The following is a 72,089-nucleotide window of genomic DNA, read 5'->3' as shown; positions in this document are numbered from 1 at the left end:
ACTTTCTGTCTCTATGAATTTGTCTACTCTAGGTATCTCATATGGTGAGAATTATACATTATATGTCCTTTTTTGTCTGGCTTATTCACGTAGCATAATGTCTTCAAAGTCCATGGATATTGTACCATGTGTCAGAATTCCATTCCCTTTTAAGACTGAGTAATATTCCACTGTATGTATATACCACATTTTGTTTATCCATTTTTCTGTTGATGGACATTTGGGTTGTTTTCTACCTTTTGGCTATTGTGAATAATGGTGCTTCGAACATGGACATACAGTGTTCTGTTTTGTGTGCCCACTTTCAATTCCTTTGAGTGTATACCCAGAAGCTGAATCATGAGATCATTCTATGTTGAATTTTTTTGAGGAACCACCATACTTTTTTCTTTAGTGGCTGTACCATTTTACATTCCCACCAACAGTGCATAAGAGTTCCAATTTCTCCACATCCTCACTAACACTTGCTATATTTAAAAAATAATATCCATCTTAAGCGTCTTGAGGTTTTGATTTACATTTGAAGCTCATGACTTTTAAACTATAATCTTTTCTGTACCCTCCTCTCCAGCAGGCCTTGCTCTCTAAACTGTCCTCATCTGTTGTATCTCTTCTGCTCAGAGCATCAAATCCAGTTGAGCAGACTCAGATTTTCTTGTCCCACCTTTAAACTTCCTTGGCTAGAAAGACCAATGTCCAAAGCACGTGTCTACGTTTCTTTAAAATTTTGTTTGAAATTCATCTTTTCCCAAAAGAACTCTACCTAATTCAGAGCACATTGTATTCCTGTATCCCTTAAGCATTAAGGAACAATTAGTATTGGCCTTATCTATATATTCTTTTGCATGTTTTCCAAGTGGGTTTATCCCACCACTTTGATATGATAAATTCCTTGAGGAAATGGATTTTGGGTACCTTTCTATGGCAATTCCATTATATCTATTACTCAGTGTATACTGAACATATAATAAAAGTTGACCACCAGGATGCCTGAGTGGCTCAGTGATTGGGTGTCTGCCTTTGGCTCAGGTTGTGATCCTGGGGTCCTGGGATTGAGTCCTGTATCAGACTCCCCTCAGGGAGTCTGCTTCTCCCCCTGCCTATGTGTCTGCCTCTCTCTATATGTCTCTCATGAATAAATAAATAAAATCTTTCAAAAAAAAAAAAGTTCACCACCACCACCACCATTATTATTATTACTTGTTTATGTACAATATGGCATTTAAATTCACCTATGGTATTCTTCATGAGAGGAAATCTTAATATATATTTATGTTATAATTTTTATAATATATCAGTAGTTTTCTCATGACTATGATAGATGTCAAAAAAGCAAGTTTCAATTTTATCTATGTTTCTGTTTCCTACTTACATGAAATTTCCTCTGTAGAACAGTTTCTCAGTGTGTTCCATTGGGACAAAGGTTTAGTTGTCCTAGGAGAAGACATTTAAAGTTCTATTTCCTTTCTAGCAGTACTGCTGGAGTGGTTGGCAGACATTTATTCCAAATCCCAATTCTTGGACACAGCCATTTTTAAAAGACGTTCATATTTAGAAACATGAATATCCTACCGTGGCCCACCCTGAACTGTCTCAGATCAGCTGGTCTGTTAGCCATGCTCTACTCCTCCAAAAGAAAAAAGGAAGAAGGAGAAGAAGGAGAAGAAGGAGAAGAAGAAGAAGAAAGTCTAAAAATGATTTGGCTTCCTGTCCTGTGGATTTTGAATTACTGTAATTAGGATCTCCTGTTTGCAGCCACACAGCCAGCAGTGGTCTCTCAGCCTGAGCACTTTCTATTTCAGTTGGTAATTACTCAGTGGTTTAAAAAAAAAAAATCACAGATGAGAAAATTGAGGACATAGTTTACTTGGTACTGACTTTTTGTTGGGGATGGGGGGTGGGAAAAATAGAGTACACTGCCTGTAATTCTATCTTTCCCTAGACCAAGGCATCTAGGCTGAATATAATAGGGCCCTTGACTTACCTTGTACCCATTCCAAGGTGCTTCAATAAGAACAAGTGAGAAAAGTACCAAAGGAAGAGGATTAGAGAGCATGGGGGAGGGGAGGGGTGAAGTAGGAGGACAGAGGAAGAAGTTAGTACCACTGTATCATTAAAAGGATTTTATATTCTTTTAAAAATTATGTGTGTCTGTATGTGTATTTTACCTTAAGGTTAACTTTAAATAATACTTAAATGCTATTTGCTGGGCCATCTACTTAGTATTTATCAAGAGAGTTTATTTACTGAAAAGCAATGCATCCTCCACTCAGCATTTGTGAAGGTATCTCCTATCTGGGAAAAGATTTCTTCTCTCTTTCTCTCTTTCTCTCTGTCTCTCTGTCTCTCTCTCTCTGATTTTTTCTGTGCCTGGGAAAGCTGGTTTTATATTATTAAAAATTTGAATTGCACAGCCCAGAGTCACTGGCCCTTTTAAAGGGGGCTTTCTCTCTTGTCTTAAGAACAGACCTCTGACGGAGCCAGATGGTTCCCGTCTGCTGCCTTGAGTCAATGCACTTCCTCCCACAGACGAGAGCCCTTTTGCCCTCCTTCCTTCCCAGCTCCTCCCCACTTTCTACCCCCCACCTCTGGGCCTCTCTGTTTTGTCCCTAGAAATAATCTTTTATTGCCCAGTTGTTCGGAAGTGACCTTTTGCCCTTGATTAGATAGCACCAGGCTCTATCACCGGATTGCTTTTGAGCTGGCAGTTGCTTTTTTGTGTTGGCTGATCTGGTGTCAGGGAGAACAATGGAAGGCTTTGCAAAATTTTAGTATAGCTCAGGCCTTGGGTGGAGTAGGTGGGGGTGGGGAGATTGGGGGCTATATAAAGCAGCCCAGTTGGATCCTGGTTGCAAAAATACCTTTTTTTTTTCATAGACTTAGAAACAAATGGTGTATTTTAAAATTCATTTGTACATATTTTAACTCACTTCTGTTTAATAACCATGTATTTCAAAGAAATAGGAGATTGCTTCAGGATTTCAGTATATAGTTTTTAAGTATATTAATATACTATTAAGCTGACTTGAGTGTATAGTCTTACATTAAAATATTAATCAAATGGACTATCAAATTTCTCAGAGGGCAATTTTCCAGAAGGCCTAATTATTCTAAGTAACAAGTGTAATAAACCATATAATGGGGAATGTGCTCAATCACTAAAAGCTAATTCACTTCTTTTATTTTAAAAATTAGGGAAAAAAAATTAGGAAAAATACCCATGACTTTACTTGCTTCCTGGATTAAGTGAAGGAATTTGTGATTTTTGTACCCTTCATAATAGTTCTCAAATCCTTTTGATGTCAAATTCCCAGGCATAGAATGGGTTCGTTTGAAATTTTTGTTTTGAAACTTTCAATTTCACTCTAGAGGTGAATACTGTACTATACTGGTATAGAAAAATTTCGAGATTCTTTTTGAAGCTTATTAATACATTTATTAACTTCTAAAATTTTGAAGTCTCCTAGCCCTCAACATGAGGAGGAAAATGGCTTATTTTCCTCAACTCCCAGCTTCCAAACCATGCAACCCTAAATTTTTATTGTAGGCAATTCTTAATGCTAATGACCATACTGTTTCTTAACTCTTGGCCTACCAGTTGTGGTGGCTTAAAATGAATGTCACCTTTCTGCTTTATTTCAGGTGATCTGGTCCATTTCTTGTTTCAAAGATTTGTAGTGGTGGGCTATACTTGAGAAGTTATTGTGACTGTTTTCCACTGAGGGACTTTCTTTGCTCACAGTGTGGAAATATGTATGACAGCTTTCACCACAAAGGAAGTTAAGGATATAGAGTGAGTAAGTATTACCAGTTCCATTTTATAGACAAAGTAGCAGAAACCTTCAGAGTCATGCAAATGTCTAGAAGGATCCACACCAACCCCAAGGTTCCTAACTGTCTTGTTTCTATGCTGTAAGATTGATTGTCTTCATAAATATTGTGTGTACGGAATGTCACAAAGAAAAATGATTTTTAGTTTTTGTTATTTGTACTTTCCTGGTTAAATATATTTCTCTCAAAAAATCAGCATGAAACATGGAAAATTTACCAATGCATAATCTTAGGGATATGGTACATATCTCTGTGTTTATATATATACATATGTGTTTGTATATATGTTTCCATGTTTTTAAAAGAGCAATGGAGGGCAGCCGGGGTGGCTCAGTGGTTTAGTGCTGCCTTCAGCCCAGGGCGTGATCCTGGAGTCCCAGGATAGAGTCCCACATCCGGCTCCCTGCAGGGAGCCTGCTTCTCCTACCTGTGTCTCTGCCTCTCTCTCTCTCTCTCTCTCTCTCTCTCTGTGTGTGTGTCTCTCATGAATAAATAAATAAAATCTTAAAAAAAAAAAAGAGCAATGGATATGGTTAGTCATTTTATTAGCAGACAGGATAAACAGTTTGCCAGATAACTTGCCATTTGGTGGGTTTCCTGGTTGAGCCTAGGAAAGTGGGAAATGACCAAGGAAAGATGGATGTTTGAGGCATCACCGAGTGAAAGAAAACATACCATTCACATGTTTGTAGATTTCCTATGGTTTCAATAATCTGCCTATTAGCAGGGGGAATACCTATGTATGTCCCTAGAGAGGTGATGGTAGATTTGAATGGTAGCATTTGAGTTTTTTTTTTTTTTTTTAATTTTTATTTATTCATGATAGGCACACAGTGAGAGAGAGAGAGGCAGAGACACAGGCAGAGGGAGAAGCAGGCTCCATGCACCGGGAGCCCGACGTGGGATTCGATCCCGGATCTCCCGGATCGTGCCCTGGGCCAAAGGCAGGCGCCAAACCGCTGCGCCACCCAGGGATCCCAGCATTTGAGTTTTTAAAAAGGATCAGAAAATAGTTTTGAGTTCTTCTACTTCTTCTACTTTTTTTCCCCCCACAAAGAAGGGAATCCTCAGCTCTGATACTGTTCTGAGACTTGTTCAGGCTGCAACAGATGAACGGGAAAATATTGGAATGTTCCTTTAGGGCCTCTGGATAGGTAACAAGGGAAGTGCTGTCTGTTTATCATTATGACTTACGGACAATAGCTGAGGGGATCATAGTAGTGCTTATTGCATTTTATTTTCTTTGAACTCCCTCTGTCTAAAATAAGGATACTTCTCTTATTTTATAGGGATATTGTGGAATAGTTTTTCTTTTTTTTTTTAAGATTTTTATTTATTTATTCATGAGAGACACACAGGCAGAGGCAGAGACATAGGCAGAGGGAGAAGCAGGCTCCATGCAAGGAGCCCGATGTGGGACTTGATCCTGGGACTCCAGGATCATGCCTGAGCTGAAAGCAGACCCTCAACCACTGAGCCACCCAGGCATCCCTCAACAAACATTTTTTATGTCAGTATTAATATATTAGTAATGCAATGCTATAAAAAGTTTATGTTAAAGCTGTGAACTATATTCTCTTGTTGCCATGCCCAGAAAGATAATTATCTGCATTCTTAACATATCAGTGTCTACTTTTGACTTTTATAGTTAATGCCATATAAATACAAAGATAAAATTAAACTTTCAAAAAAAGTAATATACTAGCAAATTATTGATAAGGTTAACCTTATGAGATGCATAAAGGCTTGGTAATAAAGGCCACAGAACAAATTTGCTGATTATTATGTTTGTAACCATAGAAAGTCACTAATGTAAGCCAAAGTAGATTCTTCTGATTGGGAAGAAAATTATAATCCATTTCTAAAGATTGATTGAAAATAAAAGGATAAATTAAAGTCATGGTAAAATATCATATAAAAACAGCTGCCTTCAGCCAATTAATTGGATATTATTTTTGTCATGAAATTAAAAAAACAGGGACACCTGGGTGGCTCAGTGGTTAGGTGTCTGCTTTTGGCTCAGGGCATAATTCCGGGTTGGGTTCGAGTCCCACATTGGGCTCTCTGTGGGGAGCCTGCTTCTCCTTCTGCCTATGTCTCTGTCTCTGTCTCTCTCTCTCTCTCTGTCTCTCGTGAATAAATAAATAAAATCTTGGAAAAAAAAGAAATTAAAAAACATTCACATTATAATTGTCAATTTCTTAATATTTAATTTTACAGATGCCACTCTACAATTTGAGTTTCATTGCCATCATTGACATGGTCTCCAAAGTTCTTGGAAATCCTTTAGTAGGTCCAATCCTAGATCTCTCTGTGATTACCTCTATCATCTCAGGATCTTTCCTCATCTCAATACTTTCAATCACCGATATAAAAGAATCAGTCATTTTATTAAGTCAAGCTGGTCAGCAACTTAATTGGTTCATATTAGTGAGACTTTATTTTTGTCACCTATTATATTCCCTTGGTTTCTGAGTTATGGTTTAATAATAAATTAGGCATTTAAGATGTTGAATATATTTTGGTGGTACTCTAGATAGTTAGATTTACATAGTTACAGGAAGAATGGAGTTTTATTTTTGCTTCTTTAGACTGGTATTCATAAGTGGCAAATTTTGAGAGCTTAAAGTTGATTTAAAATTTTATTGATCTAAAAAAATACTTACCCTCCATTAACCAGGTAGCACTAAAGATACATAAGAAATATAATACCACTTCTCTCAAATGGAGAAAAACCTATCTGGATCCATGAAATTTAATGATATTTGGGGAAGAAATATCATTAGATATTTCTGGTGATAGTTCCTCACTAGAAAGAGTGAAGAAAGAATAATTTTAGAAGATTCCATATCCTTCACCTAATAGAAATTAATCTGAATTGTAATATATGTTACATTAATTGCTAAACATATCAGAGAAGTAACATTGATCTTTAAGAAAATATTTCAATTTTATTTGTTGATGGTTCTTTTCTGGATTATTTTGGGTTATAATGATTGTTTCAAAAAGGAAAAACTTCAAAAAAAGAAAAACTACAAATCTATTATTATTAAATTCTTTTAAATTAAAAATATTTTATTAAGGAATCTGTGCATAGTCAAATGGAAAAAAAATTCAGATAAAAATAATTGTAGAAATAACAATTTTATCAAAACATGTCTATACATTTACTTTGTAAACAACTTTTATTTTTCTTTTTTCAAAGTAGGTAAATCTTTTTGTTTTTTTTTTTAAGATTTATTTATTTATTCATGAGAAACACAGACTGAGAGACAGAGAGGCAGAAACTTAAGCAGAGGGAGAAGCAGGCTCCTCGCAGGGAGCCTGATGCGGGACACCATCCAGGATCCCTGAGCCGAAGGCAGGTGCCCAACCACTGAGCCACCCAGACATCCCAAAAGTAAGTAAATCTAAGTAAGGCTCTTAAACATCTTTAAAAGTAAGCAGTTCTAAACTTTCTCATGGATTTTTGATGTCCTGGGTTACTTGAATCCATTAAATCAACCAAAGGCAAAATTAAACCATTCAGAATGGAACAAACTGTGTCTGATTAAATGTTAATTTCCTAAATGAAAAAAAGTTTTGCTACATCAGATAGTAGGCAGTACCCACTGCTCACTATCAGATAGAGGAACCCACACATGTGCCATTCTGGGACGGTTGCCAATGCTGCTGTCATCACTGGTGGCTAGAAAAAGGCATCATTAAAAGATTTGCTTGTAGTGCGCTCATCATTAGTAATTTGTATATCCGGTAAGTAGACATAAATAAAAGCAGCTCTCTCATTAATATTTTTACCCTCCTCCATTCTCTCTGATCCCCTTAAGTTTTCTGTGGATCTCCTCAAAGGTGTGCTGATCTTTCAGACTCTGCAGACATGATTGGATGGTAGATTTAAGTTCATGCACCCTGAGCTCATCTGCTCCTCTTGACTAGCTAAGCTAAAACAAACAAAAGTCTACCTCCAGATTCTATCACAATCTTCACTTGTCTCCAGATAAAATTTATAACATACTTTATGTGTTATACAGCGTTTTTCAGTCATAAGGTAGGTGGAGTGGAAAAGATGACTGCCATGGAAAGGTCAGGGCAACTGCTGATGACAAACATTGCCCTCACAGGGGTTAGTAGAAATGAAGAATATTTTATGAATAAATCGAGAGGAAAGAACCTACAAAAAAGAAAATGGCTTTGTTAAACAATGGGAATGAAAACATTATGGTGACGTTAGAATGGCAAAAGTACAGAATATTTTTTTTTCTTTTTTTATGAAAGCCATCCGAATTGAACACGAAACAAAAAACTGGCTTATTGAAGGAAAGAGGGACAACATTAAATGAACATAGGTTAAAGGAGGAATCTAGTGTATGCACAGCTTTGAGGATGAGGAATGAGCTAATGAACCATTCATCGTTACATGTAAAATGTGGTGTGACACACCAGGGAACTGCTGTTAGTCACAAAAGAGAAATTATGGTACATCTTTCAGGCTTCGAAGGTCCTGCCGGAGCCCATTAGCTCTGTGCCAGGCTCCCTCGTGAGAGGCAGTAGGCAAACCTATTTAAAAATCTTTTTTTTTTTTTTTTTCCTGTGAGAAATTGGCCCTGTGGGACAAGGAATTCCTGCTCCTCCTGGGCACCCTGGAGATTTACAAGGAAACATTGCATGGCGGTGCAGCACCCTTGTGCATTTATTTCTTGTCATGTTTTCTGACACAGGAGGTAATGAGGACACTTTTGAGTCCACTTAAAATCTGTGTTCCTGGGGGACATCTGAATGGGGTTAAATCAGTCCAATGCTGTGAAAAGTAGATTCTGTATCTCAGTTTTCTTCCTCAGCAAAATAATGCAACTGTTCTGAGGAGAAATTTTCTATACTTTAACTTCTTTCCTTCTTAACTTCAGGGAGCTCAAAGGCCTTTCCAGAACACCATAGCCCACTGTTTGAAACCATTGTATCTCTATAATGCACAGAAGTTAGAGGTTAGAGATATGTGATAAAGATGGAAAGGGTGGGCTTAGGATTAGACAAATAAAGGTTTAAGACCAGTCTCTGCCACTTGCAGGGACCAGGATCTACTTCCAATACAAGCCTTAGACCTGAGCACCCAGGTCTTATCCTGACACTTTGCCCCTCCCCACCTCAGAGGACCCTGCTCTGCCCTTTCTCTGACCTCATCTCCCATGTGGCTGGGAGTCTGTGGCTCCAACAGGATATGTGCCTCCCCATATTCTGGGTACCCAGACCCCAGAATTCTGGACTCAAACAGCAGCCTTCAGGTGATTATAGGACTCTTACTAGGTCTTCTTAAGGTAGACAATGGGGCTATAATGCTACTATCAAGGGAAGAGGTCAGCAGAGGTGGGTGGAAATAGACGGATCTAGGACATGGTAGGAGGCTTCAGTGTCTATATGCATGTGTAAGGTGCCTGTGACATAGGACAGAACTGGGTATGGGAAAGAAAGATCCCTTCATATATACACCAGACCCTACCTATAGATATTAGAAGTTGGCTTGTCCATCTAGTGAAGTTATCGTGATGTTTAAATGAGCTAATGCACGTAAAGTGCTCAGCATCAATTTGTAAACTGTGGGCATTCGGTAAATATTTTTGTTCTGGGATGGTTTCTGTTTTAAATTAAACCTGATAGGGGCACCTAAGTGGTTCAATTCATTAAGTGTAGGATTCTCGATTTCTGCTCAGGTCATGGTCTCAGGGTTGTAAGATGGAGCCCTGGGCTCTGTGCTCAGTGGGGAATCTACTTCTCTCCCTCTTCCTTTCCTCCTGCCCCCCTACTCTCTCTCTAAAAATACATAAAATCTTTTTTTAAAAAATTGACTTAACCTCTTCTAAATGCCCAAGAAAAGCATGTATCTAGAGACCCGAAATAAAATGAAACCTCCTTAGCAACACTGAAAAATAAGACTTGATAGCCATCTTATTGTCAGAATCTGGGTGGAATCTATAAACACTACAAAAACTATAGAGCAGAATAAATAATCAAAATGGGCATTTTGGGTCATTTTATGATGATGAAAAGCACACCCACACTATGGAAGAAGTCATAAACCTACAAAAACTGAGTTAAGTAGGTATTATAATAGGAATAAAAATCAGTATATAAGGTAAATACTAGAAATATGTAGAACAATGAACAAAAACAATTATTGTGGAATAATACACTTTTTAAAGCTTTTGACAAATCAAATAGCTAATATATAGACAGAAAACTACAATAGAGAAGTTGAATTTATAGCTAATTATTGAACTTTGTATAATTCAAAGAATATACATCTTTTTAAAATATATGTGAAATTTTAAAAAATGTATGTGAAATATTTTCAGAAATTATATTATGCTAGAAAGAACATCTCAATAAATTCTTCCCACATAGAAAGTGGAGGCCATATTGTCTGATCTTAATGCCATAAAACTAAAAACTAATAACAAAAGATTAAACAAAATACAGTTGTCCTGGAAATTAAATACCACATTTTTGTGAAATTAAGGCACCTTTGATTATCAGTCACATCTCAACCTGACATGATAAATGTGCAAAAAATGTTGTTTTACAACTGATGAAATGCTTTACCTTCTGGGTCAAAGAGAAAATGGAAAATTTGCCAAGGAAATACAAATACTAAAATGTGGGCTATACAATGAAATGTATAATGTATCCCTAATCTTAAAATGCTTTTCTTATAAAGAAGAAACAAATGAACTAATACTTTGTTCAACAATAGTTTCATTTCATAGTGGACCCATTTCCTTTTCTCAGAGACTTATTAAATCTAGCCACCATCTTAGACTTCTTCTTTGTGAATTTCTTTAATCTCAGAAGCTCTGCTCTGCTGTCTTTCCTTGAAATTGGTTTTCTGTTATTCAAGTTTTCCTCCTTCCAATCCTGTATTTCAGGCATGTTTTATATGGCTAACCTCAATTACATAAAAGATGCAAATTTTTTTTACAATGAAAACTGTTACCAATCAGATGGTGTGGTTAGACACTATCATAGAGTGAATATTGCTTGACACTACATGCTGTCTTATCTAAGTTTCAGTCCTAATTCTGTAGAAACCCTAAATGATAGAGAATTCCTACTGAAACCAAGATTCAAGATAAAAAAAATTGTTTTAAAGATTTATTTATTTATTTGTGATAGACATAGAGAGAGAGAGAGAGAGAGAGGCTCCATGCTGGGAGCCCGACGTGGGACTCGATCCCAGGACTCCAGGATCTCGCCCTGGGCCAAAGGCAGGCGCTAAACCGCTGAGCCACCCAGGGATCCCTGAGATTCAAGATAAAATTTAACAATGGAATGCAAGAGGCAAAATCAGGAATACCATAAGGATGCTTCTGTAACTCATTAATTAGTATTATTCTGTTTGAAGTAAAAATGGGAAGTATAAATTCCAAAAAAGGAAAGACCAACTTATTGTTATTTATGATGATGTGTATATAGAAAAATATAAGGGAAATCAACTTTGAAATATTAGTACAGGCAATTTCCACAAAGTGGCCAGGTAATGGATAAATAATGAATAATTTGCAAGATAAATGTCCCCAAAATAGCCTTCCCTCTTGGCAGCAAAAACCAGAAAACAAAAAATGAAAAAGAAAAACCCCACCCAAAATGAAAAACAAAAATCTAAAAAAAATAAAGAAAATATAATCCGGGAAAAGAGTTCATAATAGTAATAAAAACCTTTACTAGAGCATTAGGGAAATATGAAAACTTACTTTGCTCTTGGATGAAAGGACTGAATTATGGTAAAGTTGACAATGATTTCCAAATTAACTTACAGATATAATGTATTCCTAATCACAAGACCAATATGGTTGCCTTTAGGAACCTGAACAAATTATTCTAAAGTTTATCTAGAAGACTAAACATGTGAAAATGTCCAAGATTTTTTTTTTTTTAAGAATGATTAATGACACTCTATCTCTTTTAAGGGAAGTGACACAAATTAAATAGCATGGAACCAAAACAAGAATAGACAAATAAGACAATTCTAGAATAGAGGGCTCTGGAAAAGTTCCTCATGTCACTTTTTCTATTTTTTATGCTGGGCATGGAGCCTGAACTCACAACCCTGAGATCAAGACCTGAGCCAAGATTAAGAGGCAGTTGCTTAAAAAAAAAAAAAAAAAAAAGAGGCAGTTGCTTGAGCCCCCAAAGTTCTTCATAGTTTAAATGACAATTCATGATTTAAAAATAAATTCTTGGATAAAGGATGATTTGGTTGGGATACTAGAGCAAGAATTTGGAGAAAAAAATAAGTTAGAGTCTCATTCTTTTACTATATGTTAGAGTAAATATTAGATGCATCAAAACTATAAAATCCTGGAAGAAAATATATGTATTGAACTAATTTTGAGATGAAGATGAATTTTCTTAGCATATAATAATGTAGTAAATGCAATGGAATAAGTTCTAAAGGAAATTTCTTTTCAAAAATATAACTAAAATAATGAAATGGAAAAAAATATTTGTAAAAAGCATTGCTCTCACAGATTATTTAAAAACATTTTTCAAAAAGGCTATTATAAATCAGTAAGGAAATCATGACTACTAACAAAACATCTCAATCTCACTGGTAATCAAAAAAATACAGATTGAAAGCAATAATGATACATTTAAAATATGTATATATACTATCTATATATTTATATATCTTAATATATAAAATTATTTAATATTTGGTGTTAGTAAGATACATTACTTGTGGGAGTATTAATTGAAAATCATTTTGGAAAGTAATTGTGCTTTCAGTAGTAAGATACTATAAATGTTTATGTCTTTCAACTCAGTAATTTTTCTTCTAAAAATGCATCCCAAGGAATAACTAGAGATAGACTGGAAAAGTGCATAATCTTATATAAACAGTGAAAATTTCCTTTATATATATATATATATATATATATATATATATATATATACACACACACACATATTTGCACAGCAAAAGCCCTGAACCAGGGCTAAATTCAGCCCAAACTGTGGGTGCTACCTCAGTTTAAAGAAGCTCTTTCAGGTTAGGATATGGTTGTTTATGGATTTTAAGATTTTAATTTTTGTATTCTTCCAATTTTATATATTTGGCCTGTAGTGCTTTTGTAATTAAGAAAAACAATTGATTATCTTTGAAAGTAAGAGTATTCTTTTCTATTTCCATATAATCTAAGAGCTGTGAATAAGTGACCTGATCTCTTTTTTTTTTTCTGGTCTCTCACCTTATCTCTCAAGATGCATTTTACATTTTCTCTTAAAGTCCTATAGCTCCTTAGTAAGGACAAGTAAGTCATATTCTTGTAACTATGAATTTTTGCTTTAACTGCTTTATGTAATCATCAAGAGTTCCCAATTCACATTTCAGTTTAATATTGTGTCTTTGGCTAAACACTTGATTAACCCCAGTGGTAACAGCCACATAACTACTTAGGTGAGATTCTTTTGGCAAATATCCAAAGGTAAAATTGAATATTGCTGTTAGAATATTTTTAAAGGCTATTTACACAAATTATTTCTCTTGACTGGTAAGTCTCAAAAATTGTAGCAAAGAAGTAGCTTTCCAAAATTCAGCTTAATCTAGTCTATTTCTCACTTTTTTCATGATCTTCATTATACTTAATATCCAGAGATTCTGACTATCATATGTGGTTTAAAAGAAAATCTTGATTGCAACTATGGCCTTAAAGTTAATCTTGAGTAAAAACTGTCTTCCTCTCTAACAGTTCCTCGGATTTCATTAAGGTTAAAGGGACAATTTAGATTATCATATGTAACTTTTGAGCTGAGAATGTGGCATGTTCCAGGCTAAATTCAGCCCAAACTGTGGGTGCTGCCTCAGTTTAAAGAAGCTCTTTCAGGTTAGGATATGGAGTCCCTCCATACCTAGGAGCTTTTATAATTTCAAACAACCTAATGGAATCATGCATTTTCCCTTGGGAGGGTGGTTTTCCTCCCTTCTTCCTCCCTTCCTCCCTTTCTTTCCTTCTTCCTTCCTGTCCTTTCTCCCTTCCTCCCTCTGTCCTTTCCTTCCCCTCCCCTCCCCTTTCCTCCCCCTCCTTCCTTCCCTTCTTGCTTGCTTTCTTGCTTTTGGTTGAAACTCTGTTTTTTAACCCAGGTACTCTTATATTAGTTAGATAATGTGAGAGCTCTATATAACTTTGACTAATAGAAGACTGTAAATTTTATCATTTCATTTTAAGAGACAATTTCAAAACTTGTGGTCACTGGATGAGAGTGGAATTTGGACCCACTGACTCACCCTTTCCCCCGTGTCCCACCATAACAGCTCAGGAAAGTTCCTTACTTGAAGGGTTTTAGTTTCTGTATGGTAGAATTGACTTCTATGTTTTCCATAGCCAAATGTTCAAGAACAATTGACAAACAATACAACAATTTGTATATATAAACCTCCCTTTATATATATCTACTATGTGAAAATATGGATCTACACAGCAGATATATTTTTCTTGGACTGCCTTTGGGTGAGTGTATACATATAGGCCTCTAGAGTTTATTTAATCCTTCAAGAATTCTTTGTATCAGGAATAAACCTATGTTGGTCTGACTTACTTTGGGGACATTGTTAATGGCCATGCATGTCTCAGTTGCACCAATGAAGGCATACATTTTTGGAGCTGGAGGGTTCATGACTTTTTGGAATCACACAGTCAGATCAATGGTCAATTTCCTTTTTGGTGAACAATTTGGAAATCTTCAACAGGTACTGGTAGATCTTGAAGCAGCTTGTGACACATTTCTTCCCCTAGGTACCTCCAAAGTTTACTTGGTACTAGATGCTTTGGTCAGCTACTTTTGAATATACAAATGGAAAATTGAAAGGAAAAAAAATGTTATTAAGCTGTCACCAATTATGCAGGAGACAAATGGGACAATTTGTAGGTAAGAATTGGGTTGATATGATTGGAGGCTAAATCTTAAAAAATAAATGAGTTTGAATACAACATAATCATCAAGGTTCTAAATATTTATGTCATTTTCCCCATCAACTCCTCCTGACTTTTCTTCCCATGACAAACTAAAGAACAAATCCTTAAAAATAGCAAATAAGTAAAAGAGAAATTTCTCAAGTGAGTTTTTGACTCATTTTTGCTGTTATTGTTGGGCCCCATTTCCAATAGTTGCTTTTTTTGAGCTCTTAGGGAAATAATTCATTGAAAAATATCATTTTTCTCTTGAATCAGCTAAAATTGTGTGTGTGTGTGTGTGTGTGTGTGTGTGTGTGTGTGTGTGAAAAATGTTCCTAGGATCAGCTCTATTTGCATTGGTATTTCCAGTGGAAATGTCAAGTGTGACCTTTTTCTTGTTTGGGTGTCTAATCCTATTTTAAAGCCCTGTCACGCCCCTGCTGAGGGTCAGTGCCCTTGTGAATAGAACTTCTGCACCTGCTCCCCCCTTTCTTCTCCTCTTCTTCCCCTCTGCATGGAACTGGAGGATGTTCCGGATGGCAAACAAAACAATACCATGCTTCAATGACTGCAGTGATGGAAAATAATTCTAGACTTGGGAATTTGGTAGAGTAAGTTTTGAAACCATGAGAAAATAAACACAAAAATAAGCAACCTGAAAAGAGAAAGAGAAAATGTGCAAGAACATTGCATTTCATTGCTACAAATATCAGGGCTAACATACCCTTGAACTTTTCAATTGATAAGACAGAAGCTTTGATAAAAGATCAGTTCTTGCAAATACAGGCTACTAAAATCAGTGTCATTGACATTTTACCTGTAGGGAAAAAATTATTAACATGAAGGAATTGTGGGAAATATAACCAAGGACGTCCCAATTACCATAGTGACTGGATTGGTTTGCCTATTTCCCAAAGTAGAATTTTGAAGAACTAGGCTTAGTGGAGCTGAATTAAACAGTAAATAAGTGGATATAGACAATTTGTATAGTAATGGATTCTACACTTAGTTTAAAAATTTTAAATTTAAAAATAATGTTCTGTAAAAATGATCTCTTTTTTTAAAAAGATTTTATTTATTCATGAGAGACACAGAGAGAGAGAGGTGGGGGGTGGGGGGAGACACAGGCAGAGGGGGAAGCAGGCTCCATGCAGGGCGCCCGACATGGGACTCGATCCAGGGTCTCCAGGATCAGGCCCCAGGCCAAAGATGGCGCCAAACCCCCGAGCCACCCGGGCTGTCCCAAAATGATCTCTTTACAAGTACTTGGGTTGGATCATTATTTCCCATCACAAGAATTATTAGGTAGTTAACAAAGAATTTCTTGTTGGATCCTAACCAAATTTAAATATGTAATTTGTCTTTATGTTATATTTGTTTTTAAAGCTAACCATGAGGGAAAAAGCTTAATCCACACTGAAACTCTGCTAAAGGCAGATCCCTGGGTGGCTCAGCAGTTTAGCACCTGCCTTCAGCCCAGGGCAGGTCTATCTTGACCTTGGGATAGTTTTCTGATTTCCTCTCCTGTAGCTTCCTACCTCCACCCCATCCATCCTGCATACTGACATAAGAATCATCCTCCCATGGTGTGTGTGTGTGTGTGTGTGTATAGGAATACTGCTCAGCCATCAAAAGAATTATATTCTATCATTTGCAATGACATGGATGGAACTAGAAGGTATTATGCTAAGGGAAATAAGTCAAACAGGGAAAATCATATGATCTCCCTCATATGTGGAATTTAAGAAACAAAACAGAAGATCATTGGGGAAGAGAGAGAATAAGAAAACAAGACAAAATCAGAGAGGGAGACAAACCATAAGAGACTCTTAATCAGAGGAAACAAACTGAGGGGTCGCTGGAGGGGGTGAGGGGATAGGGTAAATGGGTGGTGGACATGGAGAGGGGCATGTGATGTAATGAACACTGGGTGTTATAGAAGAAATCACTGACCTATACCTCTGAAACTAATAGTACACTATATGTTAATTAATTGCTTTTTTTTAAAGCGTCATCTTCCTAAAGGATAACATGATATTCTTCCTCCAATAACTCCAAACCCTAGAGGCAAAAAAGAACAGTGTCATCAATTTCACAAGGAGTAAGCAAACTAGTTAGAAGGTAAATGGGAGAGATGGAAAGCACTAGGGTTTAGAATTCTTCAGAGATCACTGAAGTGGGAACTATTCTAGAATTGGGAGGGGTGGGGCTTGAAACAAGCATCGAAGAAATAGGGAGTATTTGACTAGAAGAGAAGTGGCTAGGGAACATTTGTCTTCTTTTAGGGAACAGTGAGCAAAGACACAAAAGTATTTTGGAGCAGCTTGACAGGCAAGGAAGACTGTGGGGAAAGGAATCCGAAGGATATCGTAGGCCCTGATTATCAGCTTATAGATCTTTGTACTTCGGGTTTTAGGAAGCCATGGAAGGTGTTTAGACATGGTAATGATATTATTATTGAGAAAGACTCACTTACTGGAAATAGGACAGATTGGGTGGGGATGGCCTGTTTGAAGTCAGAGAAACTGGTTAGGAGACTGTGGTCTAGGTGTGTGTAATGACCTTGAGTAGGTGAAGACAATGAGAAGAGAAAAGTGGAGGCAGATATGAGAAGCCCTGGGAAGGAACTACTTACAGGATTTGGAAATGAAATGGGTGAGAGGGAGCAGATTAAAAGACGACTCTAGGATTTCAAGTTTGATGACGAGGAGAAATGGAGGAGGTGTCAGAGAAAGCAGTATGGGGTTGACAAAGCACATATGAATGAATGACTCTTCCTGTCTATGAGTAACTACATGCTGAGTGAATGTGACATATAACTGAATTAATGTGATATTTGAGGTGACTATTGAAGTTTGTCCCTGTAGAGATGTATGGGTATATGTTTGTTTGTATGTGTCGGGACATGGATGGAGGTGGGGATGGGTACCACTGCTAAATACATGAGTGGAATGTTCAGTGGCGAGTAGAGCAGGTTGTCTAAGTGTGAGAGGACAAAGGCGTTCATTTGTGCCTGCAGGTGCCAGTTACTGGTGCCTTGTGATACTGGCAACTTTGATATATGTTCTTAGGTTGCAAACATAGTCCAAGCAAGAGGACCCTAGAAGGCAGAAGTTTCATTTTTAAATAGTTTTGTCTCTTGGTGTGATAAGGTGGAGGGATAGAAAATCATATCATAATGCTAGCTGGTTTTTGTTTCATTTTGTTTTTGGATTCTCATGTGCTCTCATACTTCCATATGTGTACCTCGTTGTCTTGTGATCATATTTGCTTGTCCACCTTCCCCACCTAACTGTGGGCTTCTCAGGGGCAGAACATGGGTCTTTTATCTTCAAATCACTAGTGCTTTGGTCCTGGCATAAAATAAGCAGCAAATAATGCTGGTTCTATGAAGTAGGGAGGGAGTAGAGGTGTAGTAAGTGCAGGACAGGAGAGATATGTCTTCTCAAGGCAGGAGAGAAAAGAGAAGAGACCCATGTAGAGACATAATTTAAAAAGTTTAAGTCAAAGGAAGAGAGCACTCATGCAGGATGGTTTCACTTTCTTTAGTAAAGTGGTATCCATGAGGTGGAAGAGGTGACAGGGTCTGAAGAAAGCCACTGAGTGTCTTCTATGAGTGAGTTACTATGTAGACACTTCACATACACTTTCTTTGAAAGTCCATAACAGTACTATAAAGACATTATTATTCCCATTTTGCTGATAAGGAAATTAAGGCTTAAATAGCAACACGCTTATTACAAGCTCATATTAAAATCTGGGTCTCTTGATTGCAAAACCTGCATTTCCTTCCACATGCCCCATTACTGAAGCATTTATAGGAAATGTATAAAGGATTGGAAAGATGAAGAAAAATATTATTGAGCAGCAGCAAGGGTCTAATAAGGGTGAGTGAACTTAAACTTGCTCCAAATCAGGGCAGCAAAGTTCTGTGACTGAGAAAAACAGAAGCAGAAAGCTGTGGAATCCGGGCTTCCTGCCTGGTATGGCAAGGGAAGTTTAGGCCAGGAGGATATGACCAAGGACAGGGTTGAAGGAGCTGTTCATTACTCATTTTAGGTCATTAAATCTAGTTTCTTTAACAAAATTGGAACCCTCTGAAATGTTTCCTCATTGTGTCTTGCAAAATGCTAAGGGCCAATTCAACACTCAGTAACTACTTGTGGACTGATCAACATAAAACACTGCACAAACTCAGATTAAAATGGAGACGTATGCTAACTAAATCCAACATTATTTTGGAGTTGTGTGCTTTGCCTATTAAGATGCTATTAAGGAAAATATGCTATTAAGCCAACCTGATTTGATTAATAGTAATAATGAAAAAAATAATAATGAAGCTCTTTGTGAAGGTAAATCTGGCTGAATAGACATGCCTGGATCAGACTAAATACAAGAAATCTAATAGCTAATCTTTGGTGAAAAAAGATTTTGGCAGATGTGTTTTCCCTTATATTGTGTTGCTCTAGGAAAGTAGGTAATAACAAATATTTTTGAGTACTTATTTGTGGTAGGCTGTGTTCTAAGTACTTTACATGCACTAGTTTATTTAGTCCTCTTAATGACCCTAGAGGTAAATATTATGACTCCCATTGCACAGATGCAGAAACTGAGACCAAAAAGTTGACTACTCGGGGATCCCTGGGTGGCTCAGTGGTTTAGCGCCTGCTTTCAGCCCAGGGCATGATCCTGGAGTCCTGGGATCAAGTCCCGCATCAGGCTCCCTGCATGGAGCTTGCTTCTCCTGCTTTTCCTGCTTCTCTCCCTCTGTGTCTCTGCCTATGTCTCTGCCTCTCTCTCTGTGTGTCTCTCATGAACAAATAAAGTCTTTTTTTTTTAAAAAAAGTTGACTACTCAAGAATACAGAGCAAATCAGTGGCAAATTTATAATTTAAACTTGATGTTCAGCTCCTAACTCCATATTCCTAACAATTTTGCCATTCTCCAAATTCTGACATTTTCTATTTTATGGGACAAACAGCTTCTTTGTGTTTGATGAGAAATATGAGTAACCTTTAACAAATCTGAAGTGTGTCCTTCCTTAGTGGTTGGATATATTCCCTTTTATCCAGCACCTGTTCTGTCAGTTGTGCTCAGAAGGAAATCCTCTTCTTACTCATTTGTGTGACATTTGCATCTCAGTGGTTCTTTGACAAAAACATTCAAAACCTAAAGAAAACTACTATGACAAAAGATGTCTTCTTATGTCTTTCCATAAATAACAGCAAGGCTGAGTCTGCGAGTTGTCAGAGTTCTCTCTGTTTCCACTCAGTTTGCTTTAGAAATGGTGTTTGAAAAATCTTTTAAAAAGGCATTTAATCTGATGACCGTTGTAAACTAATCTTCCCTTTCTTCCTCCTTCCCTCCCTTTCCTTCCTTCCTTCCTTCCTTCCTTCCTTCCTTCCTTCCTTCCTTCCTTAATTCCTTTTTTCCTCTATTTTTACCTTTCTGTGTTTATTTTTCCAACTTTCTTGAGAGATAATTGACATATAATACTGTGGTTTTTTAAGGTGTACAATGTAATGATTTGATACATGTATATATTACAAAAGAATTTCAACAGTAAGGTTAGTTATACCAATCTTCTCATATAAATATGGTTTTTTGTGAGTATATGGTGAGAACATTTAAGATCTACTGTCGTAGCAACTTCCAAGTATACAATACAGTATTGTTAACTAGATTGACCATGTTAAATATTAGACCCCAGCATTTACTACTCTTTTTTTTTTTAATTTTATTTATTTATGATAGTCACAGAGAGAGAGAGAGAGAGGGAGAGAGAGAGAGAGGCAGAGACACAGGCAGAGGGAGAAGCAGGCTCCATGCACCAGGAACCTGACGTGGGACTCGATCCCGGGTCTCCAGGATCGCGCCCTGGGCCAAAGGCAGGCGCCAAACAGCTGTGCCACCCAGGGATCCCCTGGAGGAGGCATAATATTAATAAAAATTTATGTTAAAGAATAATTCTCTAGAACTTTTTAAAGCTATACTTTAAATTCTTACCAGAGGCTCTTTTTTTTCTTCAAGATTTAATTTTTAAGTAATCTTTACACCCAACATGGGACTCCAACTCACAACCCTGAGCTTAAGAATCACATGCTCCCCCAACTGAACCAGTCAGGCACCCCCTTATCAAAGACTCTTAAATACTTCATCCAGTGTTTGAAATTCAGTTCATTCTAGGGCAGCCCAGGTGGCTCAGCGGTTTAGCGCTGCCTTTGGCCCAGGGTGTGATCCTGGAGACCCAGAATCAAGTCCCACGTCGGGCTCCCTGCATGGAGCCTGCTTCTCCCTCTGCCTGTGTCTCTGCCTCTCTCTCTCTCTCTCTATGAATAAATAAAATCTTAAAAAAAAAAGAAATTCAGTTCATTCTAATTTAAAGAAATTGTGATTTTAATTGCTTATAGTACCTTACAGAATGACTAATACATATAACAAACTCATTTCTAATTGGAATTTGCTGGTTCCGTTTCCAAAGCAGAGCATTACATCTGACATAAATAAATGAAGATGTAATCAACTATTATCTACTAAAGAATATATAGCACACATAAAGTTAAATTCTGTTGGCCAGATCATTGCCCACCAGAAAAACATCTTTAATCTTCAAGACCTTATCAAATTTCTTGTTTGTTTTGTATTGCTAGGTTTGTATCCTTCTAAAAGAAGGCACATCCTCTTAACAATGCAGGCATACCCATATCTGACACACCCGTATGTGCTAAAGTATTGTACTTTCAATAGGTCTGTGTATAGGTTTATCATTCTATGTCATTAACACATATTTTTTATTTCTTTTTGCCCATGTACTTGTGGTTTATAATCAATTTAGTAACATTTCCATGCTAAAGTTTTATAATGAATGTTGTCAAATTTAACATGTACTTAAGTTTTTTTCTAAAATTTCTAAAGCACAAAATGTTTGACAAATAGTGCTAAGAAATGAATAGATAAAATAAACATTGAATTCCCTGGCAAGTAGGATTTTCCCCACCCCAACTTTCTGAATTTTATACTAGAATGATTTTAAACATATGTGGTTATAAGCTTATCAGATTTCCAAAAAGGAACCTTCTATAAAAATCACACGGGGCCCCTCAGCTGTGTTTTCTTCCATTATTTATAGACAAATTGAAAACAAATGTTCTTTAAGAAAAAGTACAATGAACTGAAACCAGCTGTTAGGATGGACTTTTTCTCTAGAATTCATCTGTAATACAGACGTGTAGTAAAACAGAGCGTAAGTCTCAAGAAATCATGCCATATTTAATAGTAGTTTTAGTGTCAATTTAGAGATATAAGTGTTACTGTCTGTTGTAACAAGACTTCAGTGCTTCATTTAGTATAATTAAATAAGCAAGTGACATGGGATAAATGCAAATATTTTCATTTGGAGGTCTTGATCGCAAAAGATGTTTTAAAAAGAAGACACTTTTTGAAAACTCATTTGAAGTGATTTAATGAATATTATAGAGATGGTTCTACAGCTATTGTAGACTACTGAATAGCCTACAGCTATTGAGTGCTTGCTCATAAAAAAGATCACAGAAAAGGTAATGAATAGAAAAGCTGAGAAAATATATACATAAAATGTTGGATGACTTTCTTGTCTTAAACATAAAAATTCTTATATGTAATAACATTTTACTTAATTTAGAAAAAGCATATTAAATTAACAGGAGCTTAATTTTTACATTAAACAATCTATTAAGGTACTATGGAAAACATTTTTTTCTTTTATGAAAAAGTATCATCCTTTCTGGATGCAATACCTTGAGAAGGACATAACATCACTTTATATAGAATTCCTGCCAAGAATTCATAATCTGAGTTTATAATGAGGGAAAACTCAGGCAACTCTAAATAAAGAAAATTTTGTTAAATAAATAAGAGAGAATGAATTCTTTAAAAATATCAATGTCATAAGAGACAAAGAAAGGAAGGCCTAAGGGGATTTTCAAAATTAAAGGACACTAAAGGAGTTGACAACTAAATGCAATAGGTGACTTTAGACTGGATTCAGTTCTGAAGGAAAAAGTGTTATGAAAGATTATTGAGGCAAGTGAAAAATTTGGAATATAAATAGTAGGTTAGATAGAAGTATTGCATCAATGTTAAATTTACTGAAGTTGATTAATTGTACTGAGGTCATATGAGAGAATATCTTTATTTTTAGGAAATACATACTGAAGCACCTGGGGTGGAGGGCTGTGATATATACAAATTAGTCTCAAATGGTTCAGAATGATCAAGAAAATGGAGCAAAATGTTAACAAATAGAAGAATCTGGGTAAAGGGCAAATGGGTACTCTTTTTACTCTTGCAACTTCTCTGTGCATCTGAGTTTACTTCCAAACAGAAGTTAAAAATTAAAATCTAAAAATCATCTTAATTGAAAAAATATAATTTCTGGTGAACATGAACTCATTTTAGATAAATGATGTTTTAGGAATACTATACCTATAATCAATCACCTCGTGTCATCAAACTTTGGTTGAATAATCCATGACTGAAAGAAGGAATATAATTGACATGGATAAATTACTTTAGCTTTTCATTTCAAATTCTGTGGTAACTGACATGAAAAAAATAAGTAGAGTATGTTGACTAAGTCTTTTAGTGATCAAGATTGTCCTGTACACCTCATTTTGTAGTGGCATAAATTTCAAAGGATCTTTCTTTTGTAGTTTTACCCTGCTGGTCATCAGGTTGTAAAAGAGTCCAGTAGTCCTCAAATTTCTCTCCAGGAGATATGTATAGATTCTAACAGTCACATTTTCTTTACAATTTTATTAAAAAGTGATTGCCTATAACATATTTCATGAGAGCAAATTTTAAGGTTTTTAAAAAAATTGATTTAAGTAATCTCTACACCCAATGTGGCACTCAAACTCATAACCTAGAGATCAGGAGTCACACACTCTTCTGGCTGAGCTAGCCAGATGGCCCTTAACTATTTTTAATTATATGAGATTTGCCACCTGAGAAACCCAAAGTCCTTCGTATAACTTTCTTCTGGAAAATATGGTGGGCAATCTTGTCCCCGTTATAAGATACATGATAAAGAACCCAACTTCCCACTTTATTTTTGTTTCACATAGTTCCATACTCAGCTATTTGCTCCCCATTTTCCCCTATTTTCTTCTGGTTTGTGGTAAAATCATTTAAAAAATTCAAATACATAAAAACGTTTTATTCATTCTATAAAATCAGCTTGTCATTAATGATGAAAAAGTTCTGGAGTGGAAAAGAGTTGTTGGCTTTGACCATGCAATTTAATTTGTTTGACATGTCTGATATCAAAATAGCTACTCTAGCTTTCTTATACTATTTGTATGTTTTTAATCTCCTTTTATGTCTAAGTTATCTGTTTCTTTATATGTATGTGTACACAGCATGTAGTTGGATTTTGCATTTTCATCTGGTCTAATAAAGTTTGCTTTCAAATTGGGGTGTCTCTGTAGAGACAGATTAATAGAGGACTCTTTAGAAGGCTGCTTTTATATATGAGCTTTTCCAGGACAAATCAGGTATTCTGAATGGACTTATTAAAAAACCTTTAGCCTCACTGGTAATCAAAGATATGCATATTATATTAACAATGGGATATGATTTCCCTGGTAAACATAAGGGCAAAGAGGGTTTTAAAATGCTAATCTCAGAGTGCCTGAGGATGAAGTGAAATAGGTAGCACTGGTGAAGTGTAACTTGGTACATATTTTTGGAGGGCAATAGACAAAAAGGGTTTCAAAATTGCTTATATTCATGGATATTCATCACACAGTTATTTATCTTAAAGATCTGAAACAAGCAAATAATGAAGGAATATTATATTTTCAGAGAATATTAAATAACATGGGAAAATGCTTCTGATACAATATTGAGTAAAAAGGACAACTAAAAATTACACTTTTAGGATTAGAGTTTTGATAAAAAATTAAAGTAGCATTTTAGAATATGATGTCATATACATGGGTGCCTGGGTGGCTCCCTTGATTAAGCATCTGCCTTTGCCTCCGTTCGTGATCCCAGCATCCTGGGAATGAGCCCCACATTGGGCTCCCTGCTAGGAGGGGAGTCTACTTGTCCCTTTCCCTCTGCCCCTTACTTGTGCTGTCTCTCCCTCTCTCTCAAATAAATAAAATCTTAGAATACTGTGTCATATACAATCATAAAAATGTGTAATGTACATCTCTATTTTTTTAATCCTAGAATTAAAAAAAAAAAAAGGATTTGTTGGTTTAGCAAGGAATACTCCAAAATATCCAGGCCAAAAAATAATCCATTTGAGGATCTCCAGGGATGGAAATTCCAGAACTATTCCTAGTGTTTTTTAACTATGGAAATCTGAAAAGTTTTAACTGAAGTCTCCCTGATTTAATTTAAATCTGTGTCTCATTCTGATTTGCAATATTGTAAACATTTCTCAAAATTCTCCTCCTTAAAAGAAACTGTAAAGATATTACTAAAACCACATTAGCCACCTCTTTTATCAAATATCTTTATTGTGATCTTTTTTTCTCATTATTTAGCATTATACCATTTTTTAAATGTGTCTTTCTTCCTTGAATCTGCTTCAACCCTGTAAATTTACTGGTAGGACCCTGCAGCAAAAAGAAAAATCATGTTTGTCATTAACTTCTTTCCCTTCTTATGCCTTCTCATTTATTTTCTACCGTTGCTGGAATATTGAAGACTTTAAGAGGATCCCAAAAATAGTTGTAGTAACAACAATGGGTTTTTTAAAAATTTCTTGTTTATCTTGGATAATTTAACTGTCAGAGGACGGAAGGGATGGATTTATATATGCTGGAAACATGCCATGTGGCAGCACTGTGAAAAGTGCTTTACATGTATTACCTTGTACAGTTTTACAAAACCTTTGCCGAGTAGTGATCATCGAGTAGTGATCATCGTTTCTGTATTAAGGAAAGGACAGGGCAGCCCGGGTGGCTCGGCGGTTTAGCGCCGCCTTCAGCTCAGGGCCTGATCTTGGAGACCCGAGATTCAGTACCATGTCAGGCTCCCTGCATGGAGCCGGCTTCTCCCTCTGCCTGTGTCTGTGCCTCTTTGTGTGCGTGTGTCTCTCATGAATAACTAACTAACTAACTAACTAACTAACTAACTAACTAAATAAATAAATAAATAAATAAAATCTTAAAAAAAAAAAAGGACAGGACATCAAGAGTTATACAGGTTAGGTAATTAGTCAAAATCAAACAGTGTATCTACATCAGACTGGATTCAACCTCAGGTATGTCTGAGCTCTTACTGCCATACAATGCAGTTTTTTAAAAGAATAAAATCTCAGTTGGATCTTTTTAAGCTTGATCTGAAATGCTGAAATTAGCATTTTTAGTATATCATCAAAGCTTTCAATTAGGCAGAATTTTGTTGTTGTTGTTGTTGACCTGATTTACAATGAGTTAACAGCAAGGAGAGTTTCCACTTTATTTACTTCCACATGTCTGTCATGGTGGTTCCATAGAACCTTGAGGTTCATATAATTACCTATAGTCACCCTTGGTGGCAAATGGTAAACTACTGACCAACTAGAAGGATTTGAAATATGACTGCTAGAACAGCCTGTCTGCGGATATATGAGGAAGATTTCAGTGAGGTTCAAGGTCAGGGACATCACAGAACTACAGAATCCTCCTAATTGTTTAGAAGGGGGACATGGTGGGGATGACAGTGAACAGTAAGGATCCCTCCCAGGCCATAGCGCCTCTTGCTTCCCTGTCTTTAATAACTGAGAATGACACTAAAGATGATAATTTAAAATTATTTTATAAAACTTGTTTTTATGACATAGTTAGGCATATAAATAACATAGATAATATAGTATTTATTTGCATTCTGGCATTCTGCTTAAGACATTAAACATTACAAATACAATTGAAACCCTTTCTGTATCCACCCCAATCCTGTCCCTACCTTCCCTCTTTCCCCAGGGGTAGTATATGTTTGATATTTATGCATATTAATAATTATAGCTTTAAAAAATAATTATAGCTTTAATTCAGTCACTTTCACTGATGTATAGTATTCCACTCTATGAACATATTATAATTTATTTACCTTCAAATTGATGGGCATTTAGGAGACAAAGATAAGGCTGGTGGAATGTTTGATTAAAAGCAAGTTATTTCTAGTCTTATTTTTGTGTTGGGAGATGGGATCAACAGATGTTTATTTCGATAAATAAATAAATAAATAAATAAATAAATAAATAAATGTAAGCCTAACATTCATAGCCCAATGATGACAATGTGTCATGGACCAAGGATAATGATTAATCCAATTAATGCATACCAGCTTTCTTTCTTTTTTTTTTTTTTTTTTTTTTAAGATTTTATCTATTCATTCATGAGAGGCACAGAGAGAGAGAGGCAGAGACACAGGCAGAGGGAGAAGCAGGCTCCCTGCAGGGAGCCTGATGTGGGACTTGATCCCCGGGCTCCAGGATTACACCCTGGGCCGCCCTGGGCCGAAGGCGGTGCTAAACCGCTGAGCCACTGGGGCTGCCCACATACTAGATTTCTAATAAAAGTGACAGCTGTGTTAGTTTGCTAAGGCTGCCAAACGAAGTACTACAGACCAGGTGGCTTAAACAATAGAAATTTGTTTTCTCACAATTGTAGAGGCTGGAAGTCCAAGATGAAGATGTTGGCAGGGCTGGTCTCTTCTGAAGCTTCCATAGATGGGTTTATAGATGGCCATCTTTTCCTCCTTGGATAATTCCTCCATGGCTGTGTCTTCCTATGTCGGGCTCCTAATCTCCTTTTCTTATAAGGACACTAGTCACAGAGGATTAGGGATCACACTAATGACCTCATTTTAACTTAATTACCTCTCTGAAGACCCTGTATCCAAATACAGTCGCATTCTGAGGTACTGGGAATTAGGACTTCAATATATGAATTTGGGGGGGCACAAGTCATCCTCTAACAACTGGTATAGATAATGCTTCAAAGACATTCCTTTAAAGGTCTCTTTGTACAAATAAGTGCAGGTTTCCCAGGGAATCCACTTAAGTATAGAATGGCTAGATCATATTACAGAATATTATTAAATGAATGATAGCAACGATGTTCGTACAGTGAGAGTTTGAAAAAATGATTATAGTAGCTAGTATTTCTCAAGTGCCAATAACTATATTATGCAAAATGATGTTTAATTTTTACAACATCTATTTGAGGTAGGTATTATCATTATTCCCATTTTACCAAAAAGGAAGCCGAAGCTTATAGAAATTAAGGAATCTTTCAAAGGGCCTGCAGGAGCTATCGATAAAGCCAGGATTCTAACCCAGGTCTGCTGGTTTCCAAAGCCCATGTTTTTATAATCTAGTAGCTTCTGTCACAGCTTCATTTGGAGAGCGAACACACACACTCCCCCTACCCTTAGGAAGTGCCACCCCAGAGCACAGTTAGCCACTGGTTCAAAAATCCATTTATCAAGCCGCACTAGATGTGACTGGAAATGGAATGACAACACTTTATGAGAACAGCCCAGGCAAAGAAAAGAGGTACAAATTCCCTGAAAAACAATGCCCAAAGGCACATCTGTGTTAATTTCTAAAAATAGAAAAGCATAGAAACCTTGTGGCTGTGGAGCCCTTGCTTAAAGAGCAGAGGCACCACATCCTGTGACGCCAAGAAGTGGTGGCGGAAGTCCCCGTGAACAATGGCCACAGATGCCAGCCGAGGAGAGAACAGTGCAGGGGGAAGGACCGGGTGTCACCCCCCAGCTGTGGGACGTGCAGAGGAAGGAAGTACAGGACGAGCTACAGCTCGGGCCTCCGCGGGTGGCTGTGAGCATCATGCAACCTCATAGATGCAGGCCGCTGGGTGTGGCACCTGGCACAGAGTGCGCGCTCGGTTCAGGTTGCTTAGCACTGCTGTTATTCTCTTTATGTGGTCCGTTTCCCCATGACACACAAGACAGAAACAGCAGCCTCTTCGAAGGAGGAGGTAAGAATTAGGTCTATTAATAAGTCCTCCTTTACTATACTGTGGTGGAGATGTGTGTTCCATTAATCTAATTAACACAATCTTTAAGTAACAGTTTTGCAAATAGATCCTGGACAACACTTGGGGGGGAAAAGTGGTACTTTTTTACTTTTATAACATGAGAAGTCTGAATATGTTTGCCTTATCACCCTAACTCAAGCTGGAAAGGAAAATTCAAAATTTCACTTGAAGCATAAGCACTAGTAATGTTTAGCCAATGAAGATTCAGTTCTTGGGGTGGGGATACTAAATATACAGGGTCAAGTGATTTGAGATGATTTTTGCTCTTTTTTCCTCTCACTCCTTCCATCTCTTCAGCCCAACTAGAATTTTTTCTCTTGAAAAATTCTAAAAAGGGGGCACTTGAGTGGTTCAGTGGTTGAACATCTGCTTTTGGCTCAGGTTGTGATCCTGGGGTTCCTGGGATCGAGTCCCACAGCTGCTTCTCCCTCTGCCTCTGTCTCTGCCTCTCTCTCTGTGCGTCTCACTCCTTCCATCTCTTCAGCTCAACTAGAATTTTTTCTCTTGAAAAATTCTAAAAAGGGGTACTTGAGTGGTTCAGTGGTTGAGCATCTGCTTTTGGCTCAGGTTGTGATCCTGGGGTTCCTGGGATCGAGTCCCACAGCCTGCTTCTCTCTCTGCCTCTCTCTCTCTCTGTGTCTCATGAATAAATAAAAATAAAATATTTTAAAAAATTCTAAAAGATCATAGAATTAAGGGTAGGAATAATTAGGTCATTGAAGCCATTTTTCTGCTGAGAAGATATGCCCAAGGTACAATCTATAATGCTTTTCCTAGTGTGGCTTTGAACAATGTGTCTTTTATGAGATAAACAGTTGTAGACATGGAGGCCTCCATTGATATCCAGAACAGGGATGGCACAGGGAGGAAGACGCTCTCAGAGGCACACCTCCCTGAACCAGACCTGATCTGCTGGCAGGAACTCAGAAGGGCAAAAGGGTAGTAAGGACTCCACTTTGATGTGCAGTCACTGCTGTGTGGATGTGTGTGTGTGCAGGGGGGCAGGGCGAGGGTAATAAATACCAGGGAGAGTTTTGCAATGCATGCCTATCAGCTGAGCATTGGACAAACATTTTTGCCACCAGCTATTTCCCCAAGGCTTCTGACAGTTTGTGCAACTTGTGTAAGACATTCCTGAAAGAGAGGAGCATTTGTTCAACTTATATAACTTCTTTTTATATCATAAGACTAAAGCAGTCCTTCCGGGCTCATGTCCTGTTGAACGTAGTCCAATTGAAACTTCTTTCCTTTCCATACTCAGAAACCTGACTACCTGTTTAAATTCCTCCTGATAGCACAGCTTACTGTTTGCCCTCGGTCCTTCTCTGGCCCTCCCATACACACAGATTTCATAATGACATTCCTTCTTCCTCTTGTAATTCTATTTAACTGTTAAAAAAAAAAAAAGAAGCAACAGCTTATGTTTGAACAATTTCTACAATGCGTTCTTAAATTGAATATGTGTGTAAAATGCATATACTTTTAAAGCATAGGGAATACTATGTGATTCTAGAATTGCAAGGTAGGAGTTTAGCTAATGGAGTTTTGGGGGGATATTATGATGTGTGCATAGCTGGGGACACTACCTCTCTGGAATCTGGGGAATTTGTATTCACGTACTTCCTGCCTCCAGCAAAGGAGTTCAATAAAGCATGTGGAACTTCTTATATTTGTTATAGCTTTTGTTTCCTGACCACTTTTTTTTGAAAGAAATGCTGATAGGTTATGCTTTGATGTATTTTTATTTAGAGGTTTTCTATACAAATTGGTTTAAGGTGTTATGACTGAGTATAAGTTCTCTGATAATCATTATTCTACTCCAGTGCTGTCTAGTACTTCTTTTGTGGCCTCATAAGATTGCCAATTCATCAAAGCAAACTTGGTGGGTGAGGGAGTGACACACACCTCGTTTAAAGGTTGACAATGGGGATGCCTGGGTGGCTCAGGGACTTGAGCGCCTGCCTTTGGCTCAGGTCCTGATCCTAGGGTCCTGGGATTGAGTGCCATATTGGGCTCCTTGCGGGGAGCCTGCTTTTCCATCTACCTATGTCTCTGCCTCTCTCTCTCTCTCATGAATAAATAAATAAAATCTTAAAAAAAAAAAAAAAAAAAAGATTGACAATGTATGGTTTACCTTCATGGAGACATTCCTACTTGCCTTTCATGGAAGCCCTTGAGTTAAGAGCACAGATGGTATTGATTCATCTGACACGTGAGGCCATCAGGCTCAGGGAGGTGAAAGGCTTTGGCCCAAGTCATGCAGCTAGTAAGTGGCACAGCAAGTCTTTTCACCCCAAAAGCATTTTTGCATAATCAGGCTAGTTTCTACTATTGTTGTAGTTACCGTGTGCTAGTCACTGAACTTAGTGCTTCGTGCACATTATTTCAGTGAATACTGCCTGCTACCAAGGAAGATGGCATTCATTACTGCAGAAGAGGAATCCGAGACTCATATCACCCAGAATCTTCTCATTTAGAACCAGGTCATTTAATGTGACCTCTTTGAAGCCCTTCAAACTATAGCACACTCAGTTTAACCTATGTCTCTCATTAAATGTTAGATCCCTTTCCCTTCTCCATAATACCTGTTGGTGCCAGGGTGGGCTTTGCTTTAAGATCATGAAAATAGAAGAAAGAAAATGCACACAGGTATGACACGGTAGTGGTGGAGATTTGGCTGTCACGAGAATGCTCGGTGGGGTACTCTGAACCATGTACTGGGAAACCAAGAACAGTATGACACTAATGCAGCCTGAACCCAAAAGTGAGAAGTGAGGAAGACATGAGCCGTCTGTGCTCAGTACAGCTGTTCCCACAGGGAAGAGGCCAATGTGAACTCCAGGCTGTCTCAGTGTTGCATCGCTCTGTGTTTATAGTGTCCTGGCATTCTCGACATTGACTGGAGAAGCCTGTCCCATAATTCCATGAAGGGTTCTCAACTTGGGACTATCTCTCTCTTTTTTTTTTTTTTTTTTTTAATTGTTGCTATTGCTGCACTGTTGGTATTATCTGTGAGCAATCTTAGTGGATTTGGTAGGCTTTGGGACCAAACTGCACTGGGAAATTCTGGAAGTGGAAAATCTGAGTAAAAATCTTTAGGAAAATACAATAAAGTGTTCCCAAGAGTTAAAATGAATCAGTTGAATATGTGTGGCTTATATTCTTAAGTTTAAAATTAAGTTTCACGGCGCGGCCTCTTATTCATGAGGCTGGCTACAAAAAAATTACCATTATTTTTGAAACCTTCTATTTCAAATGATATTGGGTTTTTAATATTATTCCAAAGTAAGAAATGTGATGTATCAGAGCTACTATTGACTCTTATAGGTTTCAGCTTTTCCAGCTATAAATGGGAATGAAAACATACCTGCTGAGAGGTATAGATTTATTTTAAATTATTGGAGATACCCAACAAAACTATCATCACGAAATTAAAATGGTTATTCAGAAGAACTGAATGTCTACTCTACAAGCAGAGTTAGGTTGATATCCTAAAGAATAACTGACTGAATATCATTTGTCTTATGTGCAAATAAAGTCTTTTCTCTCTGTGGACTGGTTTCTTTTTGTCCAAAGAGAAAGCTAATCTGAAATTACTGAAATGGAATAATCCAGATACAGACACTGTTCATGTGAGTGTGGTCATATGTGAGGGCCGGATAAACTTCTGAATGGACAAGTCAGGTTTGGGCAAGGAAATAGAAACCATTCTTTGTGTTCCAGATATAAAGAGTTTAATTGATAATTAGGAACTTGTACAACTTTTGGAAGAGCTGGAAGGAGGGGCGGAGGGGTTCACCAGTGCTGCCACTGAAGGTCAGAGAGGCTGCCCCGAAGGTCAGAAGACATGACACTGATGCCCACAGCCTGAAACACATGGAGTAGTTTTCAAAAGCTTGTTTGCAAGCCTCTGCACTTCTTGAGAATCTCCGAGAAGCCCTCACTAACTCTATCAGCCTCGTGGGTGGATGTCCAAACCTGGTCTGTGTGTATGTGTGCAAATACCTCCAGAAAATCAGAAAATTAGCAGGAAATTAGCTTCACTTTCCACGTCTATCCCAGGTCCTCTTCCATAACTCTGCAAGAGGATTCCAGTGCAGTTCTCAGGCTTGGAAGAGGTTGTTGGTGGTGCCAGCTTGGCAGTAGCCAATCTAACACACAAGGCTATTTTTCTAAATTCTTAAAAAATAAAATTTGATATTTCACTGAACAAAAATAGACCTTGGCATAACTGACTTCCTTCCTTCCTTCCTTCCTTCCTTCCTTCCTTCCTTCCTTCCTTCCTTCTTTCCACAAAATATGCTTTGAATAGCCAGGCTATTGCTATGTGCTAGGAAAACTATTGTACCGAGATAGGCTAATATTTGTTCTAGTCAGGCAAACCATTAATGTACAAGGAAACTCCACAAAAAATAATAGCTTTTGATGCTCTGAAGGACACAGGTGCCATTGGGTTGTGGCATTTTAGATTGATTGGTGCCTCTCTGGTATTTCACATAATGCCTCTATCAGACTTATCTGGATGTATTTCTTACTCACTTTGTGAAGTTTTAAGCTCTTGGGGGACAGGTAAGGTAGCCTACTTCTCATTTTATTCCTTACAAGTTGTACAGTAGAGCAAGCACCAAATAAATGTTATTCGTTGGGCAAATGTGGACCACAGTTCAGAATTCCATACAGAGTCACGTGGTTCCAGGTGAATCAGATGGATGAAATATTTTAGTTTTGTGTGTGATTCACATACTTATGTAAACAAACCTACGTGGTAGGGATTGGTCATATATTCCTCTGATCCTTTTGTTGAATACCTGGCATCTAAGCCTTGACAACTCTGATTCTCAGAGTTCTGATAAAATAATCCTCCTTTGAGGGGGTGGATTCTTCTAGGCTAACTGCATGAAGGCGGCAGGGTCAAATGTAACAGAAACTATCAGAAGATAAAACAGGTCAATTAATATATTAGACTAGAGTTCCATTACACCTTGTGATCTCCACTTAACAGTTTTCTTCTCAGAGAATTTTTCCCTGAGCAGCATGATGCTTCTCAAAAATGATGCAAGTGAAAAATTAAAGCCCATCACAAACTCAGGAGAATAAATGTTTTGGGTTGAATTGTTCAGATTAAACAGCTATATCAAATTACTCCACTCACATGTCAATTAGTAATTGACATGTGAGTGGAGTAATTGTGTACCTCTTGTGAGAATGATCCATATGGTGAAACACAGATAGCTCAAACATGGGGATAACGTTGGGGATAATGTTGAAAGCCCACATCTTCCTGAAAAGCAGATCATATAATGAATTGTGTCAATCGTTTCCTCTTACCTGTTGTTTGCAAATGTAAATCTCCTCTCTTCTTTTGTATTTCATCAAAATTGAGATAGCTGGAAGAAGAAATATGCCAAGAGTTAAGTTCTTCATCTTTTTGGCTGTCTCTCCACAAAAACATATCCTATATCATCTCTTCTGCTGGTGATTGTGATTCTCCCTGGTAAGAAACAGTCTTGTACCAGGGATTGATTGGGAAGACCAGGTTGCAAATTTTGCTGCTGTCTGTAAACACATTGTTAAATGTGGCTAGTTAGAAGGCAGCCAATTCTGTGAACCTTTCTGTGGCTTACCATTTCCCCTTCTGCTTCCCAACTTCCCAAAACTATTAATGGCACATTTTGCCCTAGCCTGTGTTGCATCCAATGATAAACAGATGGATCCCAGCCACAGCATGAAGATGGGAAGTCTGTTTGGGCACAATATGTTTCATATTCCTATCCAGCTGCCTCCTGCTTCCGTCTTCATAGAGTCTGCTGAAAAATCAGGACTTCTCATTGTAATCTACAACCCCCACCGCCCCGCCCTTTCCTCCTCTGTGGCTGTAAATTATTTCTCCAGTAGTGATTTATGTAGTATCTTTAAGGAAGAAAGTCTGGCAGCAACACGAGGAGAAAGATATTCTGGGAGAGCCACAAGAGCACCCCTAACCCTTCCCGCCCCCCCTGGCTAGGTAATGTCCTGGAGCATTAAACCATAGTTCTCTTTGATTTTTTGACTGTGAAAGAAAACAAAAACTTATTCCCTCTCCCACATCCTTCTCCCCACTTCAGACCAAAGTACATTTAATTACTTCTCAGTGTCATGTTAAGATGTGCTGATAATTCTTCTGAAAAAGATCAATTTAGTCACAAGAGTAGTGTTACTTGAGTAGGCCCTCGGATCACCATGCCCCATGCCGCATATCTCATTTATCCATGTTGAACCATTTAACCTATTAAATTGGCTTGACTTCACTTGTCTCTACTAGGCATATGACGGGAGTTACATGGTAAGGAAACATTTCTGGGGAATTTTAATATCCAAAAAGTATGGATTGCTCTGTTGGTTTTATTTTATTTGCTGTGACAACCAATTAGTCAAAATATTTACTGGGTGCCACTCTAGGCAAAGCACAATGCCATATGCTATCATGAAATCTACATCATACCCTGGAATGGCAATGATCACTTAGATTTTTTTTTTTCTGTAGTGGGTGTAACGACCTACCCCTCCTTCCTACTTTAGAGCAGTGTCTAGCACATTGTAAGCAATTTTGACTGGAGAGTGTCATGCAGGTTGGAGACATAATCTTGCTTTATAAAGATTAATATGAGAAGCTGAATTTCAAATCAGAAGGATAGTGAATAAACATGAAATTGGCACAGAGAGAATTAGTTTCGAATAGAAGGCTTCAAGGTGGTAATCTTTTAGAGCTACTACCTGAAGTCAGACTGTTGTCTATCAAGTGGTCTCATAACATGGCATTTAGTTTCATGAATTTATGATGATCTGAACTTGTAGGATCAGAAACTTGGCTCTATCACTGTGTGGAAAATGAATCCTTTCATAGGAGCGGATTCATAGGTCAAGCTCATAGAGACTGATGTATAATCACAGTGTCCATTTATTAATTTAGATTTAGAAATAACTGGCAGAAAGATCCAGATTCAAATGCTTTGGTTAGCATATTTTCATTTTTTCTCTTTATAGATAGACATACTTTTGTTATGTCATACAAATGATACTCAATTTAAGCCACTGTAGGTATTTTGTTGTTGCTGGTGGTACTTTGCAGTCAGATGCAATCTTGATATTTCTTGTTCTTTGACTCAAAAAATGTTTCTCCTGGATCTTTCCTCTTCCACATGAGTTTAGGATCAGCTTAACGAGATAGACCTATGTACATCGAGAAGGAAAAAAAGAAAAAAAGAAGAATCTATTGTGATTTTTAATTTGAATTGCATGGAATTTAGAGATTGATCTGGGGGAAATGAATGTGTTTCTGATGGTGGATATACCCATCTACGAATATTTTATGTATATGTAAGTAATTTTATGTTTATTTTATGTGCATATAAATATATTTTTAAATCAGGTCTTATTTTAGGTCTTTCAATGATGTTTTAAAGTTTTCTTATGTAGATCTTTCTCACCTTTCTGACATTTATTACAAAATGTCTTAAATGTCTTTAATAGTTAAAAATTACATTTCTTTACCATTTATTATTGGTGCGTATCAATGAACTTGGTTTCTGTACATTCCAAGTAAATTTACCAACATATTAGTTCTAATAGTAAATTCTATATTACTTAATAGTGTATAAATTCTCTTAAGTTTTCTACACAGTCATATCATCTGCAGACCAAGACAATTTATTTTTCTCCTTTCCAGACATGGCAGAAACATTTAAAATCCTCTGAATATTCACACGCTTCCCCCCCACACACATTTTTAGCCCTTTGAAGTTAAGGCCATGTAACTTGCATGTAAGTTCTCAAATTTAGTTATTCATATTTTTCTCTTAAGATTAAAAAACCACTGCATGTGTAATGAGCTCTTTTTATGTATTCCTAGTATCAGTAGTTAAGACTTCTAATGTACTTTTTTTTTTTTTTTTTTTTTTACTCATGATAGTCACAGAGAGAGAGAGAGGCAGAGACACAGGCAGAGGGAGAAGCAGGCTCCATGCACCGGGAGCCCGACGTGGGATTCGATCCCGGGTCTCCAGGATCGCGCCCTGGGCCAAAGGCAGGCGCCAAACCGCTGAGCCACCCAGGGATCCCCTCTAATGACCTTTTAAATACCTACCTTAAGGTCCCCGGGTGGCTCAGCCGGTTGGGCAACTGACTCTTGATTTCAGCCTGGGTCATGATCTCAGGGTCGTGGGATTGAGCCTAAGTTGGGCTCCCTGCCCTGTGGGGAGTCGGCTTGAGGATTCTTCCTCTCCCTCCCCTCCGCTCCTGCTTGCATGTGCACCTAATTTCTCTCTATATATAATGGGTAAAGAAATCTTTAAATAAATACCTACCTTAGCTTATCTTACATTAATGACAGTACTTTTATTTGTTCAGTTCTAAGTATTTTCTAATTTGTATTGTGATTTCTTCTTAAGTCCATGATTTAGAAGTATTTCAGACATGAATTTTAAAAATCACTTATTTAATCTTCTACTTTTAATTAATTATATTAAAAAAATATGATCTACCAGATGTCAGTTCTTTCTTACTAGCCGAGATTTACTTTGTGGTGTCATGTGAAGCAAAATTTTCTAAACATTCCATTTGCACTTGAGTAGAATTTTTGTATCTTAATTGGCAAATGCAGTGTACTGGATAGGTTTCCCAAATTTTCTATATCCCTATAGATTTGTTTTTAACAGCTTTAATGAGGTATAATTTAAATGCTATAAAATTCAATGATTTAAAATTGCATAATTCAATGATTTTTAGTAAATTTATAAATTGTGCAAACATCACTACAGTAATTTTAGAACATTTCACCTTAAAAAGATCTCTCCAGTCTGTTTGTAATAATCCCTGTTCCCATCCTTATTGATTTGTGTAGGCTTGGTCCACCAGTTTCAGAGAGGCATGAATATGAGATGGCTTTGTCAAATTTGTCTTTGTAATACTGTAAATTTTCACTTTTCACATTTTATAGCTATTTTATTAAATACATACAAGTTTAAAATTGTCATATTTTGTAGACAAATTGTTCATTTGATCATTATATTGTATCCATCTCTAAAAATTCCTTTTGTCTTAAGGCCAGTTTTGTTTGCTGTTACTCTAGCTACAACAACCTTCTTTGGGTTAATATTTACTTGATATATCTTTTCCATCACATTAATTTAAATGTTCATGTCTATAAATTATATGTATATCTGCTGGAATCAAGACATGTTGTATTTAGTCTTTCTGTCTAATCTGATAATCTCAGTCTTTTAAGAGGGAAGGTAATACATTTACATTCAGTGTGACTGTTGCCATATTTGCTTTATTTTTTTTTAAGATTTTATTTATTTATTCATAGAGACACAGAGAGAGAGAGAGGCAGAGACACAGGCAGAGGGAGAAGCAGGCTCCATGCAGGGAGCCCGATGTGGGACTCAATCCCGGGTCTCCAGGATCACGCCCCAGGCTGCAGTCGGCGCTAAACCGCTGCACCACCTGGGCTGCCCGCCATATTTGCTTTAATTTCTATATATTATTTGTTGCCTTTTTTTTTTTTTTTACTGTGCATTTTCCCTTCTTTTCTTCCTTTTCTCCCCCTACTTCCTTTCCTGCCTTTTTTTAGTTGACTGATTTTTTTCCCCAATTCTCCACCAATTCCAGTTTGGAAGTCTTATCTTCTATATAAATACATACATACATATACTTGTATGTGCATATGTGTATGCATATATATGTATGTGTGTGTACCTGTGTATAAAATCCTTGACTTATCTTTTACCTTAAAAGTTATTGTCATGTAGCATTTTAGTTCCATCCTGATTTTTACTCTTACACTGCAAAGTATTTTTAAGATTTGCACATGTTTACCATTTCTTGGCATAAAACTATCTCTTGCATCTTATGTCTGCCTTCTGAGTTTGAGCTCTTCTTCCTGAAGTACATATGTTAGAAATTTCTCAATGAGAATTTGATAATAGTGAAGACTTTGATTCTTTGTGTGTGTGGAAATGTCTATTTCATCCTTATTACTGAATAAAAATTTGTTTGAAAATAGAATCCTGAAATACCTGGTATTTTCTCTCAGAGTGGTGAAATTATATTGACTTGTCAGCTGTGTCTTCTGTTAAGAAATCTGATATAAATCCATTCTTCATCTATTTGATTTTTTAATCTTTGCTGTTTTTATGGTCTCCCCTTTATCTAGATGTATATTTATATTTATTTACTCTGTTCAGCACTCACCATGCTTTCTGAATGTAAGAATTCACATCATTCATCCATTCTGGAAAAACTTTAACTACTAGATCTTCAAATTTTACTTCTCCCTCATATTTTCTATATTTCTGAAAATCCTGTGATGGATTTTCTCATTTTATATTCTATGTTTTTTAAACTCTCTTCCGTATTTTTAAATCTCTTTCTGTGTTGAATTCTGAAGTGTCTTCCATAGAGTCCTGGTCTTTTAATGTTTTTAGTTACTTATTTTAGGTCTTTAATCAATTTAAATGTATGATTTAGTAGTATCTAATTTAGAATTTCTAACTATTTTAATTTTGCTATTTAATTCTGTTGCTGTGTTTGTTGATTCCCAAATGTGGTCGATTCCTCATATATTTTATAATTGTTAATTATGTGGGGATCATTTTTAGTAGGGCTTTGTCTATGTGAATTTTGTGCATCTTGAGTTGAGGGTGTATTTCTCCTTAAGGTTTATATTTGCCCTGACAGAATTTCCAGGGATATAGAGACATAGAGACATAGGGCCAATTTGTGTGTTAACTTTAAGGTTTGGGGTCTGAGACTATGTTGGTATTAGATACATCTTAATTTCTAGCTATGTGTGAAATCTTAATTTCTAGCCAATGGTTATTGATACCCAAGTCCAGACTGAGCTAAAAAGGTATCTGCCAGTTAGTGCATCCTTTAGTGCACCTGTACTTTTCCAGCTACTTTTATTATCTTTTCTTTTCCTCCTACAACCAAATCTCCACACTCTATTCTGCTTCTATCTGGAGGCAGAGCCTCTTGTTCATTTTGCCTGCTTGAGAACAATGATGTGTCTAGATGGCCCATCATAGTATTGCAATTAGTCAATCACTGTGTAGCTTAACTATTCTTCCTATACCTCCAAACATGATCATGCTATTTAATTCCAAAGTGGTGGCCTCCTGACCTCATTCTTGCCTATGGCTCCCTTCTTCTACCCAACACTCACAGCAACACCTAAGATTAGTGTTTGATTGATGGCTCTCTTCCAGAGTGAAAGCTTAATAATACATGACTATAGAACTGAACTGTCTGAGAGCAATGAGGATGACCAGATCTAAAATAATAGAGTCTAAAAAAAAAAATAAATAAAAATAAAATAATAGAGTCTAGGTGAGGATGCTGAACAAATCAAAAGCAAGGTGGCTGCAAGTATGGTGGAGAGTGATAAGGTAAGGTTGGCAGCCAGGGGTCTTCACCTACAAAGAGGAATGAAGATGGTTAATACAACAAGGCATTCCTAGGGGTGATATAGATGGGAAGCCAACAAAGATATGCTTCATTTACACAAAAGAAGTTAAAAATGAATAATCATGAGGCTGAGGGGAACCACTCCAATAAAAATCACAATTCTTTTGCCAGTTTCATACCTGAGCCAGTTTGTTTTTGACCTATAACCCACTGACTATAGGAAGGACAGTTTCCCCAGGAGAAAGGACTGTGCAACAAGATAGCAAGTCTACATATGATGATTCCTTCCAATTCTTCCCCATTAGCCCATAGTCACTACTTGGGAAACCATACATTGAGGAAGGGGAATACCGAAGCCTTCCAAGGGCTGTTTGATCTTGATATTCAGGGATTTGAGGTGTCATTATGACTTCCCTATGAGAATGGGGGCACATAGCAGTCAGATAATATATGTCATGGTAGCTTAAAATCTAATTCCCAGTGGGTCCAGTGGGTCCATGGATCAACTAATGGTCATTTTACTGATCCCCAAGTGTATAATTTGTTTTATTTATTTATTTTTTTATTGGTGTTCAATTTGCCAACATATAGTATAACACCCAGTGCTCAACCCATCAGGTGCCCCCCTCAGTGCCTGTCACCCAGTCATCCCGCCCCCCCCCCACCTCCTTTTCTACCACCCCTAGTTTCCCAGAGTTAGGAGTCTCTCATGTTCTGTCTCCCTTTCTGATATTTCCCACTCATTTTTTTCTCCTTTCCCCTTTATTCCCTTTCACTATTTTTTATATTCCCCAAATGAATGAGACCGTATAATGTTTGTCCTTCTTCCCAAGTGTATAATTTGAATGGACACACTTGGAAGTTAATACAATCTCCCCACTGGTTCCTTGGCCTATGAGGTAAAAGCTATTATATTATAGTAGGGAAGGACAAGTGAAAATCTCTGAGACTACCACCTCCTTCAATTCAGCCACAATATAGCATCTCAGGAAAAAATGGCAGCAATTAGGTCTATTCTTAAAACCTAAAATGCAAGATCCTCATTAGATCTCCATTCATTTCACCGTTCTGGCCTTTACAATAACTAGATAGATCCTGGAGGATAACAGTGGATGATCACAGATAAAACCACATAGTAGCTTAAATTAGAGCTGCTGTGTCAGTTGTGAGATCTTTGCTAGAGCAAATGAACACTGCCTGAAATACATGGTATGTGGCCATTAATTTGGCAAATGTTCTTTCCTTCCTCATCAGAAAGAAGAATCAGGAGGTACCTGGGTGGCTCAGTGGGTTGAATGTCTGACTCTTGGTTTCAGCTCAGGTCACAGTCTCAGAGTCCTGGGATTGAGCCCTGCATTGGGCTCCTTACTCAGTGGGGAGTCTCCTTTTCCCTCTCCTTCTGCCTCCCCCCGCCCCCATTTGCACTCTCTCCCTTCACTAAACAAATAGATATTTTTTAAAAAGAAAGAATCAGAAACAGTTCACACTTCAAATGAACAGTAGTAGTGTTGCCTCAAGGCTATGTTAACCTCTCACCCTCTGTTATAATAGAACTCAGAGAGGCTTGAGCCATCTAGACATCCTCCAGAACATCAAACTATTTCACTCTATTAATGACTTGATGAAGTTGATGATCATTAAGTGGCAAGTATGTTGATAAGAACCTTGATAAGAAAAATTCCCTCCCAGAGGTGGTAGATAAAACACTGTAATGATTCAGGGGATGGCCTTAGTGAAATTTTTGAACTCCAGTGGCCTAAGGCATGCTGAAACAGATTCATAGTTGTGCCAACTTCAAAGCAAAGGAAAAATTATTGCATCTCACATCTCCCATCATAACAAGGAAGGCATAATACTTGGAGCCTGATGGGCTCGGGGGCACCATATTCCACATCTGGCAGGGCTGCTTCTGTCTATATATTAGGTGACCCAAAATACTTCCAGCTTTGAGTGGGATCTAGTATAGGAAAGGTCTCTGTAGGAGGTCCAAACTGCATTTGGACCATATGGTCCAGCAAATACTATAACACTGGAGAAATCTGTGGTGGGAAAATGTACTGTAAGGAGTTGACGACAGTCCCAATAGGAAAATCACAATATAAATTCCTACAGTTCACAATATAAACAGGCCATGTTATCTGCAGCAGAGGGTTATATAGGTTTAGAAAAACAGCTGCTGACAGGCTACTGAGCACTGGTAGATATGGAACACCTGACTATGGGTCACCAAGTGGTCATAATACCAGAATTATACAGCCAGAGCCAGTTTTTTTTTCAAGATTTTATTTATTTATTGTACTAGTATCCCTTTCTCACCTCATGCCTGTGTGCCTATGAATGTGGGGAATCTATATGACTGCTGAATGAGGCTGGAACTCAAGTTCAGTTTATAATGGGTAGGCCTGGTATGTGGTAGAAGCTGAAAATGGACTGTTACAATATAGCCAGTGGTGCACTGGAGGTGGCTCATACTAGATATGTCAAATATACATATCCAAATTCTGCATTCAGAGACATCACTCTGGGAGCTTGATAAGGCCATGGTGGAAGTATTTTCCCTGCACAATACAGTAAATATTGTAAATTGGTGCTCCTTTTGTCTCTGGAGAGTTGGTTATAAAACATTTACCAGCACACCACTGATCACAACCCTGCTCAAGAGTGGCTTTGAAAAAAGTGGTGAGAGGAAATTGGGCAGAGATTTTCTCTTAATGAGCGAGCTTTGGGTGATGTACCCAGACATCTACTCTATGTGGAAATAAAAGTGGCCCAAACAAGGACATATCTGGATTCAAGGGCAGTGAGAAAAGGATGGATCAGAAGCTTGGAAGGAGAAAAACTGGAATATTGGGAACAGGGCTGTAGTGAAAGCATATGAATGGACTTTAGAAGCATGTTAATACCCACCTGAAAGCATCCACTATGGAGGGAGACAACAACCAAGCAATGAGAATTGATTCAGCCAGTTGATGTTGGCCAGCCTTGGACATGAGACACTTCAGTGCTGGCACAATAGTCCCATGAACAAAGCAGTAGCCATGGTGTGGACTAGATGGAAGCCATGTATGGGCCAAAAAGCTTGGGTCCCACTTACTGGGGCTGATTAGTTCTTGCCATTGTATGATCATGTGACCACAAAATCTTCTAGTCCTATCAATCCACTACCTGAAACTGCTGGCTTGATTTAGCAGGGAAATGTTTATTGAAGGCACAGCTGAGGTACCATCTCATAAATGATAACTGTGAGAATGGACACCTTTTTTAGGGTGTGGTATGTACTCTAATCAACAACCATTGTATGGTGCTATGTTCCCAGTAGGTAAGAATTGCACAGGTTCAGGAACCAAGGGATGAATGTAGGAGTTGCTGTGTTACTATCACTTTAAGTGACCCACTTTGAAATTTATGCCTCTCACCCCTATAAATCTAGGCTCACTGGTTTAGAGGTCCTGGTTTCTAAAGGGAGAATGCTTTAAGGGGGGAATAGCAAAAGTCCCATTGAATATTATGTTATGGCTACCCCCCAGGTATAGTCTGTACACTAAAAGAAGAGTCACCAACCTGGCAGGACTAACTAGCCATAATCTTCAGGAAAAGATACAACTTACACAATGTGGGCAGGGAAGAATGTGTGTGACATCTAAGTGATCCACTTATGCATCTGTTGGTACTCCTTTTCCAATTTCTATTTGCTCAATTTTTATTAGCCATGGCTTGAGAAGGGTACTGTGACTAGGGAATCACATCTCTCAGGGATGAGGGTCTTAGTCATCTAACCAAATATTTAAACCAGAAGAGTAAGCTAAAGGTTAGAGAGATCTAAAATAATAGTAGAGGAGCCATGCAGGGAGACCGGTTGTAGTGATGGGGACCTTAATTTGTCCCTCTAGCCTTCTTATAACTTAGTACCAGGGAAAGAGGCCATCACAGTCCTGGTGGAGCTACTCCCAGAACTGATATGAAGTCTGTGGATATAAGCAACATAAAAGATATACCCTGGTGGATGTTATAATCCTCCTTCAGTCCCGAAGGGCTCATTCTTCCACTTGCTGTAAGTGCTGCCAGATGTGCGGTCCACCAGCCAGTCCTGTCTGGGAATTGCCCTTGACTGAAGAGAGCCCTTGCCCTGCGTGAAGATGCTTGGCCCCTTTGCCTCAACTCAGGACAATTCTGAAGGGCCATCCCAGTTTCAAAGCTTCCCTATAGGGTCAGCTGAGGCCTTAGATGACATTGAATGGCAACTGTATTTTGCTTTCTGCCCAATCCTGCTGCCTTCACTTCCTCCACAGATCTTGATCCCGAGAGCGCTCTCCAATAAACTCTCTGTATGCTAACCTCCATTTCAGAGTTGGCTTCCTGGGAGGAAACCTGAAACAGAAGTAGATGTTAGTGGCTGCATAGAAGAACCAGATCTGCCACGGTCCTTGCCAGATCTGATCTCTGTGTGTATGGCCACCGCCTCATACTGCTCCCTTCTACATCCAAATCTCAGGTTTGGTGTAACTGAATGGAGGAACTGTAGTTAAAGGGATTCTTGGAAATTTAGGTTTTAGCTTTCCAGCCTCTATAGTATGGGAAGTTAGGCTAGAGGGTAGTTTGAATGGGTGTAAATTGGGTGAGACAACTTATAGAATCTGCCACACTCTCTCTCTTTACTATTCAAATTTCATTTATTTATGTACACATAAACATCCAAACAAGAACAACATGCTCCCGACTGACATAATGCCATGATTCCTTCCACAAATGTACTCTCACCCTCTCCTCAAAATAATGGAGCAAAAAAGTCAATCACAGCATCTACTCTGAGTGATATTTATTTCTACTTTAATTCTCTCATAATCCCATTTGCTTATCCTGTATCTTAGGGACTAAATTATAAAATTAATGCCACTAATGTATCTTATTTAAGATAATGGGGAAAGGGATATGGATTTAAAAAATCAAGAAGAAAAAATAAGGTAATACCATCCTCATCTTTTTACATCTGGTCATAAGTTTATTATAAACATTTATAATTTCTTTCCTCTACTACCCATTCTGGTTTTGCTAAGCTTTCATGCAACATCTTGTCTGGTTGAGTTCTTTCTCTGGTAATGCAACCATAATTTTCATGCCTGAAAGGTCTGGGTTTTTGGTGATCTTGCTTATATAGGGTTGCTGTAGTCTTTTGGGGTGCTCCTTTCTTTTTTTAAAAAAAGATTTTATTAATTTATTCATAAGAGACAGAGAGAGACAGAGAGAGAGAGGCAGAGACACAGGCAGAGGGAAAAGCAGGCCCCTTGTGAGGAGCCCTATGTGGGACCTGATCCCAGGACCCTGGGACACAACCTGAGCCGAAGGCAAACGCTCAACCACTTGGGCCACCCAGGTGCCCTGGGGTGCTCCTTTCTTTATAATTGTGGCAAACTATACATAACATAAAGTTTACCATTTTAACCATCTGTAAGTGTGTAATTTAGTATGAAATATATTCACAGCATTGTGTAACCATCACCACTGTTTATTTCCATAACTTTTTCATCATCCCAAACAGAAACTCTATACCCATTAAGCAATAACTCCCTGTTCCAGCCTCTAACACTTGCCTTTAGTGCTCTCTATTCTACTTTGTCTTTTTGAATTCGCATATTTTAGATTTTCTCATATAAGAGGAATTATATTTCTCCTTTGCTGTCTAGCTTATTTCACATAGCATAATGCTTTCAAAGTCCATGTATATTGTAGGAAGTATCAGATTCTTATGCCTTTTTATGGCTAACACTTCTTCGTATGTATATACTCATTTTATTTATTTACTCATGTGTTGATGGACATTGGATTTGTTTCCACACCTTAGCTATTGTGATATACTGTACAAGTATATCACATTATTGAACATTATTGTAGAAGTATCTGAGCCCCTCTCTGCTTTCAGTTCTTTTGAGTATATACTTAGAGGTAGAATTGCTGAATCATATCTGGAACTTCTATGTTCAACTTTGTGAGGAACTGTCAACCGTTTTCCACAGCTGGCTGCACAATGTTACATTCCTACCATCAATGCATTGAATGTTCCAGTTTCTCTACATCCTTGCCAATACTTGTTATCCCCTCTTTTTTATTATAACCATCATAGTAGGTATAAAGTGGTATATTATTGTAGCTTTGAATTGTATTTTCCTAATAACTAAGGATGTTGAACATCTTTTTCATTTCTTCCATTAACTTTTATCAGATATCTAAAAAGAACCATAGAGGATATCCTAGGTTCAGATGTATCTCCTCTCTAGGCCCATTGTGTACCAGCTGTTTTTTTTTCCTCCTTTGTATTCTGGAAAAATTGCTCCAGCCAACGTGATAACTGTTAATTCAGCAGTTTAGGATTCCCCAAATGACGAGGTGGCAGTCTCAACTTCCAATTTGATGTGATATTATTATATCTTCCTAAAAAATAAAGCATGCTATCTTTGGCTAATAAAACTTTAGCAGAGATAAAGTCAAGGAGACTGGAAACAAAAACATTTTGCAAATGAAACATTAGGTGTAATTAAAGAGAGACCACACATTTTTCATCCCTTTCTTCCTGGAACCACCTCTCCTGGCTACTGAAGAAATAGTATCATAAGTAATTCAGAGAGTATGTCATTTCCTATAGGGCAGATTCCCAAGTACATAAAGTATCTCACAACCAGTACTTAGCTAAGTCTTTAATGAGCCATTCCAGAATTATTTTTATCAGGTAAACTACTGGGGGATGAAATAGATGTGAAACCAGTGAATCCTATGGGCATGTGACCATTACCTTATTTATTATTATTCTTTCCAATTAATTTACCTCCTTAGTCGGAAGTAATGATGTATGTAGGATATCATGTTGGTGAATAAAACATTCATTTAGCACATGTAAATTAATGCACAAAGAAGCAATTGCAGCTGAGTGGCCAAATCAATATCCAAAATAAACATCCGTGGGGACAATAACATAGTGAAAGGGAGCCAGGTGCTTGCTTGGTTCCTTCATGTTAAGGTTGCCTTACTAGGGGCTCAGCACTGGTTTCTGTTGCCTGGAGATTGGAAACTTAGTAACAGCAGGGGATAGTTTAACCTTGGCAGAGAAAAATTCATGTTTCACCCATATATAACCCTGTATCTACAACGTCTTATTTCCTAAGCCAACTAAGCATGGCTGAAGGAAGAGAACCAAGCAATATACAAAATAGGTAATCTTGACTATTATTGAACACTTTCTTTACAGAGGAATCTACTATTGAATATTGACATTGAACACAAATACCTCCATTCTCTTAGTGTATATTCTTAATGGTCCATTTACATATGACTCTTTCCCAAATCCCCTTGTTACCAATCCTTCAAGCTTGTTTTTCCAAGACCCAGACATCTGACTGAACTATTACTGGTCTCTCTCACTTGAAGAGATCCCTACCTCCAGTTTTCTTTCCTTACAGTCAAAGTAGACATTAAGATGTATTTCCCAAAGTTCTGTCCAGTTGTAAGCATTTTCCATCCCTTGTCAGTCTTGGGTGAGATTGAAAAGAACACTTACAGCTGGAGCCAGCATATGTTAAAAAACCTCTAAACAAGGCTTGAATATTTTACCCTCAGCCACGTGGCTATAGGGAATTGCCACTGAGGTCTTAGATATATGTTGGTGAAGGGATGGATGAGAGGCAGGAGTAATACACTGGGAGTGTGAAACATCTGCTGGCCTCAAAAAGAAAGTAGCTATTTGCTGAAGAGACTTTGCTCCAAAATTCTTGGAGTTTTTACTGTAATTATCCTATTGCCACAGGCTCCATATAGTGTTTTGATCCACAGGGTCATAGGAGATAATAGCAGAATTAATTGCCGTTTAGACTGGAAGAGCTGCCAAATCTTCTCTGGACTCTCACTCAATGCCTTAGGGGTTATTTTGTCAATGAGTTAAAGTAGAACACTTGAATCTAGAGAGGCTACCAAACACTGTGGGAGAGGTTACAATGGTTAGCCAATTGTTTTTTTACTTTGGAATGAAGATATTGACATTCTTGGACCACTGCAACCCCAGAAACTGCATGGAGAATAGATCTGAATTTGCTTGGGTTTTAGCTCCTATGGCCATGTGCACATCTTTCTAAGACATCTAGAGTACTTGTTACTTCCAGTTCACTAATCCTGTTAGCATGTTATCATCAATGTAGGGGGCCAGAGGGATGCCCTGTGGGATGGTGATGATCAAGTTCTTAGCACACTAAATTACATCATGGGACCAGGGGTTGGTAAAAATGCTAAACCTTCCAGGTAAAAGAAAACTTGATGTAGACATAAAGGCAGGGTAGGAGGCATTTTCAGGGTTAGTAGGCACATTCTAGATCCTAGGGGTTGTGTTCATTCGTTCCAATAATGAGCTTACACTTGAAGCAGATCACACTTGGAGCAATAATTGAGATCATACATGGAATCACCAACTGAGAAAGCTTAGTACTTGGTCTACTATTATTCTCAAAAACTTAGCTTTTTCACATAGGTTAAACAAATGACTTAAAAGAGGCTATCATGGGAATAACTATCTCTCAAACTTCATTTCCTTAATGATGTTACTCTATCATCCCCCAAGTGATAACGGTTTACATTTTGGAAAGTGAGGGATAGATTCCAGAGCTTCCACTTATCCCTTCCTTTTCCATGATAGCCTCCGGCTACATAGGTCAGAATTCCAGTGTAGGGGATTCTTCTGATTGCTTGGAATAGTTATTCCAACTACGTGGGAATGACAGCAAGTGGACAATCAATTTATTTTGATCTTTTTTTTTTTAAAGATTTGATTTATTTATTCATGAGAGACAGACAGAGAGAAAGGCAAAGAGAGAGAGAGAGAAAGGCAGAGACACAGGCCGTGGGAGAAGCAGGCTCCATGCAGGGAGCCTGATGTGGGACTCCATCCCGGGTCTCCAGGATCACGCCCTGGGCCGAGGGCAGGCGCTAAACCACTGAGCCACCCAGAGATCCCTCTATTTTGATCTTAAAAGTCCTGTGATCAACTAGTAACCCTTAAAGATTCTTACCGTTCAAACAAGTCTGTTATTAATCTGATTCTGATACCTATTTTGGGAATCATATCTGCCTCACCTCTGGCACTTGCTACTTAGCCAAGCCATTCTAGGATTTATTTACCCTCATTTAAATAAGAAAGCCATTTTCAATAGGGTTTTCTTTCACCTTCACTTATGACCCGTTAGAGGACAGCCACCACTACACTTAAAAAATACTGTCACTTGTCCCTAGCCAATGCATTGCTTAATATCAAGATTCAACGAGTGTTCTCTGTGCCCTTTTCCTAGATATAGTTAGAGAGTGGGCAAGCAGATTGAGCATGAAAGTTTGTCCCAACCTACCTATTTTCTGAAGTTTTTACATTCTTTCCTACACATTGTATCAAGAAATTTCTGGCATCTCAACCTCATTTCACGTAGAACACCTCTGAGTCCAGGTTCAGAAAAGCAAGTGAATAAACAGGACTGCCAGCTATTTAAGCCAAAATCACTGAAAAATGCAGCCATGTTGATTGACTCAACTTGATCTGGAATTATTTACCTCCCTCTTTAGAAACCTTAGGATCTGTTCTCGTGCCTATTATGCAGCTTCTTGATGATCTAAGTTAGAAAAATTTTGCAATTGTGTTTGTCTTTCCCTCTTTAGTTTAACTTCATAAACTAACAAATGCTAAATATGACTGTAATATAATATAAATCTGGAAGCAATGAATGGTGGTAAAGGAAGATAAGGAGAACTGGCATCTACTGCAAGTTATTTACCTGAAGTGAGATTATTACAGACTGTTAAAAAGACAGTTATAATCTCGACCTACAGGAGAGGAGGGGCTGATTATTCTGGAGTAGCTCAGTGGGGGTTGGCAATTCAGATACGCATTGTAGTTAAATCCTCCCAAATATCCCCATTCCAGTTATGGGTGGAAGGGGCAGAGCACCAAGCCATCCAAACTCTCACATGAGACCTAATATGAATGTAAATTCACCTATGTCATAATTCAGAGATTCATAGGATTGGACTCTACATATAATTTTTGGCTATCAGACCAAAAAAATGTAGCTGACAAGAGATAAAGTCTTTAGGGCAATTACATTAATTCCTTGGTCTCTAACCATGTCTTCAACCAAGAACGTAAAATCTTGATGTTATCCTTTTCTTCTCTATGGACTCCAATAGGATTAGGACCAGTCAGTTCTCCACAAAGACTATATTTATGTCCCTCCATTCTGTGGTATAATAGCATACACTTGGTCATCTAAGAGCTAGCCTTCAATAAATATTCCAGGGCTTCTGGTGACTGAATGTAAATGTTTAGGCAACTTTCACTGCTGTGTCCCATCATCTGTTCACAGTAAGATCCTCAGTGCCTTCAAATCCAACCAAGACAGACAACCAGTTTCAGATTTCTATTTTCCTTACCTGAAAAGCCACATCTGTTATCAATTAATTTATCCATCAGCATTCACTCTAATCAGTTTAAGCAGATACTATGTACTATAAAGAATCTTTAGGAGAGTCAGAGAACCAGGCTTGAGTGATGGCTACACAGCTAGGAACAGAACAGCCTTGAGAAATACACAAGTCCAACATAAGAATGTCTTGAAGAAAACACTCCTGGTATTACCTTGTCATTTGGAACCTATAACGATAGGAACTGGACTGTAGAAATTTTACCACAGCTGCTCTGGAAGAATTGAATGTTTCTGCTTTCCAGATATAATCTTCTTCTCTAAGTCCACTGGTCATGCTATTCACTTCCATCTTTGAGGTGGTTTTTTTTTTTTTTTTTTTTTTAGATTTTATGTATTTATTCATAGGAGACAAAGAGAGAGAGGCAGAGACATAGGCAGAGGGAGAAGGTGGCTCCATGCAGGGAGCCTGATGTGGGACTTGATCCTGGAACTCGCCCTGAGCCAAAGGCAGATGCCCAACAGCTGAGCCGCCCAGGCATCCCCCATCTTTGAGTTGTGAGTAATTTTATCTGCTTGATATAAGCTAGATATTATCAGGATCCCTAAGCTGCAAGGGAATCTGGGAAGTATGTAGTTCTGCTTTTGGCTTCTATCATACAGGAAGTCAAGCTACAGGGAGGTTATATAAATGCTGGGGTACTCAACTTAGTTATCGTTCACACTTATTTTTTTTTCTTTATTTATTTATGATAGTCACACACAGAGAGAGAGAGAGGCAGAGACACAGGCAGAGGGAGAAGCAGGCTCCATGCACCGGGAGCCCGACGTGGGATTCAATCCCGGGTCTCCAGGATTGCTCCCTGGGCCAAAGGCAGGCGCCAAACCACTGTGCCACCCAGGGATCCCCATCGTTCACACTTATTAAAGGACCTCAAAACTCTGACCCTCCCCTCCATTTATTTTATTTATTTATTTATTTATTTATTTAAAATATTTCACTTATTTATTCTTGAGAGACAGACAGAGAGAGAGAGAGAGAGAGAGAGAGAGAGAGGCAGAGACACAGGCAGAGAGAGAAGCAGGCTCCATGCAGGGAGCCTGATGTGGGACTCGATCCCGGGACTCCAGGATCACACCCTGAGCCAAAAGCAGATGCTCAACCGCTGAGCCACCCAGGCGTCCCCTTTCCCTCCATTTAATTAAACTTATCATAGGCAGGTCAGGTAGGAGTCAAGGAGGCCGAATTAGCTGTGGGTCATTTCTTCTTAAAAATAAGGAATTTTACAGGAAGAGTGGAGCTATCCGCAATGTACTAGAATAATAATATAAAAATAGAAAGCAGATGTGTTAAACATTACAGCAAGGAAGGAAAAGAAGTCAATATTTACAAAACAAAAAACTAATGGCATTTTTTTCCCCTCAATCTTCTAAGGTATGACAATGGTAGAGCCAAGAATAACAAAGAACAGGAACTAGAAAAAAATAAATTGCAGTTTCTCTTAATTTTCATTCGTATCTAAATCCTCTGTTCTTAGATTTTTAAATAAAAACAGCAAGAGGAACTTAGCTTTGGGCTAAGACTGGAAACAATTCAGGTGGTTATACTTTTCTGAAAACAAGATTTAATTTTTTCAGGTTCAAATGAGCACAATTCAAAGTAATGTAACGATAATCGTGAATGAATGAGAAGTATGGGGAGGAGGATAACATCCTAAATAGGTAAGATAGTAATTAATTTGGGGACAAGTTCATATCTGCTGTATCTAAGAAGCTTGAATCATAAAAATCAGAATATGACAATTAAAAGGAAGCTACAACCAGTCCAACTTCTTACTGCAAGGTAGAATTCTTTCTACTTACATCCTTGACAAATAGCTCATATTCTTTCATCTATGTGAATATTTCTGGGAACAAAGAACAAATCATCACCTTGGTTATCAAATGAGAAATACACTTAGTTTGGTATAACTTTATTTAAGTGAAGTTTTACTATTTGTTATCTGGTGATTTTCAGTTTGCAAGTTCTTGCAACCTATGTTACCTGTTCTTTTATTAATGTGATTATAAATTCATTAAAGTTCTCAATAGGTGTGAAAAGATTTTTTAAAGCTACTTCGATGTGTCATATATTTTCTAATAATCAAAATTAAAACAGGTTAGGAGGATTAGTCCCTTGGATTGTTTCCAGCCTTCCTACCTAAACCCCCCATTTAGTATTCTAACTGTACTAAACAATGGAAATTGTCAGCAGAAATGCCTTCAAACCTCCGAACAAAATAAAGATCCCTTCATGTCTTTTCTTTTAAAGTATTATATTTTGAAAAGGCAGGGAGAGGGGAATGGTTGTTCCTAAACTTGATTGATAATGATTTACCTGTTACTGAAAGAATTATGACCTGCACTGACAGCAAAATCCAAAATAAATTCACTTGCATGATGTCTGTCGTGAGATTTACCTCTCTCTACTGTGGTAATCACGTTGGTCAAGATTCTTTTGGATTGCAAACGATGGAAAATCAATAAATTTCATTTATTCAAAGAAGGAATTTATTGGCTCATGTAATTGAAAAGATGATTGATTCAGATGAGGCTGAATAATCTCTCACTTGGATTCTATCTCTTGCTTTTGGCTGACTCTTCTCCACTGGTGACAGTGATGATCGGTCACGTGTGTCTATCTGCCACCATTTAATCAACTACATCAGAAATGTTTAATGCCTCTTTTCTAATAATTACAGGTAAGTTTCTCTGGCTAACTTTCCTGGGCTCAACTTGGTTCACATACCTGTTCCTGAAACTCTTTGCTGTGGCCTGAGAACTGGAGTAGGCTGATTTGCCAGTATAGTATGAATGTACTGCTGGAAACAGGAAGAGCTGAGTGAGTAGAACAGAACTGCCCAAAGCTTCTGGCTGACAGGATAGTGCAGACCCCGCTCTTTGCTGGACAAGGGCCTCATCTGCCTGGAGGAAGGGGTGTATTTTTCTGATTTGCACAAAGGCATCCTATGGACTAGCTGTGACTGTGAAGCCATTGATGTGAACCACTTGGTCTATGAGTGGGGGAGGGTAGTTTCCGGATGAAAATCAGGTGACGTGTCTACACTAAGGTGGAAATGGATCTTGGACAAGCAGAACTATCAGATTCACACTACAGAAGAAATCCCATTACACTAATGCCAAGAGTGTAATTCTGAATGTCTTGTTTTGTAGATCCAACTCAACTCAATTTAAATTTACTTAACTCAGGTCAATCCAATCCAACAATATTGATCCCTTATTAAATAGGCCAAAAGTTATGTTTGTTTGGGCATGCATTGGGTAGGTGTGTTGGGAGGCACTACCAAAATCAAACCAAATCAACAAAGAAAAAGGACAGAAGACACCTGTTCTTCAAAAATCATAAAATTTTCTTAATAAAACCACCTTTTTGCACCAAAAAAAATTATAAAATTTTCTAACTTTACATTTTCAGCTACGAAATTTATTTTTTCTTCTTAAATGTAATTCCACTTTGCTTTACCAAATAATTTGAAGGAAAAAAAAAAGCGGTAGAATGTAAATCTTCCTTTACTTGGCTTTTTAGCAAAGAAATTTGTGTTTTTGAGTAAATCACACATGTATTATATGTTCAAATATAACTATACTCTGGTAAACTTACAAAATTAGGGGATTTGAAAATAAATATTTCCTTCATTGTATTTGGTATAGGCGTATCCATCCCCATTTCCTCAGAGTCTGGTACAGCAGACAAATATGTATATCCTGTAGAGAAAGTCAACTTCTGTTTTCAGGTGATCTTTAAATACTGGTTAGCTTAAAAAAAAAAAAAAGCCATTGCTAATAGCTCATATTTTGCTAAAAAAAAATTTTTTTTTAAATTAGCCTTGTATTTCTGTAAAAGCTTATCTTTACTCCCGCTCCCCTTTGTAGGTTCTCTAGGAGTTTTAACAGTGCTCACATCAACTTTAAACCTTAGGGAAAGCGCAAAATAAATCAGGAGCTGACAGTATTATCTAGTCAACGTAAAGCAAAGGCCCAAGGAATGGGGGGAGGGCGGGCAGCACCCCAAAGCCAAACGGGATTTGTTTTGACTTAAGCCATTTACAGGACATCAGCAAGAACTTCCTTCTACAAGTATTCAGCACCAGAAGAAAAAAAATTTTTTTTTCTTTTTGTCTAGTTCTTTCTGGATAAAAGAAAGAGAACAGGATTTAAGTGAATTAATACTTAAAGTTAAGTGAGGAAATACTTCGGGAAGGGGAAGGCTAATCGCCACTGTGGAACTTTTTTTTTTTTTTTTTTTTGTGGAACTTTGGAACTCCTTTTAGTTTGTTTTTTTGACTCCGCCGTGGAGGGAGTTTTCATGCGCTGCGGGACGGCTGGGGCCGACGTGCGCTGGAGTCCAGATGCGCTGGGGCTGGTGTGCGCTGGGCCCACGTGCGCTGGAGTTGATGTGCGCTGGGCCCGACGTGCGCTGGAGTTGATGTGTGCTGGGCCCGACGTGTGCTGTAGTTGATGTGCGCTGGGCTCCACGTGCGCTGGAGTTGATGTGCGCTGGGCTGCACGTGCGCTGGAGTTGATGCGCGCTGGGCCCGACGTGCGCTGGAGTTGATGTGCGCTGGGCTCCACGTGCGCTGGAGTTGATGCGCGCTGGGCTGCACGTGCGCTGGAGTTGATGCGCGCTGGGCCCGACGTGCGCTGGAGTTGATGTGCGCTGGGCCCGACGTGCGCTGGAGTTGATGTGCGCTGGGCTCCACGTGCGCTGGAGTTGATGCGCGCTGGGCTGCACGTGCGCTGGAGTTGATGCGCGCTGGGCCCGACGTGCGCTGGAGTTGAAGCGCGCTGGGCCCGACGTGTGCTGTAGTTGATGTGTGCTGGGCCCGACGTGCGTTGGAGTTGATGTGCGCTGGGCCCGACGTGCGCTGGAGTTGATGTGCGCTGGGCTGCACGTGCGCTGGAGTTGATGCGCGCTGGGCCCGACGTGCGCTGGAGTTGATGTGCGCTGGGGCCAGGGTGAACTGGAGTCCACGTACACTGGAGCAGGTGCTGCGGCCGGGGTGCGCCGGGGCGGACGCGCGCTGGGGCCCGCACGCCTGCGGCGGAGCTGCGGGGGGAGCCGAGCGCCGCGGCCGGGGGTGGGGGTGGGGCGCGGGGCCTGCGCTCGGGTCCGCGGCCACGGGCGGGTGCAGGGCGCGGCGCGGCGCGGGGGCTGAGAAGTTAAGGGGCGGGCGGTGGCGCGCCGGGGCCGCGGCCGCGCGATTTGCATCTCAATGAGTCCCGCTTGTTGACTCGGCGCCCGGCGCTTCCGCCGCTCCCACCAGAATCTGCCTTTGTTGGTTTTAGCTGCGGTCAAGTCCGCTCCGCGCGCCGGGAGCGGCCGCATTGAGCGAGTGTGGTGAGGCGGAACGGCCGGCAGGAAGGAAGGAGGAAGGGGCTCGCGCGGCCATTGTCTGGCCGGCCGGGCTTAAGCCGCCGAGGGACTATTTAATCTGAAAGGTGCACTTGAATCCCTCGCAAATCCGCTCGGCGTGGAGCAGGGGGCAGCCGGACGGGGACAGATGGTGCAGAACCCCTTTTGTCTGAAAATATGGAAATGCGCCGTTCCCTTTACTCAAGGTGCTGCGCGCTCCTAACTGTTGCCATTTCCCCCTTTCGCGGCGCCGTCCGTGGGGGACCCGGAGCTGCCGCGGGGCTCAGCCCTGCCTCTGCGCCCCCCACACCCGCCTTTACAGGTCAGCCCTGGAAGGGAGCCTGCCTCGCTTGGTAAGCCCCTTCCAGGGGGCACCCCTTGTGCCCTTGTGTCCTCTGAGCTTAGGCAGAGAGCAGCCGCAGACCTGTTCAAGGGTAGTAGTTGTTGTTGTTTTAAAGATTTTATTTATTCATGAGAGAGAGACACACACACAGAGGCAGAGACACAGGCGGAGGGAGAAGCAGGCGCCATGCAGGGAGCCCGACGTGGGACTCGATCCCAGGACTCCTCCAGGATCACGCCCTGGGCTGCAGGCAGATGCTCAGCCACCGAGCGTCCCTGTACAAGAGGGTTTTTTTTTTTTTTTTTTTAAGATTTTATTTATTCACGACACACACACACACACACACACACACAGCCACACACGCAGGCAGAGGGAGAAGCAGGCACCATGCAGGGAACCCGACGTGGGACTCGATCCTGGGACTCCAGGGTCACGCCCTGGGCCGAAGGCAGGTGCTCAACCACCGAGCTCCCCTGTTCAAGAGTTTTTTTTTTTTTTTTTTAAGATTTTATTTATTCATGAGAGACACACACAGAGACACAGGCAGAGGGAGAAGCAGGCTCCATGCGAGGAGCCCGACGTGGGACTCGATCCCGGCACCCCTGGGTCACGCCCTGGGCCGAAGGCAGGAGCTCAACGACTGAGCTCCCCTGTTGAACAGTTTGTGCAAGACCTCGTTTTCAGAGGCCCCTGGCTTTTCCTTTTCCCCCGCTGAAGGTCAGATTCCGGGGGGGTCAGGACGCCTCGCCTTCAGCGCGGTTTCCCTGGGGAGGGGGGACGATTGACGGTCTGCGGGGGCTCCTGACGCTTTGCGGAGACCTCTAGGCCCCGGGAGCCCGGGCAAGGATGGCCCCTCGGCTTCCCGGGGCTGCAAGGCCGCTGCCGCCGCACGAGGCCGCGCACGTGTTTGTGCTTCCACAGCTGTGGCTTAGAGTGTGCGCAACGCCGGGCTGTGCAGATGTGCACGTACACTTGCAGAGTTTCAGAGGCGCGGACGACTCTGCCCCATAGAGCCTCTGCGCGTGTTGACATTTCACGGGATGGATTTTTCTGATTATCCTGTTGGGCTTGAGGCCTGCATATATTCGGGGGGGCCAGGGGTGCATTTAGTAACTTCTGAACACCCCCCCCCCACCCCAAGCCGGTCTGGAATGAGGTCAACCAGCTGTCCACCCACATGACCTTATTATTATTATTTTTTTAATTGTCCCAGCTTTTGTTTAAAACATGGCAGTCAAGGGTCCTGCTGGACTGTTCTAGCTACAGTAATTAATACAAGGCAGTTAGAGGAAAAAGCTGAATGGATACCTGCGCGGTGAAAAGCAGACGATTTCCCATTTTGAACACAGATTACACAGGAAACAGTTGATTGTGGTTTTGAAGGTATAAAGCTGACACATTGGAAAAGAGATTGTTGAGGTATTATCATCTTGAGGTGTTTAAATCTTGGGCATGTTAATACATTTATGCGAAGAGACGGATGTCTGGTCTCTTAATTCTCATGCAAACATTTGGGTGAAATGCTCATAGTCCACTTATAGTTTTCTTAGAAGACACTCATCCCTGCCATGTGGTTGCAGACTCCTGCTCTTAGGTTGTCCTGACATGCTCTAAGAACATACATAACATACATGAAACACCTGGATGTGAATTAATTACTCTGTAGGCTACCGCTGAGAAGCTTTCGGAGCAACTGCAAGGATCTTCTGTTTCTTATCCAAGTAGTTTCTTCCATCTCAGCCCTGAGTCCATGAGTTGACCCTTAACTATGAATTCTTGCTACATTTCCCTTTAAGTCAGCCATTTCAGGGCAGGGAAGAGCCAGGAGCAGGTGTCAGCCAGCAGGTCTGGCTTATAATTCATATTTTTTGCAGATAAATCTCTCTAAGCTGTTTTCAAGTTATCTTGTTAGAAATTAAAAATGTGGGAGTGGGAGGATCAGTATTTTTACATGCTTAAGCATTGTTCTGTAAACAAATTTGTTCAGAAATTCAAAAGTTAAGGGAAAGAGAGCTTTGCTTGCAGTTCTAAAATTTTATGGGGTTTTCTTCCAAATGATAAATGGAATACAGTATTATTATTATTATATTCCATGGGCAGGTGTGAGCTTGGGGATATTAAAGTTCTTGGCTTTCTTTTGATTTTATATAATGAGCCTTTTCTATGGCTATGGTCTCCCTTTCTGATTCTAATTAAGCGTGAAAACCCACACACTCACTGATATTTGTCATTTGGTTTTGGTTGGTAAGTGGATTTTGATGATGTAACTGTAAAGCCACAACTTCCCTAAAGCATTGGAGTGCAGTAAAAGGTGCACAACACCTAGCAGAGTATTGATGTTAGTTGACTCTGCAGCTTCATGCTCACTCATAGTTAACAAATGATGGTCATTTATCTAACCCAGGGGGATAAGATTGGGGTTGGGGAAAGCATTCTCAGGATGCTTCTAAAGCCAGTGTGTTACAAGAGACCCACCTGGGCCTCTACTAAAGATCAGGAAATAAGACTATGGATTCCCATAGGGAAAGGCGACTTTGACAACTGACCCCGCTTATGGGAGAGGATTTTGGCTAGTTGGGACATGAATTTAGATCCTTTGGTTTTGAATCAGTTCCTATAATACTATCACATCTGGGTTGAAGTTACTCAGATTGAACAGTTATTATTAATTTGGCATTGCTTGGATTTGTCCAAAATGAAAATAATTATGGTGACCTTCAAAACCAGAAAGTGGTTATTTAGAAGTGTGTACCGTAATTTCTCTTCTGGTGTGGACTTGGTTTAGGAAAGTTCTGCGAGTCAGTCAGCAATTGCTTTCCTCAAAGGCAGGACAAATTCCTTGTTGCCAACAGTAAAATATTTTTGTTGCTTCTTAGCTGATCTCTGAAGTGATAGGGCACATTCCTGTTTTTTCTTTCACTGCTCTGGCCTCTCCTTAGTTTTTTTTTTTTTTTTTTTTACACAGGCTTTTTGCCTCCCTTATCTTTGCTTACCCCTTATTGTGCTCTTTTAGGGCTTCTATCTTTGGTTCTCATCTCCTCTGTACATTGTCCCATAGTGAGATTTCTGGGAGATCTTTCTCGAACATACTAGGTACCCTCTTGCATCAAGACCTTTGCACACACCATTTTCTCTGCTTAGAATGTTCTTTCCCCAGGTATGGGGATACCTGGCTTGTTTCTTTTCTTAGTTATGTAGCCAGATGTCACATTTTGAATAAATATTTTTGTGGTTATCCATAAAAAAAAGCAGACAGATATCCAATTAGGGCTGGGACTAGGGTGAGGCAAGCAAGATATGCAGGACAGAAAATTTAAGAAGGCAAGTTCAGAGTCAGTACCCTAAGCACCTCACTTGCCTTACCTGTCGTAGTCCAACCTGTCCTAGCCCAGTACCTGTATTCAGTCACTCCCTAGTCTCTTAATTTATTTTTCTTTACAGATATTATCACAACTAACATATATAACTGATTATTGTGTGTCTCCCCATCGTTGACCCCCTCACACCATTAGAATGTGGGACCTGTGGGAGCAGGGCTCTTGCCTGTTTAGGTTTTTGCTGTACCCCTGGAGTCTAGACCAGAGCTCAGAACATAGTAGGTATTCATTATAATACTTATATTTAAATGAATAGAGTGTATTCATCTACCACTCATATTACTGATGACTCTCAAATGCACAAAAATAAGCTTTGTAAATGGACCCTTCACCTTGGATGTCTGTCCCACAAGCTTTCCAACCTCAGCATGCCCCAAATTGCATTTATCACTTTTCACTGCACCAAACTACCTCCCACGTGAATTCTCCTTTCTGATGAATTGTACCACCATCTAGCTCAGACCAAAATGCGAGAGATGTGGTAATTCAGGCTTATCAAGTTTACTCCCTAAATAACTTTGGGCTTCTCTTTCTCCCTCCCTGCTGCCTGGCCTTAATTCACACTCTCCTCTTTTCCCCCTTTACCATCACCTTCCAACTGACCTTGTGGCAAATAGCTTGTCCTCTGCTGCAAATTTCTGCCATGAGCCGCGAAGTGAGCTCTCTAAACCACGTATCTGATCGCGCCACTTTCTTTTGTTTTTTTTTTTGTTTGTTTGTTTTTTGATTTTTTAAAGACTTTATTTATTTGACAGAGAGACAGCACAAGCTGGAGGAGCTGCAGGCAGAGGGAGAGGGAGGAGCCGGCTCCCCGTGGAGCAGAGAGCCCCATAGCAGGCCCCAGCCCAGGACCTTGGGATCAGCCAAAGGCAGATGTTAAACCGACTGAGCCACCCAGGCGCCCCTTTCATGCCACTTTGTTATCTTAAAATCCTTACATGCAGCCCCATACGTTTGAAGATATAATTAAAGACCCATGGTGATCTGTCTGTGGATTCCCTCCTTGGCTTCAGTTTCCTGCTGTGCCCCCTCCTCTCTTCCTGCTCCTCTTATCTATCCTTCTCAACTTGCGGAGGACTTGGAATTTTGGAATCATCTAGCTTCTTGAATGCTGCTTTACTATTGCCTGGCTAATCGCTATTTATCCTTCCAATCTCAGCAGAATGGGCAATTTGAACTTTCCTCTACCTACCATGCTATTTTGTAATGTTCTGTTTATAGTTATCTGTCTCCATTATACTGTGAGCACCTTAAGAATAGGAACTGGATGTTTCCTTTTTGCATATCCACTATAGAGTTGGGCCTCCAAGTTTGTTGAATGAATGTATAAATTCATTTTTTTTTTTTAAATGTTGGCTAAGGTATGGATCTAAATGACTTTTTTAAGGTACCTGGGTGGCTCAGTCAGTTGAGCATCTGCTTTCAGCTCAGGTCATAATCCCAGGGTCCTGGGATCAAGGCCTGCATCAGGCTCTCTGCTCAGCCTGTTTCTCCGTGCCACTCTGCCTACTTGTGCTCTCTCTGTCAAATAAATAAATAATTAAATAAACAAACAAATAAGTAAATAAATAAAAAATAAAGTCTTTTTTAAAAATGACTTTTTTCTTGGGTGCCTGGATGGCTCAGTTGGTTAAGCCTCTGCCTTTAGCTCAGGTCATGATCCCAGGGTTCTGGGATTTAGCTCTGCAGCAGGGCTTTCTGTTCAGAGGGGAGTCTGTTTCTCTCCCCTCTGCCTGCCACTTCCTCTGCTTGCGGGCTCTATAAAAAAAAAAAAAAAAAAAAAAAAAAAAAAAGACCTTTTCCTTACTTGCTATCTATTTATCTATTTATTACAACGCTATTTAAAAAAATCCTTCCTTTCTCCCTTCTGTGAGTTTACTTTGCCATATATTAGATTCTTACAGATAGTTGGGTATAGTTATAGTTTTTCATTTGTCATCTTGGTTTATATATCCATTCCTGTATCAGTAATATACCAATCTAGTCTCCCACAGCTGCTTTCTTCCCAAAGCATTTTTTGGGCTGTGCGTATGTTTATTTCCTAAATGTATTTAGTATTAAATGTACTTGGTATCAAATGTTTTATCAGTTTTAATAGAAAAAAAATAGAGTTTTAATTGGAGTAATTATCTGAAAATTAACTTGAAACGAAAAAGCAGAGCTCTAATTTTTGTTTTCTCCTGAAGTTGTTTGGTTGCCAGTTTAAGAGTAACCAGATAATAGAAAACCACATCAAAAACTGGCATCGGGCAGCCCGGGTGGCTCAGCGGTTTAGCACTGCCTTCAGCCCGGGGTGTAATCCTGGAGACATGAGATCGAGTCCCATGTCGGGCTCCCTGCATGGAGCCTGCTTCTCCCTCTGCCTGTGTCTCTGCCTTTCTCTCTCTCTGTATCTCTCATGAATAAATAAATAAAATCTTAAAAAAAGAAACTGGCATCAAGTGATAGCCACTTTTCAGTGAATCACTACTTTATACACTCTTCCTTTCTGAGATGATCCACCCAGCAACCTAAGGTATTTGTCTTTTTAAGACTTTTTAATGGAAAGAGGCAATGTCTTTTATGGATGTACCCTTTTGGTGTTAGATGGCGTATTATGGATGGAAAGTTCTTCTTCTTCTTCTTCTTTTTTTTTTTTTTTTTGGTCAAATCCTAGTATTTAAAAACAAATTCAGCCTATTTTCTTGGTGGAGATGAAAAACAGCTGGCCGCCATCCCCTATCCACACACTCTTCTTATACTTTCAACTGGTAACAAGGAAATGCGTCTTTAGCTCAGTTTGTCTGAAAATTTATTTTGTGGACCTTCCAAACATCCATAAATTTTACACAAACCATTCGAGCATCTTACGTGATTAATCCTCTATTGTTTATCTAATGCAAGATGCTGCATACTATCTGAAACTGCAGTTATAAGAGAGGGCCATGACCTTGGGGGAGTCTGGGCTTCATGTTCACTGCATCATCAGTCTATCCCATCCCCTTGTTTGTATTTTGGGATTAAAATCACAGTTGTTTTGTTTTTTACCCTCCTTATTTTAACTCCCAACATGTAATTTTTTTTTTCTTCTGGGAATAGAGTCTAAACTTTCTAATTTAGGCAAATGAGTTTATGAGCCCCTGGGGCAAAGATTTCATTCCATAGCCCTGGAGGTTGGAAGCCGGGAGATGATTTGGTTCACTGGTTTTTCTTTTGAGTCCATTTCTTTCCAGTTCTCTAGACCCTGATCCCTATCTACCATGGGAGTAGTTAATAATTTTTTTTCTCATATCCTCTGGTTTTCAATTAATACGTGCTCAGATGATTTGATGTAATGTATGCCTTAAGTTTGTACAAGCCACATTCATGAGCCCATAGATAAAATTTATTTAAGGTAAAGTTATTGATACTGGGTAAGGATGACAAAACATGGTTTACTGGATAAGGTTTTCAAAACATGAAATCATTTAATTTTTAAGCCTGGTTTTACAACAATATAGTTTTAAATATTATCTAGAACCATAGCAAAGGACATCCACTCCCACTCCATGTTTACTTCCATGCAGTATGTTTTTTTGAAATTGCTTGCTTGAGACAGCTGAGTTATAAGCCACTGCCAATCAAAAACAAAAAGAAATCCAGCTTACCCACTGGACCACTGTTTACTGGCTTTTCCTCCTCTTTTCTGACTTTGCAGATACTGTGAACGAGGCAGGTCAGATTTTAAAGCAACTTCATAAAGCAGTGGGTACATTCAGGATGTACTGCATAGGTCTGGCCCACCATATATGCAGGGCTCGTAGGAAACAAAGCAGAACAGAATGTGTTCTTCCACAGTAATAACTTTGGAAAGCTCTGTACTTATTTCAGGGATGCTGCTATTACTGAAGATTCTTTTTTGTGTGTGTTTTGTTTTTGGAACTCTCCTGTAGGAAATGCCTTTAGACTTTCTAACCCAAAATATTTCCTAAATCTGTCCATTTATTGTCATCCCTACAGCCCATGTCCTAATTTAGCTGCTTACCATCTCTTAATCTTGGCTGTGGAAACATCTTCTCACTAGTTTTATGCCCAGTTTTTATATTCCCTCAGTTAATTCTCCATGCTGTTGCCAGAGTTGTCTTTTTTCCCCTGACGATATCCCTTAGCATGACTTTCAGAGTTTTCCACAATCAGACCTTGTATTACTTTTCTAGCCTTCCTTCTCTTTATCCCCTTCGTATATTCTGTTTTCAGGCAGTTATTAAAAGCTAGACAGAGCCTACATCCCCATTTTGTCTGTACAGTCTAGGTTAACACCTGTTATCCTGAGGCCCTGGCTGGTTCAACATATTTAGCACTTTCAAAAGTGTCCTTGTTTGGATGGTAAGTTATAGGGTCATTCCTTTGTATTTTTTAAAAGCTTTATTGTGACATACTTACACATCATTAAGTTCATCCATTGAATGTGGAGAATTCAGTGATTTATAGAATATGTAGAGTTGTGAAACCATCACCATAATGCAATTTTAGAACATTTCCATCACTCCCAAGAGAAACTTTGTACCCATTAGCAGTTACTTCCCGTCTCCCTCCTACTTCCTTCCATCCTACCTCTTAGCCTTAGGCAACTACTAATTTACTTTTTTTTCCTCTACAAACTTGCCTATTCTGAACGTTTAAAATAAAAGATAGTGGGCAGCCCCGGTGGCGCAGTGATTTAGCACCGCCTGCAGCCCAGGGCGTGATCCTGGAGACCCCAGATCGAGTCCCGCGTCGGGCTCCCTGCATGGAGCCTGCTTCTCCCTCTGCCTGTGTCTCTGCCTCTCTCTCTCTCTCTGAATGAATAAATAAATACATCTTTGAAAAAAATAAAAAATAAAAGATATTATATAACATGTGGTATTGTGCATATGTTTCTGGCTTCCTTCACTCTGTATGATGTTTTTTGATACAACATGTATCGTGCATCCTTACTTCATTCCTTTCTATGACCAAATAATGTTCCCCTGTATGGAGATATCAATTTTATTTATCCATTCATCAACTGAAGAACATTTGGATTATTTCCATTTTTTGGCTGTTATGAAAAATACTGCTATGAACATTAGTGTACAAGTCTTTTGTGGATATATGTTTTGATATATGGATATATGTTTTGATTTCTCTTGATTATATACTTGGGGGTAGAATTGCTTGGTCATATAGTAACTCTGTGTATAACATTCTGAGGAATTGCCAAACTGTTTTCCAAAGCAGTTGTACCATTTTATATTCATACTAGTAACATATAAGAGTTCCAATTTTTCCATGTCTTCACCAACACTTGTTATTGTCTGTTTTTTTAAAAATTATAGCCATCTTACATGTAAAGTCATATCTCACTATGGTTTTGATTTGCATTTTCCCAATAAGTATTGATGTTGAGCATCTTTTCACATGCTCATTAGTCATTCACTTATCTCCTTTAGAGAAATGCTATTTAAATCCTTTGCTTATTTTTAAATTGGTTCACTTGTCTTTAAGTTGTTGAGTTGTAAGAGTTCTTTATATATTCCAAGTGTAAGTCCTTTATCAGGTATAGGAGTTGCAAATATTTTTCTCCCTTGTCTGTGGGTTGCCTTCTCTCTTTCTTCATGGTGTCCTTTGAAAAACAAATGTTTTTCATTTTGACTTAGTCTGACTTGCTAGTCTTCTATTTGATGGCTTATGCTTCTTGGTCATATGTAAGAAATCATTGCCTAACCTGAGATCACAAAGATTTGCTTATGAATTTTCTTCTAAGAGTTTTATGATTTTAGATCTTTCATTTAGGTATTTAATCCACTTTGAGTTAGTTTTTGTGTGCAGTGTGGAGTTTGAGGCTGAAGTCATATTTTGCTTGTGAATTTTCAGTTCTAACACCGTATGTTGAAAAGACTATTCTTCCCCCATGAAATTTTCTTGGACTCTTCCTACCTCTGTACATTTTTATGGTTTAATTATTTATATTATTACTTCAACCTCGAATTGTTTTGTTATCATTCTTTTCTTCCTGTTGAATCTCACGAATTAATTCCTTCAAGATTATACTCAGATTTACCATCTCAGTGAATGGTCCCTAACCACCCAAGCTGAATTATTGCTCCCTCTTTTGTGTTACTGTAAATAACATTCATTTTATATCTTGAATATGGCACGTATCTTCCTTTTTTTAAATTTTTATTTATTTATGATAGTCACAGAGAGAGAGAGAGAGGCAGAGACATAGGCAGAGGGAGAAGCAGGCTCCATGCACCGGGAGCCCGACGTGGGATTCGATCCCGGGTCTCCAGGATCGTGACCTGGGCCAAAGGCAGGCGCTAAACCGCTGCGCCACCCAGGGATCCCTGGCACGTATCTTCCTATATTTTAATTCACTGCATGTACTTCTGTCTTTCCTACTGCACTGTGTGCTTGTTATGGGAGGACTTTCTCGTGTATGCGTGGTCAGTACAATGTGTGGTGACTGGTAGACACTCAGTACATAGTTGCTGATTAAAGAAATGAATGAACAAATAATTCAGTGAAGGAACGAATATCCTAAATGAGAATACATTTCTATCCTATGTTAATGGATTTTGTTTTTAAAAACAACAAAGAATATTCAGTAAGTGAGGGTTGTCTGGTTGGATAATACTATTTTGGCCAAAGACAAACTTGAAAGGCCGTTCTAAAGGAGGAGACCCACAATGTTTTGACAGTGGTAGCATTGGTGAAATAACTTCTCCAGATATGGAGAAGTCTACCAAGGAGGACAGCATTTGAACTTGTAAATAAGGGCTAGTATGTTTACTTAAAAGCCTTGTTATTTAGTTGTTACATTTTCCCCCAAAGACATCTATCCTTGGCCAGGGTAATGTGAGGTATAACCCCAGGGTAGGAATTATGACTGAGGGTTATTACAAACCTCTGCTTAATTCATATTTTCCTCATTCCCTTACTGACTTGTCACTGTGCTTCTCTTTCTTCTCTTTGGCTCAGGAGCCCAATTTTCGTGTCAGTATTCCATACAAGACACCAGAAACTGAAGCATCATTTCTAGAAGGTCACATTTGGAAAGCCAAGTCACTACTAAGGGAAAGCAAATTCTCTTTGGGCTTTTCCTTGGCTATTAGCAGAGCTAAGTTGATCATACCTGGCTGTCATTAGGTAGGTTATTACATTGGAGGGCAGGAGATAGGTTGACAGAGGCAAGACTTGGTTGTGGCAGAAATCTGAGGTAGCTGGGCTAATAAATAGACTTTGTGTCCTTGGATTTTAGAAAAAAAATACATTGCTCTTTTGCAGGCATCTAGGATCTCCTGGTCCACAGCTGAAAAGGCAAGCCCAAAGAGCTAATGGTCAGGAAAATCAGTTTCAGCTTTAAGCCTGTGCTTAACCAGGACTTGTAGTGTTAAGGCGATTAGTGCTGAGATAGTGAAATCTCATTGTAACCCATTGTCCAGAGATGAGAAACACCCATATTATTGGCTTCTAGTGTCACAATGAGAGAGCTCACTTTACACCATCACATACTTGGGGGATGTGATTTGATCTGCAATATAACTGAATCCCTGGAAAGGCCAGGTATGGATCTCATGTGGATTTTTACTGCATTTATTCCAAATTAAAGCAACAAAAATTAATAAGAACCTTTTATCGATTGTCAAAAGACGAGTTAGTTGAGTGTCAGCACTGTATAAGCATGATCTCCTCAATTTATGTATGTGGCTTCTGAACAAAGCAGCATTACAACTAGTGTGTATGGGGGTGGGGAGAGGGGTGCTCCTGTTTTAGAATTAGTGAATGGCAGCCAGAGTGCATAAATGGCAATGAAAACTTTCGGCTAATAGATTCACAGATGGGCTTTCTGCTGAAATGACTAACAACTGTTGTCAGATCAACAAGTAATAACTACAAAACACCTGCACATGTTTCATATGTTTAAATTCACATTCATTAAAATAAATGATTGCTCATTTATATAACAAATTTAATTTTCATAATTTTCAAGATTCATACAAGGCTCGCATAGCCAAAGACTATAGTTGAATAACGTAAATCTGTATCAGAATAAAAAATCAAATGCTAACCATTATCCACAGGTGGGAAGGATAATTGAAAAATTATCAAACTGTTTAGCCTTCTATTGGTAGGATAATTTACATAAGTTGGAATACTCAAATTGATTAAAAGCATATGGCAAATAGAAACCTAAGTGATTTCTTTCTCTTAAGATTTTATTTATTTACTTATTTATTTATTTATTCATGAGAGACACAGAGAGAGAGAGAGAGGGAGAGAGAGGGGCAGAGACATAGGCAGAGAGAGAAGCAGGCTCCATGCAGGGAGCCCAACGTGGGACACGATCCCGGGACTCCAGGATCACGCCCTGAGCTAAAGGCAGGTACTCAACCACTGAGCCAACTAGGCGTCCCCACAGGCAGACGTCCTGAAACCTAAGTGATTTCATAAACCATGTTATTTATCCAAGTATGGCATGCTTAGCAAATTTAATCAGGAAAGAAGTTATATAACAACAGATTTGCTTTGAAAATAAAAAACTGAAAACAATTTGTACATTTCCTATTTAAGTAACAATTTTCTATTTGTTTAGTCATCACGAAGGGCATATACTGACATTTGGTAGATATATAGCAAGAAAGGCATATTCTGGAGCACCTGGGTGGGTTAGTGGTTGAGTGACTGCCTTTTGCTCAGGTTGTGATCCTGGGGTCCTGGGATTGAGTCCCACATCAGGGTCCCCAAAGGGAGTCTGCTTCTCCCTCTGCCTATGTCTCTGCCTCTGTCTGTGTGTCTCTCATGAATGAATAAATAAAATATTTTTTAAAAATGCATATTCTGCAAAGTAGGGTATTTTGTACACTTCTAGTCTTTACCAGCTGTCTGATTTATTGCACATTATTTGAAGTTGTTTGGTAGAGCCAATGACGAATGGTCTGTCAGTAACTTTATGAAAATGCCTGCAGGAGATAGGAACTGAGACTAGATTCGGTGAATCTCAGATGTTGGGGTGCCACAAAAATTACCTGGGAAGCTTGTTCAAAATACAGATTTCCTGGCCCTGGAGCATCTGTATTTTGACCCATCTCATTGAGGCGATTCTGGTGTGCACCAGAACTTATGAAATACTTAGGTGACCTATAAGATTTGTTTCAACTCTAAAGTTACATGAGCTTAAAACAGGCATATTTGTGTCTTGAAATATCTTAAGATACGGAAGCTCGATCAAAAAAAACCCACCAAACTTATTTTGAAAGTCTCTTATAAAGGAAACCAATGTTTTTGTCACTTTTCTTTGTTCCCGGTCGTCTGCCCACTGACTTTGTGTCACCCTTCACAGCCTGCGTTTGTCCTGCTTACTTGGGATTCCCAGGCATTACACAAAGTTTGAGGGCATATGAGATAAGCTTTATAGAATGGTTCAGTGTTTGAGGGCTCAACCCCTCTCCCCTCTGTTGTGTCAGCCCACCACCTACAAAGGGATGAGGCTAATCCACTGGCAGCTAATCAGAAAGTTTTTTTTATGAAACAAAGAAAGTCCTCCTTGCTTTTGAAAGCATTGGTTCCCCCTTGCTTAGACCTAGTTACAGACTGCTGGGGATTCGAATCCTAGAGACCTCAGGAGGCTGAGGGGCCAAGTCTGAGCAAATCCAGACTGTCCTGCCAAAGCCCACATGGAATGAGATACAGTCCCTCCATTCGCTCTTTTCCAGAGGGCGAGGGCCAGTTTTCTGTATTAGTGGAAATCAAATCTGTAAGACATGGCAGTGAAAAATCAGATTCCAGGAAGAAGGGTCAAATGCTATTTAAGAAAATGAGCTTTTTCTAGTTTCACCTTCTATTGCCCAGGCAATAAGGATACCACCCCGAGGAAGCTAACCGTGTCAGGAATGAAATTCTTTCATGACTCTTGGAGAGGAGAATATTCCATTTTGTCATGTTGAATGCGTCTTTGCCACACAAGTAAGTTATACAGATTTGCCAGTAAGGAACAATGTTGCTGTTAGTTTTTAAAATTGTTGGTGTACAGTAACTTATGTAGAGTTGGTGGCTTAAAAAGACAAATAGCCGATTCCGAACAGACTCAGCTTTAACATTAAATCGCTCACACTATGTCATCTTCTTTCCTCATTTCCATCACAGTATACTGTTCACCTTTTATGGCCTTTCTCTTAAAGCATTAGGCAATGTCATATGGTGGAAATCTTTTATGCAGAAAGTCAGGTTCCCAGAAAGCAAAATCATGCCTGTCTATGTGTATGCATACATTTCAGAGGGAAGGAGGAAAACAAGGCTGAAGTTTGTTTGCTAAGAGAGGATTATGTTAGCTAAGTTTATTATCTTAATTTCGGCACCTGACTATGTCATCAACGAGTTGGACTGATTAAACTTATAAGAACACTCATTATAGAAAGGAAATAAGTCTAGCCTGTGGTTGCTCAGCTAATGAATAGGGAAAACGGGATAATTTTAAACTGGGGAAAGAAGAATGTATATAACAAGTATGCTAGACTATATAAAAGATCTGAAGTCCCTACCACGGTCAGCCCACGTACCTAAAACATTATTTTATTCTTTAATTGACTTTTGTGGGACATGAAGCCTTAGACTGAATGTGCTAGGATATTAAATGGAGTAAAATTTCATAAATTTAAACTAAGAAAGAATATGAGATAGTAAAATGTATTTTAGAAAAATATTTTAAGGTATATTTAAAAAATAGATAAACCTGGCTGTAAAAAAAATGTTTTAATGATTCTTAGACGGGAGCCAAAACACGTTGGACTGATTTTATTAACCTGGGAGTCCTCCATCCTCTGCACCTTGTTTAGAATCATTGCCAGGTGAATGGTGGTTCCTAACCTAGGGGGAGCCGACTTACTTACAGTTGGGTGGGGCAGGAAACAAGACTGGGAAACACTGAGCCAGATTGTAAGGCCTTAAGCATCTTCCAGACAATTTTATTTATATCATTCAATTTCTTTATATTTGATACAAAGGTAGGCTTCACTCTGCTGCTGAACTCAAAACAGTTAACGAATGATTGGAATTATAGATAATGAAGTTTTAGTTACAATTTTTTTTTCTGTTTTAGAAGCACATGTCGATATGAAATAATGTACAAAATGTAGAAAAGTAAAATAGTGGAAGGGACATTTCATCCGTAATCCTACCACCGAGAGTCACTGCTGTCATTTTGGGTGTACATTTATTTATGGCAGCTAGTTTGAGATGAAGCACCTGAATTTTCCTGGGCTTCAGGGGAGTTTCCTGGATATGGGACTGTCAGTGCTAAAACCGATGACAAGAAAAAAAAAAAAAAAAGACAAAAAAAAAAAAAAAACCGACGACAAGGTTCTGGGCAAAGTGGGATGAGTTGGTCAGCCCAAAGTAGTCTCCAAAATGAGATTAACGCAGGAACTGTTTCTTAGCCAGTCATCTCAGGCAACTCCTGGAAAAGAGAGAACAAGCTACTTGTTGTTTGAAGCTGCTAAATTTTGGCATGGTTTGGTTCTATCTATCCATTTATCTGTCTGTATTAAATTATACATAGAATTTTGTGACTAGATTTTAAAAATAACAGTATATTATGGGCATACTGTCATGCTTTAAAATAGTTCTCCACAACACCAGTTTTAATGGCTGCATGGAGTTCACTGAAGGGAGGCAGGGACCACAGTCTAACAACTCTCATATCATTGGACATTTATGTTGCTTCTCTCTCTCTCTCTCTCTCTCTTTTTTTTTTTTTTTTTTTTTTTTTGGCTTTTCCAAGGAAAGCTACCCCAAATACCCTTATGGCATAATCTTTGCATTCAAACTCGGTGACTACTTCTTTAAGACTAATTCTTATAAGTGAGTCAAAAGGTATTATTTTGAAGGCTTTTGCGGAGTATTACCAAATTGTCCTTCTTAAATATTGTGCTAATTTACAGATCCACTGACTCTGTAAGAATGCGCATTTTGCAAACGCTGGTTTTGCCACAATAAAACAAGCTCCCAAACTCTGTCAAATTGACAAGTTAATGACACTTTCTTTTATTGTACAGTTAGTCTCATATACCATAGTGAGATCCCTCTGGTCAATTTAAATTGTGCCATGAGAATATGTTCTGTGCAACAGCTCCTGATGTTTACATAAGTTATTACTTGAGCCCTCAACATCATCAAATATTTATTTAACATCCACTATAGGTTAAGAATTGCAACCAGAGGCCCCAGTGCAACTTAGAATCTAAAGGGGAGAACAGAGGCAGCATTCTTTATCTTTGCCTTG

The 72,089-nt window shown here is 38.8% G+C and overlaps 3 long non-coding RNA genes across 3 annotated transcripts in view; 1 reads left to right on the top strand and 2 right to left on the bottom strand.

Moving 5' to 3' along the window:
• Window positions 1-25,284: 25,284 nt before the first annotated feature.
• On the bottom strand, window positions 25,285-28,582 carry LOC112642761 (uncharacterized). The gene is made up of 3 exons (XR_003125414.3): window positions 28,382-28,582; window positions 27,414-27,577; window positions 25,285-25,381 (listed from the first exon to the last, which is right to left on the bottom strand). It is a non-coding gene; the product is annotated as an uncharacterized LOC112642761 (long non-coding RNA).
• LOC118351499 (uncharacterized) lies at window positions 28,527-38,822 on the top strand. Its single transcript, XR_004807005.2, has 3 exons — window positions 28,527-28,753; window positions 36,002-36,169; window positions 36,762-38,822. It is a non-coding gene; the product is annotated as an uncharacterized LOC118351499 (long non-coding RNA).
• A 32,296-nt stretch (window positions 38,823-71,118) lies between these two features.
• The window catches only part of LOC125753009 (uncharacterized), a 16,023-nt gene continuing 15,052 nt past the window's right edge, over window positions 71,119-72,089 (bottom strand). Inside the window, exon 2 of the long non-coding RNA XR_007403802.1 lies at window positions 71,119-71,264. This is a non-coding gene — a long non-coding RNA (uncharacterized LOC125753009). The remainder of the gene's footprint in view (window positions 71,265-72,089) is intronic.

The sequence above is a fragment of the Canis lupus genome, chromosome 19 (assembly GCF_003254725.2).
Source record: "Canis lupus dingo isolate Sandy chromosome 19, ASM325472v2, whole genome shotgun sequence".
Classification (NCBI taxonomy): domain Eukaryota; kingdom Metazoa; phylum Chordata; class Mammalia; order Carnivora; family Canidae; genus Canis; species Canis lupus.
The sequence above is the reverse complement of the archived record's forward strand: the minus strand, read 5'-3'. Positions and strand labels throughout refer to the sequence as shown.